General features: G+C 44.0%; 1 protein-coding gene across 2 annotated transcripts; it reads right to left on the reverse strand.

The window, feature by feature from the left end:
- Window positions 1-11,184: 11,184 nt before the first annotated feature.
- On the reverse strand, window positions 11,185-37,634 carry SV2B (synaptic vesicle glycoprotein 2B). Of its 2 annotated transcripts, XM_005148768.3 has the most exons (12): window positions 37,118-37,634; window positions 25,939-26,119; window positions 25,170-25,321; window positions 23,188-23,321; window positions 22,392-22,481; window positions 19,821-19,931; window positions 18,621-18,709; window positions 18,225-18,389; window positions 15,536-15,669; window positions 14,922-15,122; window positions 12,585-12,744; window positions 11,185-11,537 (listed from the first exon to the last, which is right to left on the reverse strand). In XM_005148768.3, the coding sequence occupies exons 1-12, from the start codon at window positions 37,632-37,634 to the stop codon at window positions 11,354-11,356; spliced, it is 2,118 nt and encodes a 705-aa protein (XP_005148825.1). In that variant the 3' UTR covers window positions 11,185-11,353. The 2 variants fall into 2 exon arrangements, with proteins under 2 accessions (XP_005148825.1, XP_030904536.1); XM_031048676.2 differs by lacking the exon at window positions 14,922-15,122.
- Window positions 37,635-72,089: the final 34,455 nt, after the last annotated feature.

Here is a 72,089-nt window from a genome sequence, read left to right on the forward strand (position 1 = left end):
AGTTATCACACAAGATCAGTATCAGATCCATACCAATCCTAATCCAGGAAGGCACTGGCTACAGGCTTAGGCCATGTGAATGTTTTTATATCCTTTCATAAAGGTACCAGTTCCTCACCGTCATCCAGTCTTCACCATCTCTCAGGCAGTTTAAGAGACAGTAACGGCAGTTATCAACACCTTCACATTCTCTGTTTTGTTACCTCCAGTACAAATATCAATTACACAGTCTGACAAGGAGAAAATGAAATTGCAAAGTGTTAGGCTGCAGGTATTTGGTTCAATTATTGGGGCTGTCTTTAAAGTACTGTAATGACACCAATCCAGCCAGATAACAGAGAGATGGGTATTATGTGCATTCCTACACTTTGAATTTAAATTAAAATTTGCTGTGACTTAAGATGTTATCTCCTTTGAAGGTCTACACTTTCCTTGGAGAAAATAATTATTCTCAGCTAATAATGTGAGTTGCTACGCTAGTGATAGTATATTTGCAACAGGGTGCCTTTGTTTCCTATTGTCAAAGACTCAGGTACATTATTTACTGCATGATAATCTCAATCTGGAATGAATCTTTGACTTGAAAGGACACCCCTTCCTTAAAACTCCTCATCACCTTGCCCTTCTTTTGCTTATGCCTCGGTTTGGAAGGTACATTTTTCTATGTGATTTGCAGAAGTCATTACCAAATGCCTGTAAGTCCATCAGCCAGGCTACCTTGATAATAATAATAACAATAATGACAATAAATAAAGCTCAACTATGTCCAAAGGAAAACAAAGGAGTCACTTGTGAGCTGTGATTGCAGAGGCAGGCAGTAAGAAAGATTCATGAACATAACGTAGGTACTGACAACATCATCACCCATGTGTCATTTTGAAACCACATTAATCAGGTCACCATTCAAGGACTTCACCCATAAGTATAATGCCTGGCAACAGGTTCTTGTTACAGAGTGAAAGGGGAACACAAGAACTAATAGCTTAGGGCTACAACTACAGAGCAGTTCAGAACAGGAAACTGTAATGCTTTATCCCTAAATCAGAGCTAAGGCAGACACCAAACTAAATTGGGATCCCTATGTAACAAGATGTATATGTATAGAAAGCAAGAAAGATGTATGTTTTACTCCACGTTGGCTTTAATGCCTTATGCAGATATACAAGAATGTCTGGTGTGCCTTTGCATGGCCATTGAGTGGAAATCGCTGTTGTACAAACTTCTCACCTTGTGCTGATTCTTTGCCATACATCAGGAAATCCTGGATAAGAGATGCCTGGTGATTAGCTCAGCCCTAATTCCTTCCCTGCCACTCTCTCTCACACCAGAGGAATGCATTCTCAATTACGTTGCTGATAAGAGTATTCCCAGGACTACAGTGACTGAATATATTGGATTTACATAATCTTGCCTAAATATCAACATTGCATTTGCATCGTGTCACCAGATTCCAACTGTATCAAATGAGGGTGGATACTTGGGGAAGCCATACCTGAAGATGAAGATATAGAACAGAGAGAAACAAAAGGAGACAGAAGGTAATTTCCCTGATTTTGCTGCGCTGTGAATCACCTCAGCTATCTAACTCACAAAGTCTTTCTTCTGAAGAGACAGAACTGTCAGCTTTCCAATGAATAGCTGCCCTGTTTAAGATCACATGCCCGCTTCATTAGAAGTGACTATCTCATGCATACAGGCTTTCTGTCTCTATTACTTGTGGTTCTTAGGAGTTACCTGAGATTGTTCTGTTTCTTTGCAAGGGCTCAGCATTCTGTGCTGGCAAATGCAACCAAAATGACATCCCTGGAGAATAAAATGTTCTATGTTTCTGATAAAATCCAGACAATATAATGTTAAAATCCCTATTTAAGCCTGCTCCAAAGTCTTAAGGGAGTCCTGATAAAGGAATGACAGCAGACTGGAGGCTGCTGTGTTTCCCCTTGGTGGAGCCAGTCTCGAAGATGCTCCTCTCGTCAATGAATTTCTTCAAACACCATCCATAGGTGAACAAGATTTCCAACAACCAACCCCACATTCTCCCCTGTGAACACAGGGTTTGAGCTGGGAAAGTCAACTTGTCTGTGACACCATCTACTCCTGTAACAGTGGATGTAAGCTTTGGTCTTGTCTCTCTCAGAGAGTATGAGAGGTTTATCTTCTCACTGCTGTCGATTGAGCATTCTGAGACAAGGACCCCCAGGCTGTTCAGGCTATCTGTGCATTGCCAAGGAACAGACTGGGATGGCAATTTCCACGTAAGAATTCCTCCCAGAGCTGAAAGTGGAGCAGCCAGGAAAAGCTGCAATACTAAAACTCTGTTTTTAAGACCAGATAATGGCCATAAAATGGTTTGGGTTTAAACCTGTGGGTTTTGTTCATTTTTTTAACAATTCTTTGCATCATTTTCCCATTTGGATTTCTGTTTCTCTGCAAAATCCTTCCCCTAAAGCCTATCTAGGGCAGTATTTCATCCCCAGTGGGCATCAGAAGGGTGCAGTACTCATGGTTGTGATTTGATACACTTCAGCCATGAACTTCTCTGTGATGAGTGTGACATTGACTCAGAGTAACTTCTTTTCTCTTTAACCACCATTCCTCCCACTTAAGTTTCATACTGAACCTTGACCTAAGGAGAAAAGGGAACTGGTAACCTGGAGCTAAATTTGCACCACTTCAAAGAAAAAGCTGGTTTAACTGACCTGAGAAGGGACATGCTGCAACACCAGAGATAAAAGCCAGAAAACAGCAGAGCTTCAGAACATTCAACAGTAACTGGCATCCCAAAACCTCTGAAAATCTGCCAAAAAAGGTCACTTTGAGCCCCTGATGCAGAGGTCACCACTCAGAGCAAGAGTCACTCCTCGCATCTGCCCCAGAGACCAACACAAACGTGACAAATCCTGTCCTCATCCAGGTGGGATGTGAAAGAGGATAAAGTGATTACCAGGATCCTACAACTGGACCAAGCCAGGACTGTAAACTCTGTGGTTTCTTTGGATAGGGTTAAACAAGGCTGTAAAGAAGTTGTTCTGACATATTTATAAGCCTATGCACCCAGTAGACGGCTGGTTTCTGAGGAGCAGTTTATTTACGGGTCTAAGGGAGGAATAGGATGCTGGGAAGTTTTCAGAGCTCTTATCCTGAATAAGACAGAATTCAAGTGCTGAATTTGTCATTCAAAGATGCGTTTGAGAGGCTGAGTACAACGTTTGCATCCCAAGCTGGAGCAGAAGATAACACGATGAAGAAAGGGCTCCCTCTGGAGAAATATCACCAACTTCTTCTGACACCCCACAGCTGGTGAGGAGCCGGCTCCAGCTGCTGTGCTGCCTGTGGCATTCCACCATGGAGAGAGGCTGCAGCCCTGGGAAGATCCCTGGAGTAAGTCTCTTTACTTTGCCAGGGTTACAAAGAGAGGAATGAAGCCACTTGAGATCTGCCTTTGGTCTCCTCACAATTAGGTCTGTTTGCATTCACTGGATGGCTCCTTTGTTTGTTTTCTATGGTGAAGCAAAAGCTTTCCATGGAATCCTAGACTCTTGGTTCTCAGAGAGAAACTGTCAACATAAACCCCATGGTGGCCAGCAGCTGCATCCAGCTGTGGTGGGAGCAAGCTCATAAAGCTGGAGGTAGAGCCCCAGCTTATCTACATCACAGGTCTCAAGCTGAGATCTGTGCTTTCTACAAGCTGCAAGAAGGAAAACTGCAATGTTTGTTGGTGTTACCTGGTTAGCTTTCAGCAGGTTCAGTACTCTGGTCTGACACCTGCCACCCAGTTAGGGAAGGCATTGAGGATCAGGTTGTTTTAAGGTGATAAGCAAAGCACTTAAGAATACATGTGTTGTCCTTTGTCTTATAGTTCTAAGACAGGGATGTGGGAAGGGTTAACAAAACCACCCTGGGAAGAGACTGCTCATTTTAAGAGCTCAGATTTTGGCTGCAGGAGGTTCTGCCTGTGCTTGAGGCTACTGGGAGGAAATGCTGGTGATATCTTGCCATGATTATCTGGACTGGAGATCTTGTCTATGAAACCCATTCACTGCAGCATCTCAACAGGCTGCCCCAGGGGTCACTGCTTGTGCTGAGTAGTTCCTATGGGTAAAGCACTGGCCAGACCAGAGCTTTTCTCCTCTAACTGAAGTCTCACCATATTTTTACAAGGGATTTACATCTCCCCTAGAAAACACATAAGAGCAGCAGGCTAAGAAAGCTTGAAAAGAACTGCACAAGTCTACTGAAGCAGAAGCTCTCGTATTTTCACCCCATAATTACATTTGCTTTGATTCAGGTTTGCACATCTCCCGTTTCAAAAGCTTTAGTACTAACCAGGGCTCTTTCTTCTCTGAGCTTTCCAGTCATTGCCCAATCATTCCTGGGGGTCAGATCCCTGCGACTGTACCTGATAGCACTGCTGCAGTATCCTGGCTGTGGATGAGCGGGTCCTGGCAGCGAGTCTTGCTCCTGGGTGCAGCCTCCAGCAGCCAACACTACAACCAGGAGCCATCAGTTTATGCTGTGTGTAACTGCTGCCATCTTCTGGCATTATTAGGACTAATTTCGGGCCCAAAACAGCTGGGGCAGAATCGGTAAATTCAGGTGTAATAATTTAGTTCTGATTACAAGAAACCGGTCTGAGAAACACAGCCTTACCCAATAGCAGCCACAAAGTCACATCAATGTTTGTGATTGGCAGGGTACTCAGTGTCCAGCAATTTCTGCCACAAGCTGGAAAAACAGGGCTCCACTTCCCAGCAATAAGTGCCTGGACAAGTTGCTGTTCTTCCCTTGACTTTTCATCAAGCATGAATCCAAATTGATATGTTTGAGCTCTGCTTTAAGAGTCTCAAACCCAGGGTTTAAGATATAGGAGCTGCTTACCATAATCTAACTGAAATCTTACTCCCAATATCAAGGTACTTACAAATTTGGATGCATCACTCAGATCTATTGCTGGATTTAGTGGCTGTATGGAATGCCGTCATTTCCAGCCTTCTTTCTCCACCCTATAACCTTCTGTGACAGCTTGGGTGAACCTGCATGTCCATAGAATCTGGGTCATTTATCAGTAACTATGGGAATCTGTGCTGGAAACTCCACATAGTATGAGATGGTCAAGGTAGAATCATCAATATGGAAAAACAGGAACACAGATTTCAAAGGGTTTTCTTATCATCCAATCCATCCTATGCTATCTCAGGCAGCCGCATCACATAATCCTACTCTTAAATTCCCTGTGCCCTCCTTTAAAATTGTGCTTTTTTATGCACAGTTTGTATCAGCAGCCTTGTCTGCACATTCAAATATGGGATTTTCCTGCTTACTGAGATTTCAGCCTTACGCAGAATGTCAACTAGCCTGGGGTAAGGACCACTCGAAAGCACCTCCAAGGCTTTCAGTGCAAATCTCTGATCTTAGTTAAAAGCCCACTTCATAGAAAACAGCTTTTTGACAGTGTTTGCTAATACACCGATTCCTACATGAAGGCAGAACACGCAGAAGAGGCTTACAGACTGTTGACTCTATAGTTCTGTATCAGCAGGCAGGCATGAGCATTGCAGAACTCACAGCTGGCAGCTCCCATCTGAGACCAGCCCTTGCCACTTCCCACCTGAGACCAGTCCTTACCAGCTCCCCCAGACTGCTGCTGGCTTCGGTTCACCCAGAGGGACCCCAGCTCAAATGGGCCTTATGGGACTTGGTTGAACCTCAGATGCAGAAAAACACCCCATGTAGCCTCTTGATAATGGAGGTACCTTCATGGTTCCTTTATTATATTTCCAGTATCTCCTGGGTCTTTATCTCTCACTTGAATAGTAACTTTAGCGTGTTGCATGTGCAGCATTACATCATGCTGATTGACCTGACAACCTTTCAGCACATGAATGCCTTAAAAACAAGCCACAGCTGACTTGGAATCAAACCCCTATTGACTTTCAATGGGTCTGGGGGAAGAGACATCGCTGCATGAAGTTGAAACTCATGCACGGTCCCCATCACCTGCCAAGCAGCCTTCACTGCTTACGCCATGAGCCCTTCTTCCAGGCTGTTAACATTAGACAGGTCTCTGTCATCCTGCTCTGAAGGCATGGGGTGGATAATCACAGTTATACAAACAGCTGCAAATAAATAGCACACAACCTTAGAAATATATCCATAACAGTACATACTATAGTCAAATGATGTGCCAAACTATGAGAAGCAGCACTTTTTTAGGACATAATCTGGTTTTTCATGGCACTTCAAAATATTTCATGTTTCCTCCACCAAAAACCTTTTCAGGATGAAGATTTTCCCCTGTAGTGTGTTAGGAAGTACACAGTGTGAAAGCATTGTGATAGAAGTGAGACTTAGTCAAAGGGGGATTAGTTGAGAGAGCAAGAATGTACACGTAGCCGACATCAGAAGTCCCCACATTGTCAGGCTGGGGAAGTCACTTGCAGCAGCCCTTGTAAAAGAACCCAAAGTGTGCATTAAACACAAACACTACAAGAGTCATTTGTTTATTTCCAGCTCTTTAATGTGACAGAGAGAACCAAACCAAAGTCCATTGGAACAGCTGCGATTTCCAGTGACAACCAGACACAGATCAAATAAAAAAAACTCATAGAAGAAGAAAGGTTTCAACTGATGAAAAGGAACCAAGGGACCAGAATTGTCTATTTCACACACAGTCGACAGAACATCTAAATGAAACATTTCATTAAATGCACAACACTGGTGTTATTTACAGTGGAACTCGCAGTGTGTGTACATTTATAAAGCACTAACACCACATAGAGCAAAGAAATTTCTTTCAATTTGTTTCCTTCACAGTTCCCAGGTTTGATTCTTCTTAAAAGCAGCGTTTGCTAATACGAGGGTAAGAAACTGAGGGAGAAACTTGACGGAAATACAACAGACTGGGCTCAGATCTACATAAACCTAAAAATATACTCTCAGGTTTCATATGTCCTTTGGAAAGTCAAAGGACATTATCCGGGAACATAAATGGCCGTAGGGCCTCCTTAACAGCATCAGAGTATGCTCTGTTGTTGGAGGTCTCAAAGCGGGATGTGGAGGAGACCACATCTGCAGAAAGCTCAGCTCCATGCAGCCTCACTCTGTGCCCCTGTGTGAACCCAGCCTTGGGGCTGGACCACTTCCAGGCTCAGGGAATATCCCTTAGCGCACCTCTCCGGTATCACCGAAGGACATCAGGCTGCCTGACCACTCCCCAGTATGCTGAACATCTGGATCTGGATACAGGTTTTCCAAGAGTGACCCTTTTCTTAGTCCAAAAGATCCATACAGCACTGGGTATAAGTCATAGAACATTCCGAGGGGATAAGGATCATATGGGCAAGGAGGGGATCACCCCACCCAGCACATGCTGCAGTGACCACCAGTAGGACATAGCAGAGCCAAAGGCAGGGGAAAGGAGTTGTCCTGCACAACCAAATTAAAGGAATAGGTATTCAACAACCAGTTAAATCAACAGGAAATATAAGGAGGCAGAACTCTTATTGTAATACCACTGCTGTCTTATAATAGCATCAACAGTGCTTTGTGTTCCTCTAAATGCCTGTTTCTGCATGCTCAGAAACTCAGCAATGAGCTCCTCCTGTGACCCTGTTACACTGCTGCAGCCCTAAAGACAATAAATCACAGCAGGCCAGTTCGGGTTCCCTAGACCCACCTTTCCCACGCCACAAAGTCCCTGGCTGCATGGCTGTACTGGTGTGCCATGCATGCCTGAAGAGGTCCAGCTGTCCCCTGGAAGAGGTCTTTGGGATTTAAGGCAAGTCCCCTGTCTTGGTCCTCTGTGTCCCTGTTAAAGTTCATGAATCCAAGGAAATGGTGCTCAGCAGAGATCATCAGTGGATCTGTGATCAGCAGTTTTCTCTGTGGATGGTCCAGTGCATCCAAGACAAGGAGACTGTTCACTGTGGCAAAGACAGGCAGGAGGAACCAATGGAGGAGGCATGCAGGTCCCTTGCACTGAAGGTAGAATGCTGATTTTGCACTAGAAATAAAGCTGAGCCATCAGAAGAGGAGCCTGAGAGAAATCTCCCCCTGCATGATGCTCCAGGGCTCAATGGCTCAGACTCAGCATGGCAGGTATCTCATGGCTTGAAATTGAGATGCAAACCAGAACACAGTCTGAGGGGACTTCACCCATCAATCTTTTTGCTCTGGAGAGCAGTAGTGTGAAGCCTACAGTGATTTACACTGTGACAAGGACAATAAACAAACACATGAGGAGTATTGACTAAGCCTTGCTCACGCTGAAGGCGGATGGGAGATGTTAGTCCAGGTATCAAAAAGGTCGATGTCTGAGCTGGAGCTGTTGACCTGGATTTCTCTGTTACAGAAGAAGAAGGGCAGAGCTATCCAGGGCAAGCCATCTTCTCAGCAAGGTGCCTGAGCATGGTCACATATATTGCCTATGTGTTTCAGCTGAGAATAATGGGAACTCAGGGTGATGAGTTCAGATCCAGACATCTAACTCACAGGTGTCTAAGACTAGGTGATATTGTTTCTCCTTAGCTTTTCCTTTTTTCCTTCTCTATTCATTGTTGCCCTTTCCTATTAGGTCACAAACTCTCTTGTCAGGGACAGGCACCTTGTCACAACACACCTGCATTGTCCTCTAGCCCTCAAGTGACTGACCCATGGATTTTAGGGGTGCAAAGGGTTTCTGCAGCCATATGGATATCTTGTGTGACACTGACAATAAGGTCCTATTGCTCTTTACCCTGTCCCAGCTAATCTCTCGAATGGGAGGTTTAGCAGCCTGTGGGAAAGGTGTCCTGTAAAAGGTTTCCAAGACTGGATATTTCCTAACATTTGCTATTTCTATCCCCTCAAGACCTCAATTTCCTTCTTCTCTGAAAATTAACAGAGAAGTTTAGCAAAATAAATGATGTCATTACTGTCACTGTACAATGTCAGTGGAGAACACAAAGGGTCAGGTTTGCAGTCAGAGCACTGGGTGATACATAAATAAGAGTGCTTCCTAAAACAGAGAGAGGTTTTGGCTCCACAGAGCAGAACAACACAACAACAGTCCAGAAAATGAAACACGGGAATGTGATAATTGGTATGCACAGCCCAACAAAATGGATGAAACCTAAAGACCATGGTGATCTTTTGTGTTGAAATATGTATTTAGCTGCTTCTCACCAAGCAAAAGGACCAGACATCCTTAGAGAAGAAAAAAGACTCAAAACCACATTCTGGGCTGTGATTCTCAACAGAAGCTGTGAACTGCTGCCAAAGGACATAATTACATTCACTCCTACCTTAGAGAAGGAACCTTGCTGTTTTGAAGACAAATCAAAAGAGGCCCTAAGCTACCCATAAAATGAAGAAATGAGGCATAATGAACTTGGTTATTATGGCAGCTTGTGATTCTACCAATTTCATAATCCTCAATAAATCTCAAAAATCCCAAATAGCCCATTGTAGCCTGGTTGCTCTGTAAGTGTTTATCCCTGACTGACACAATGATAAAAGTGATGTTCATTAGAGGGTTTTGCCTCATTGGCAAAGGATTTGCTTCTTGTGATCTAACCACGCTCTGTGTCCTTCAGCTGTCCCCTGCAGCAGTACCAATGCTGACTCCCACTGTTGCATGGGACTGGTCCTGTGCTGCTAATGTATTTGGCTGTCTGTGCAGCTGAAGGCAGAGGTGTTAAGACTTCAGATCTGCTGGATTTCAGCCTAGCCTTGCTTGTTTTTCTTACAGAAAAGTGGAAATAAGGAGGAAAAGAAAGGATCCAAAGAAAGGTAAATGGAAAGATCAATAGCAAAAGTACAAAGAACTTTTTATGTCACTAAATATCCTAGTGAGACAAATTTCCTGCATTATATGACAGTTTCTGATCAATTGTGGTCTATTGTTGGGCTTGTTAAAATGGTTTAATGAGCATTATCTCATCAATTGTGAGCACTGGTGTGTTATTTAACAGTATGAATTTCATTCTTGCCTCCCAAGGAAATATAGCCCAAACTACACAACTCACGTTGCTTTTGGATGCAACAGGACTTAAGCTCTATGATAAAAAGAGCATGTGAATTTCATAAATGGTCTTTACAGGATATCAAATTTAAATGGGCCACTTAATGGAGAATTTAATGTACTGTACAGTGAAAGCCTGCTGCGTGCATTCCCTGTGTAACAAGAAAATTGGCTTTAAGTAACTGTGCTTACAGTGCTTCAATGAGACCCAAGTATATAAGAAAATCAAGCATCATATCCTTTAAATAATATGGCTAAAATGCTGGTAAATTCACAGTTACCATACTTTAGGTATTTGACAAAAAGTCCCTATTTACACTGGATAATATGTACACATTTGGTTTGTGGAATGCTCCAACATCTTATCAATTCATCCTCTGCGAAAACAGTAGGAAAAGAAACCTCTGAATCATTATAGAAATATATATTCCCAGCCATCAATACATTTAAATATTTGGTGTCTGGATATAAAGAATGAAGTGTCACTAAGCTGGTTATGACTGCAGATAATCTTGAGTTATTTGGATTCCTTTTTAGTGTCTTTTAAGATCTTCTTAAGGGTGCTGAGATTAAAAATTGTGAATTCAATAGCTGATGACTTCAATATGTGTGTACGTTTGCAAGTGTGTGTAAATACATATATATATATATATAAAATGATGTATATATTCTGCTCCCAGACCATAGTGATTCCCTATGCCCAAGTAAAGACAATAAAGGGCTTTGAAACCCTGAGTCTTCTGAGAGAGCTGAGCATCCACCCTCACATCCTCCAGAAATCAGGATTCTCTCACTCTTGCAGGTGGTTTAGTTGGTAACCCCCAAACCAAGACAGTCAGGGTCACCAACCACATTTGTTGCTCCAGTGCCTATTGCTGGAGCTCACCCACAGTAGATCTGCCACGTGCCTCCACTCCGGATGCCCTTCGTGTCTGAGCATAGCTGATATGAGTTGCCAAGGAGCACCGGGCAAGGTAGCATCTCACAGCTCAGCAAAGGCATGGGGGGGTCAGGATCTGTTCTCCTGTCAGACACGCTCACACATGCATGAAACTGCTGTTCTCTTCTTGTGTTGTTACACTGGGGTGGAGAGGGAAGGGCAGGCTCCCAGCGCAGGTAAGGTTAAACCCAAGCTCTGCAAGGGGTGTGTGGTAGCTGCATGCACCAGTCGTGACTATTAAATGGTGTTTTGGGGGGGGGGTGTTTTTATCCCTTTGGGTTCTTCTTTGCTTCCATTGTCTTCTTTGAGGTATCATCGGAACAGTGTAGAAATGGACATTTTGATTTTCCCAGACATGGCTCTTTTTAGTTCTTCTGCATCTGCCCCCCCACAACCTCTTTGGCCTCACTTGATCACATCAGGACCTGGTCTCGAGTCTCTGGCAGGCGCAAAGCGAGCAGGCCACCCCCAACCAGAGCAGAGGAAGCCAGAAGGATGGGAACCACCTTGGTTATCCCTACGAAGGAGGCAAAGATTGAGTTCCCCAGGATGGCACCAAACTTGCAAAGCCCATTGAGGATGCCAAAGGCTGTTGCCCTGTGGGAAAGAAAAGCAGAGAGCTGTGGTTGGGAGGGAAGTTCTCACTGTAACTATAGAAGATCTGGATGGGCGATTTTGTGAATGCTCTTTTGTACCCCAGGCTACGCTTCTAGCAAGTAAAGGCAGGCAGAATAAATAAAGGGATAAATAGATATCACTGGTTTGCATGTCTGTGTGATTAAGTGGAATGTCTGTGTGTATTTGTTTCTCTTTTCCATCTTAGCTTCTCCCCAGTCCTGCAGTGCCCCACTATGACAGCTTTTGGCCTCCCCAAAAACAGCAGGACACAACCTACTCTAGAATTTGTCAAAACCCTTCCAAGTGCTGTCAGGAGTGGGTTGTCACCAGGGAACCAAGCACAGCTCTCCTCCAAATCCTGCTTCACCCAAAAGATTGCACCTTCAAAGCACAGTCTTTCTCCTTCCCTTCAGGCTTCCCCCAGCAGCCTGGAAAAGGCAAAAAGGGCTTATAATGATGTTGTGAGGAAAGATGCAATCTGCAAGTTTCCTGTGCTGCCCCATCTCTCAAACCAGTCTTTGCACAGGGTTGTCTCCAGGTTGAGGAGGGGAAGGCTGCCACAGTGATGTGCTATGACAAGAGGCTGGAGGATACATTCGAAAGGCCAAACCTCCATGAACATCCATGGAAATGACAGACTGTATTTTATCTCCCTATGATTTCCATACACCCACAAGACTTCCTGTATACAAGCCACCATGCATACAGAATTATGCTTGTGAATGTCTGTGCAGATCCAGTAGAGCTGCAGAACTACCCAACCCTTAAGGACAGGTGAAGATGAATAAAAAATATACCTTCCCTATCTACATGTATCTAGAGTGGCTTTTTCATGGAGTGCCCCTCTCTGGAGACATTCAAACCCCACTGAGATGTGTTCCTGTGTACCCTGCTCTAAGTGACTTGCCTTGGTAGCGGTGTTGGACCAGATGATCTCTAGAGGTCTCTTCTAACCCTAATGATTCTGTGCACACTAAAAGGACAAAGTCAGAGGATGGGGACTAAAATGAACAATATTCTGAGCACCTTTTGTCAGTGGGGTAGAGCTCCACAGTGATCACATCCAGAGCATTCCAGGCAGCAATGCTGGCTCCACAGAAGAGGCACTGCCAACCGATCATTGCCGACTCGCTGTTGCCGAAGAAGAGGAAGAAGCAGCACACTGCCGAGATCAACATCGAGCCACCTATGGGGGCAACCAAGAGGAGAATGTTGGCACTGGTTTCCCCTGTCCACAGCTGAGCAAACATATCTGTTGGTAAAGATGGTTTTCAAGTGATGGTGTTTCATCACAGAATGAATTAAATCGTCAAGAATCCAAAAATACCGTGATGCTGCCTATCTATCATTCTCTGATGCTGGAAACCAGCCTGAAAATGTTCTCAATGACCATCTGATTTTGCTGATAGTCTTCTCTATGGAGACTTTAAAGACAGGCTCTTTCCAGGCAGGTTTCCAGCATCTCAAGCTTCCAGATGGACCCAAGAAGAGCACAGGTGAGTCAAGGGGGAAGAAGGTTTTTCAGCATGAGTTTTGAGTGAAGAGCTTGTGCATTTCATATCTTACTGAAGTCACTTGATACATCTCTAGTCCCAATTAGGATAATTTACAGTCAATTGTATTAAATACTTGAGGTCTCTTTTAATTATCAGAACATCATTAGATTTCATGGTACATTTGCACAGGAGCCATAATTTTATGAATACCACTGAGGGAGAAAGTGAGAGCGTTCATGCTCAGTTAGGCACAGCTGAGATTCAGAAAGATGGATAGCTGCCTCCCTGCCTTCTACCCTGGTGGGAATTTCCACCTGAAAGATGCAATTTTTGCCGAGTTGAAGTATCTTTCACTGGAAATTTCTATTGTTGCTGAAAAGTCTCCATTTTACTATCAGGAAACCAAACAATTTGTTTGGGGTTTTTGGAATCCATTTGGCACCATCCAGAATTATTTGGATGCTGAACTGGAATGAAATGCTTCATTTCGGACATGATGTTGCATCTTGCCCACTGTGGTGCTCTGCCTATGGAAAGCTGCAGTGCAGGACTCCATACCCACTTCTCCATGGTACCCAACCAAACGACATCCCCCACTGTGCAGTGCTGCATGAGGGCCACCATGTGGGCACCAGGAGATCTGCTGTTCGGTACAGGAGGGGATTTAGTGCAACATGAGAAAACTGAAGTCCCAGCAAGGCACAAAACGCAAAAGAAAACTCAGTTTTCGTGTTAAGCTGACCAGGAATAATAAGTTCAACAGAGTGATATGGGTGGGATGCCAAAAGGCTGTTTCAATTGAAAATTCCATAGTGAAACATTTCACTGTGCTGTTACTAATTTTTGCCCTGTACATTTCATTCTGCAGGAGAAATAAGCATTTAAGATTCCAGCTGTCAGCTCAGCTCCAGATTAAAGTGCTGAAATGTTGACATGTTTGCAGGGTGGGCAATCTGATTCTCATTCAGCTTGCTTTATTTCCCACAGACCCTCTGGTTTGTTAGGGTCTTTTCCAAATTCACTCCATGGATGCTCAGGGTGCCTTCCTGATACACTGGTGGGGTCACCTGGCTTACCTTAGCCTGCCTGATGGTGAGGCTAAGCTAACTAAACCTCCCCCTGTTCTCAGAAGAGAGGTGAGCTCAAGAAAGTGATTCATCCCTTACCCCTGAGCTACATCACTGATTTTGTTAAACTCACTTGGCTGTCCCTTGAGGCATCATTTCCATAGTACCTGGAGAGCAAGGTCTGAACCCTGGGGGAAGCAACACCAGAACTTCCCAAAGTAATCATAAAGCTGATAAGGTTATTCCCATAATGCTAAAGGGATTGGCTGTGGCACGGTCACTTAATCTAACACATGCTCTCTGAAGCTGCTTGTAAAATCATTTGAAAATCAGAAAACTGAAAGAGGGAACTGCTGGGCTGTCAAGCAGCCACATCAAATAATCTTTGGGAATATTCATTACTACAAGCAAAGGGCTTATTTACACAGAGTGCTATGGATGTCAGCATCAACTCAACAACACCAAGGGGTCCTACTTCAGTTCTGACCTGTTGCACTGTGCCTTGGATAAACATACAGGCTTTGAAATAAAAGCTAACATAAAAAAGGAGGATGTCGCAGATACACAGGAAAGCAGGGTGAGGAGATGGGGAGCAGGTAACTTGCTCACTGCCAGAGTAGATCCCTTGCCTCACCCTCAAGCCTTTTGACCCTTCTGCTGTTTTCGATATGGGAAGAAGTCATCCCCACTTGAGACATCTCTGCTTGCATCAGTGTGTGCAGGTATAGCAAGACCTTCGCAATAACCTCGGCTCTTTGCAGAGTCATAACCTGCTCCATGCACCCACCATCCCCACTCACCGATCATCTTTATCCTCCCTATTTTGTCCATGAGTAATGCAGAGATGATGTTGCCTGGCAGCACAGACAGGCTGCCCAGGAAGCTGACCAGGTAGATCAGGAAATCATTGTCCTCCTCGAAGTCCAGATGGCAGCCTTCCTTCTCCTTCATAAACGTGCTGTTTATGAGCCTGCAGTTGATGAATTTGTGTTCATAGAGATCTGTGAGGGAAAGAGGCAAAGTCTTAATCCTGCTTGACTGATCCCAGGGTAGATCAATAAATATTACACTGCTTATGATCATCAAACACAGGTGGGATAAAGTTGTATTTTAAGCTGTATTTGTTGAATTGTGCTAAGCATTTTGCCATTACTTTAACCTACCAAAGTCTGAGCTCAGTCTTTAGGATTCCCGGTGTGGCAGCCAATGATACCAGAAGCCATATGGTTAAAAACACCGATGGAGCAACCTGAAAACTCCTTCCAAACACATCACCCTCTTTTTTCCGTCATCACTCTCATTACCCAGCACACACACAAACACACAGATCCCTATCGTCCTTTTCCCTAGAGGCTGATAAAACAGTGCTTGATTACTAGGAATAGAGAGGAGACCATAGCAGGAATCCCATTACCAGTATTATAAAAGATAGTAGAGATGATGGTGCAGTTTTCAAAGAAGGTCTCGCTGGATGTCACATCTTCAAAGTAGCAGTCCTCAAACAATGAATGCTCAAACCTCACTTCCTTGAACTTCATGCCAATAAACCTGTGAGCAGGAAACACAACTTCACTCTGTGCTTGAAGATATTTTCTACACTCTACAGCATGTGAGGGTTGTTTGAAAAGACAGAGCATAATGGCAATTTCAAGGGTCATTTACAGGAGAGTTGTTGCTTGAATGTGTAACTGTCCTTGCAACTCTATACCTACAGATTTTGTATTTTAGTAAGAGAAAAGGGCTTGAAAAGGGGTTGTTTTTGTTTTCTTTTTTAAAGAGAGATGAACCTTTAATGTGCTTCTAGGGCTGAGTGGACAGAAATCCTCTCACATTCAGCACACGTCCATCTGAAGAAGACATATTTCACTCAGTGCATGGCATTCTCTTTGGGAGCTGACCTTGCTGCTTTCTTTATTCTGCCCCTTCCTCCAGCATAAATAAAACCAGGCACTGTCAGGAGCCCATTAAAGCCCTTCAGTGAAAGGCTTCTGAGAATTGTTTAAGCTTGAAGTGATTTTTAAGCAAAAAAAATGCTTCCAGAGAGTGGGAATATTATCTGAGTTCTGCTGTAACCATCTCTGAGCACTATTGCTTATCGTGTAATGAAAACAGATTACACTAAAAATAATCAACTGTGTCAGGTGATTGATTTCTCCTCTGATGGGAAGCTTGACATGTCTGACCTGCCTGCCTGAAGGATGACACAATATTGATTTACCTGTGAAACTCTGCAGGGACACCGAGAAGATGTATCAGTTAATGCACAGGCATGTGTGGAAGATGTAAAGAGCTACTAAGAACAACCATTATTGCTGTAGTTAAAGAGGACACAACTGTCACCAAATAACATATACCTGTCACCTTCTAACATATACCCAGAAACCTAATTGAATTGGGCACTTACACAGTGTAGCATGATGGCTGTTTACACCAGTAAATGAGCACTGCAGGGTTTCTTAGCTGAAGTTACTAACAGATATTATTAATGCACAAAATACCACAAGAAGACTGTTCAAGTCTTTTGCTCCATGTAGAAGGTCTTAGAGGTTACAGCAAAACTTAAGCTGTTCTGCATTTGCTCAGTAATAGCCAGTGATGTATTTACTCCCAAAGGCTGTTAGAAGCCCCCTTTCCTGCAGTTTGATTTCTTAATGTCCATCTTCAAAAGAGTAGCAAAGGCCTAGTGTTCAATGGAGTTTTATCTCACAGCCAAGGGCTGGAGGGAAAACACAGCTATAAATCATATTGAGATGTGCTCTGGGTATTACAGGAATGTAGCTTCATCAGGTTTCGAGTTTCTGAACTGGAGAAGAACAAGGTAGGAGAATAGTGATGCACACAGTTTTGTGTTCATCCTGCAAGATGCTGAACATCCTTAATTCTCAATGAAGTTAGTTAAACTAAGCACCTCCTCTGGGCATAAGATAAGGGTTCCCCATCCCTGAATTTCAACACCATCTACTTCTTACTATACTTTGGCTGCCTGATAGGCAGGGGAGCATACCCATAGAGGGCTAGGTTTGCACAACCAAACACTGCTCCTGCTGCAGGGAAGGTCTCTGGAAGGACATGGGGACACATGCTGGGGTCCCCCACCAATATCTATCAGATATACACCAAGGAAATTGAGACTAATACTTTCTGAGAGGAGACAAACAACCTGGTTGGATAATGAGGTATGGTTTCATCTGTGAAGATTAAAACAATGCATGTTTTGTGTAACACTGAACATGCAGTGGGACCTCTCCACATAGTGCAAGGCAGCTGGAGCAACACCCAGTCTAGCCTGGGGCAATGCCATCTCCACTGAATCTACATAGGGGTATTTTCCCACCCATTTGATTGGTATTTAGAAGAGTCGTAATAGCCTGCTATGAATCACTAGGATTTGTAGTGGTGTGGAACTGCTATAGTGACAGTGTGGAATCACTATAGTGATTTGGTCTAGGCTGAATGCAGAAGAATACACCAATAGGCTCAGACCAAATAGAAGAAAGGGAGAACACTTGTTCTGCCAGAGCAACTTCATTGACTTTAGAGCACTAAAAGAGAAGGTGACACACACATTCTGTGGGGAGATGCTGGCCGGTGTGGGAAAAGCATACCAGTACAACTGACCATGACATAGCACGCACTAACAAGCTGTAGGATGGAGAACAGCATAAGTCATATCAAGGACTTCAACAGAAAATAGCTTTTTGTTTTGGCAATGCAGCAGAGAGCAGTTGTAACTGATGAGCTCTGCTGCCCAAAACCAGTAGATGTCAGTGTGTGCTAAGGAAAGAGAAGTCACCTCAGCATCCCCAGCACAGCCGGGGCACCCACTGCCCTGCTCCCAAGGCAGGGCTGCTGGAAGCAGGACTCCTCACAGGCATCCCTTTGGATCTGGAGATGGAGTGGTTGAGGCAGAGCGTGTGAAAACCAGGATGAAAAGGATATTTGGTCTGTGGAAAACTGCCTTTGGGATTTGAGAGGTACAGAGTGTGTCCAAAAGAACAACAGATTTGGTGGTGAAAAAAACCTGTCTGTCTGTCTATCTATCTAAAGGCTTTCTAGAATTGAATTTCAGTTTATATGCATCAAACCGAGTTCTGTTCACTTACTTATCATTTCTGTATTCCCCATTTCTATGAATCTGGTTTTCCAGGGTGAAATTAAAGGTGAAGTGTGAAACTTCTTCTTCATCAAAGACCTTCACTCGGGATTCATATGCCTCTTCTTGGAGATACCGGATCATATCAGGGAACCAGACAATAAGGCCATAGTAACTGCAGTAGGATGTTAGACACACATTAGAGATATAAGATACTGGCACTGCAAATATTGCAGTGCTTTTGCAATGATCTACTTCATACCATGTAAACTTCTTAAATACCTAATGCAAATGCATTTCTGATACAAACTCTTGCTTAGCTCTGACACAGGACCAAGCAAAGCATCTCCCTACTCTAAACACTCAACTTATCTCAGAAGCACATTGAATTAAGTAAGTACCTTACCTTAAGGCCATTGTAAACCAAACCACAGCCAGCATCAGTGTGTTCATCCTGTACTGGGCTGTTAAACAATATAGCACGTTGTCCCAGACCTACAAATCCACAAGAAAGAATGAGCTGCAAGGACACCCTAGCAGGCTGTTTCTTAGTGCATCATAAATCTAATGTCAGTAAAAAGGGCTCACAAAGGGCTCAGATTGTGGCTCATGTTCAGTGTTTGTTCAGAATTATATTTACCAAGATAAATGGCTTATAAAAGATCACTTTTTCAGCTATGTGCCAGGGTGCTTGATCTGAACCCTCTCTGATGAGCTGGAGTGCATGACTGGGGCTGAGCTGGGTGATGCAGTGTCTCTCTCAGGTTGCAACAGTAAATGTGGATGTGAGCCTTTTCTCAAACCCTCTGACATTCTCTTTTCAAACACATGCGTGGTCTCAGGGGAGCTTTCAAATCTAGCTCCAAAGTTCACTAAAGAGCAAAAACCCAAATGCAGCTGGCCCTTTAGGAGGGATAAGATGAACTTAGACCACAATGGAGCCAAGCAGAGCAGGAGGCAGACCAAAACCTGCTCATCTTGACCTGTTGCAGAAAATACTGCCAAGAATATAAGGGGATGCAACTAATGCTCTTAACTTGCTACATAAATATAGTACTAGTATAGCACCTCAATTGCTATTAAATGAGAAAGACTTTCCTTTACTTTAAGCTCCTCTTCCTATACTATATCTAGCAAGATTTCCCCCCAAGTTCTGCATGGGCGTAGGTAAGCAGCATAGCATGTGTGACAGGTTAAATTAGCAGAAGAGACAATATAGCCTTGTTAGAAACTCAGCCTCAGCAGGAACAAGGTGCAAACACTCTTCTGAATCCACTGTGGGTGGTAAATTCGTTTCAGCTTTGGGGAGAGGAAATCAATATTTATCTGCTCAGAAGAGTCAATGCCTGGCACTTGTCCTGGAAGCTCTGCACAGCAGGACTACTGTGATGCTCATAGGAGCATTTCAGGCCCTGGCTGGTAGTGTGGCAGTTTGCAGATGCACCCATCTGCATTGAAAGTGCAATGAAATTACAGCCCTTTGCAAACACCAGGAGATATTCTAGAGTGAGAATCAGGGTTTCAAGACACAATGACCTGAAGCAATGAGGCACTGGAGCCTCAAGAAGCTCAAAAGCCCCTGTGGGATGTTTTTTCTTCTCTTTACCTGTTTAAAAGTAGTTGAGATTCTGACCATCCACCGCTGGTACCAGGTCCCTGTTGAGCTCTGGATTTCAATAAATTCATCCACTTGCTTTGGAGTTTTGATATAGGAAACCTGTGGGAGGGGAAAAGAAAAATTAGACTAAAGTTTCTCCAGCTGATCTTCAGAGGATTTAAATTCCACTGTCCCTTGGGCAATGATTCCCCCTGATATCCCATACTGTCTTTTCCTTGAATGTTACCACTAACAAATGAGCTGATTCAATTACAGTAAGAGATTTTAGTACAGAAATAAGCCAGTCCTCCTTCCTTTCTTTCATCCATTCCTCCATCCTTTCTCTCCTTCTATCACATCCACCTCAATTTATTGACTAATGTGTCTGTGTGCTACCTTATTATTTCTCTATGCCTTAGATTCTCACAAGAAATTAGGACCAGGCAATTACAGTAAAAGTTATCTCCAAGATCAGCCACTTGTATTTGCATCTAACTGTGCCCTCGGGATCTTTTTAAAGACAACTGCCAGGAATGTTTCTCATTCAGCACCTTTTAAGCACCACTGGCAGAACCGCTATGACAAATGAATGTGTAGATGGGAATCTCAGCATCTGAAAACGCATCCTGTCATCAAGTAAGCCCACACCACGCAATCAATTCACTTCACTAAACCAGCCTGAACTCTCAACACTGAGCCCCTGAACTGGACTGATCAAGAAACTTTAAAAATAGGACACAAAAATATTTGCTCAGTAACTTTAAATGAAGGATATATTCAAGGAAACCAGATCTGTTAGTAAATACAAGAAGGAGGTGAAAAGTGACTGAATAAATCTCCATGTATGAATGAGCGCCTTGGCTCAGCTCTGTCTATTGCTGGCACCGTTTAAATGTCAGATCTGGGAACTGTCCCGGCACCAGCTGACTCACCACAAACTGACAACTTCTGGCCTATCAGAAAAACATGGAATCTGACAGTTTGTGCTACACCAGCCGCACAGATTGCCTGCCCATGCCAGAGGATGTCAGTACAGCTTGAGTCAGCCGGTGCGCCACACCTCGAGGTGTGATACTGAGATCAGCTCATGCTGTAGCAGTCATGACACTGTTGGATGGAGTAATGAGCACTAATGGGGGTTGTACAGCTGCTCCTTCATTCTCTTACTCAGGCTCTCATAGTGCCATACTTTGAGATATATATACAGGCACACACATACATACACATTTGAATTTCAGTCCTCTTTTCCTCCCACCATGCAGCAGGACTGGCCAGCCCAGCTCAGCATTAGAACAAAGACAAATAAGGATTTAAAGAGAAGTTTTCTCTTTTGCTATCAAGGCTCACATTAGTCAAATGGCCAGTAGCCTAAAAACAACCCATGCTCATTAATCATAGAATCATAGAATAGTTAGGGTTGTGAAAGGACCTTAAGATCATCCAGTTCCAACCCCCCTGCCATGGGCAAGGACACCTCACACTAAACCATATCACCCAAGGCTTCATCCAACCTGGTCTTGAACACTGCCAGGGATGGAGCATTCACAGCCTCCCTGGGCAACCCATTCCAGTACCTCACCACCCTCACAGTAAAGAATTTCTTCCTTATATCCAGTCTAAACCTCTGCTGTTTAAGTTTCAACCCATTACCCCTTGTCCTATCACTGCAGTCCCTAATGAATAGTCCCTCACTAGCATCCCTGTAGACCCCCTTCAAATACTGGAAGGCTGCTATGAGGTCTCCACATTAAGTACCCACCTGAACCTGCACACAGCTGTCATGCACAAATATTAAACTTTAATTTTCTTGAAGGATCACTCCTGAGGAACCCTGTTTCAAGACAATCATTTTAAGCACGGAGCTCTGCTCTCCTTGCTTAAAAAGGTGTTTTACATATAACCGTATCCCCTTTTCTCCATCCTTTAAGAGCACACATCCTCTCATCTCTAAAAGCATAAATCAAAAGCTATTCCCTGGCTGGCTTACTGGGAGCTTACAACTGAATAACAGTAATTTGCACCTAACCCCAGCACAGACCTTTTACCTGATTTTACTATTAACAAAGGTTTGTGGTGTGACCTTTTTCACAACAAGCATCAGACTAATGAGTAATAGCAGCTCATCCCACTTTCCCTTGGAGTGGTTAAAGACTGGATATGAGGCAGGTGGAGTTTGGGAAGCTCATTAGAAGGTAAGTGAAGTTTAATCAGAGTTTGATTAGAAGCCAGAATGGAGAAAGGAGTGACTCAGATCTCCCACATGATTAATATCTCTTTTATTTGGTTTTAGTCTCTTAAAGCAGACTAATTGCCTGTGCATGTAATTGGAAATTCACTGGTCTATATGCCATACAGTAACACCAGGAACGAAGAATACTCACTGCAATTCACAGGATTGACTAATTCTTGAAATAAAACCAGACAGACATCAAACAAAATACATAAAATATGTCTCAAAGCCTTTTTTCTGATTACTAGGGGAGGTTACATTAAAAGAACCTTAAGGAGGAATAAACTGGCACTGTGTTGCACTGGAAGATATGTCCAGCTTTTACATACTGATGGCTTTGTTAAACTCACCGTAAACACCCTCTCTGGCTCGCCCTTGGCCCGCATGTTGGTGTCATGAACTTGCTTGAGGATCATCCAGGCTTCATCATGTTTACCTATCTGAAAGCACCAAAGAAAGGAAAACAGATGTTGGAGTTTCCAGCTCTGTAATTATCAAAGCATAGAAGCCAATTCTTGAGATCCATTATAGTGGAGGAGCACATATACAGCACTGGCTGTGTTAAAGCAAAGAGCTGACAGCAGTTTGAATTCATAAAGTGCAGCCTCTCTGTGCTGAACAAATGAGCTACCCTAAAACTGGCTGAGGCAGGAATGGAGTCAGGAACAGAGCTTTCAAACCAGGTAAAAGAAAAGGGAATGGATGAGGAGATTTAGGGCTAAAGACCTGCAGAGTTAACTTGCTCTAGGTATTGCCACATTTCACACCTGTGAAATGGGAATAAATAATACTTGAGAAAGATTTCTGAGATTTATGTTTCACTCAGTAAAGTGTACTCTGCCCTTTGCTTTTCCACCAGGATTCATTAGTTACATGCCCAAACTCTGTGAGGTGTTTTCAAAATGCCTTTGACTTACAAAATTCCCAGCCCTCACCACCTTCTTTCCATACCACATGTGGCAGTTAACCACTAACCCCATAGTCTGTTATCTTTGGGGTTTAAGCAATCTGTGGAGCTAGTATAGACCTTCTTGCCTCTGAGCTTGTGCTATGCATGTTTGATGGAACAAAGACAGAGGGTGACGCATTAGGGACCAGCTATCCTCTGCTGATATCAGACTGCCACGTTCAGATGAATCATCTTACCTCCAGCAAAAACCGGGGGCTTTCGGGCATGAATTTGAGTGCCACCAAGGAGGCTATACAGGGCAGAGAGCAGACAAGCACAAAGACTCTCCAGCTGTGGAAGTGGTACTTGGTTCCCATACTGAACCCCCAGCCTGGAAACACAAAAAGCCAAAAAGTAACAATACTGACAAAGGCATTCTGAGATTTTGTCTCCAAAAGCAGCTCTGAACTTTACAGCACTGTATGACATGGGGACAGGCTGGAAGTTTGCTATTCTTAGTAATGATGGCTCTTAGAGGTTCAATAGCATGCTCAGTAGGTAACAGCAACTGAGTTCATGCTCATTACAGAAAATAGGACATACTTGCTTAGGCTCTGCCTTTTAAAAACCTTTTATCTTTGAGCTTAGAAATCACCTAGTGATAAGAATAGCTCCATGTAGATGTAAGGAAGTAAAGCTGGGAAAGGGTAGAGGAATCAGGGTGGTAATTTATTGCTTCTCGGTGATGTTAATAAAAAGTTTATAAAGGTTAAAGCTTCTCTGATCTGAGAGGCACATTAGAGACAGCTCCTTCCCATCGCCTACATCACACATGGTTTTCACATTTCATGGAAGCAAGCTAGGGAATCAAGTTTGTTTTTTTCCAGACCTACAAGACCTGAGCTGGGATTCAAACTTAGAAGACTCAAGATCTTAATCCTGCATTTGAGATTCCCCCTCTCCTGCTCTTTTCCTGATACCTAACCAGGTCAGCTATTCCCCTTCTAGGGACTAGAAAGTACAGAACCATTCTTACATTGCTCCTTTTATCTTCCCTAGGCTCAGATCTTAGAAGGAATGTTTAATTCTGTTCTTTTCTATAAACATTTTTATTCACATACTAAGGAAACCATCAAGCAATGTTTTTTGCAGAAGTCTCATCTGAATCAGTCTCATGGTGTTCCACTCATTTCACCAACTTCCAAAATAGTAGGTGGAACATGGGAAATCAAAAAGAGAAGTATAAAAATACAGCACTAAAAACTCATCTGAAAAAGAAATGTAATGGAAATACGTGAGGGCTTTTTAAAGCAAGTGTAGTTGCAGATAACAGAACAGAACCTGACACCATTCTGCAGTAAGTTTGCCTGTTTATTCCAACAGTCTCTGTCAAATCAATCAGAAGCATGAACATTTCTTTATGCTGAGTGTACTTTAAACGTGGTAAAAATGTTTTGATAGGTATATGTTAGTGGTTTTCTTCATGGTCTTTGTGGCCTGTCCTACTTTCCTCAAACAGGATTTTGCGAACAGCTGGTGTCACTGAATACCAAGGGAATTAATCTTTTCCAGTCGATATTTGCTTCTGATGTTTTCCTGGGGTATATGCGAGTTACAAGGAATACCACGACATGCAGATTTTTGCTCCTCAGAGCACAAACGTGTTCCAGAGTACACCCATCTACTTCCAGCTCTGGGCAGAGAACCCATTCCGCTCCTAAACCCATTTAGGGGAAGTCAGATGTGACTCCAGCCCATCACATGCTGGCAAGATGTGTTGCCAAATATACAGACCTGAGAGTGTTGACACTTGGCTAAGGAAAAGAATCTATACTGTCCTCACTACAATCGTTTATAACACCCAGTAATTTCCTGGTTAAAGTTACTTATTCTTGATAATTGGATGATTTTTTTGCAACAAAATCTCAGTCCAGTTTTCCCTGGGTGCACTGACATTTAGATTAACAGCTCAGGCACTGGCAGTATAATTTCAGAGGTGTATTTGAAGCTTTTGATGCAAAGCAGCCCTCATCAGTTCTATTTACAGCCTTACTATCAGTCAATCAAACTGCAGTCTATTTATCAGATCTTTTGTGGGCACTTCAAGTATCTGTTATTTTCAGTGCTGTTTATGCTGGGATGTGCAAGGACTGAATAATGCTACCTGTGCGGGGTTTTGGGGTAGTTTAGTGATGCAGGAATGTGATGTTGTCAAGAATCAAAAGCACAAAACAATTACCGTAATGTGGGATGATGCTCCAAGCCATTGCTGAGGCAAAAATGCCACCAATCATCCAGAACATGCAAAGCCAGCTCAGGTGTTCCCCCCTCTTCTCACGAGATAGGAATTCAGAGAAATAGGCAAACACGATGGGGAGGGTACCCCCAATACTGAGGAGAAAAAACAGCACATGGGAGGAATAACAGTCATCTTCAATGTCTTTGTAGATAGGATTGCACATGTAAAGAGGGAAGGTCACACAGATGTGCTGCACATAGGTGGGACTTACAGGAAAAATTAGTCTATCTCTTTGGCTGGACTGGTCTTAGACATCAAAGATAAACAGGGTCTTTCTTATGAAAGCTGAATTTCCTGTACAGGTTATATAAAGGCAGTGTAATGTCCTGTTCTTCACCTAGACATCTTCTCTGGTGTTATTTTGTGATCACTCATTTTAGGCAAAATACAGGCAGGCAACCGGAACTGCTGAGGGCCTCATTGGAGGCCCTGGCACTGAGAACTGTAAACTGAGGTGGGCACTTAGCAGTCTCATTTGCCAACTGCACAATTTGGACAGTACCAGAAGAATGCCAATGACCAAGCTTTCTTACCACTAATGCTTTAAGGGTCAAGAGTGAGGTAATGCAACCACACGTGTTAAACAGCAGTGCCATCATGGCTTGGTACCAGAGATGCATCAGCCTTCCTTCTCCCACCCCATACATCCAGACTGCTGACCCATGATGAGACTCCTCTAGGACTTGGGATGGATTCACCAACTACCCACCCGAGGCCTGAGATAAGGCGGCAGAAGAGGAAGAATCCATATCCCTGGACGAAGGAGGAGAGGAACGCGAAGGCAGCGTTGATTGCAAGTGATATGATGAGGCATTGCTTTCTTCCCAGTTTGTCAGCAAGGCCTCCCAGCATGACAGCTCCCACCATCATTCCTAAGTAAACTATCAAACCTGGAAGTGAGAAAGAGATACAATGAGCTTAGTAACCAGGTAGAAATGGCATGCAATGTACAAGCAGATTTCAAAGTGCGTGTATAGTACCTGATGTCAAGCTGCCATACTATGCAATATCATGGAGATACTCGTATCCCCCCAAATTAGCCATTTTATGTGCCAGAAACTCTATCCATTGATGGAATCTAGCTTTCCCACCTTGTGTCCAAGAGCTTGCATTACTTCCTACTGCACTGCTTTGTGCAATACAGACATACCCTCATTTGACTAGACCCATATCTTTCTTTCCCAACCTCTTTGCTCACATATCCCTTGCACGTAAGCAATGGCCACACATAAGCAGCTTAGGATACACGTGTCCCAGCTATGTGCCACCAATGATACAAGAGAAGTCTGTTGTCTTAACCCCACTAACCCCCCTGAGCACAATGGGACTGAGGATGTGTGGGGCTCTCTGGATGATGTTTATGCTCAGAAAGCTGTGAGAGCAGATAGAATGTTAAAGCATAGCTAATTCTCTTTGCACATTACCAATAATACACATGATTCCTTTGCAGTTTATCATCTCTTCCACTCTGTTTTTCCTAGCTTCATCTGAAAGGATCAGTCTGTTGTTGAGACTCACCTGCATAGTACAACTACTTCCTTTGTTACTGAGCCAAGATCTGGTATCTACCTAAAACACAACTTCAGGAAGAGAGTGCAGTCTTGATCTGAGAATTTCAGGAGAAGGGAGAGTCTATTGCTTGTCTTGACAGTTTGCTCTGGGGAGTTATTGCTCTGACACTGTTAAGAAAATGAATTCTTCTTTTCAACTTGACTTCATTAGATCTTCTACTGTGGGGTCCTCAAAAGCCCATTCCAGAGACTACATTTAGTGCCAGGCTGAATAGAAAAGAACAGGTTCCCTGTACCCAGCTCACTATTCTGGCCTAGAAAACACAGCAGTTGTCCTTGGCTCTTCTACTGACATTGCCAGCAGAAGGGTTACCTGTCATTATGCCTTTTCCTTTATGTGGGCACCAGTGTAACTAGCACGAATTAATAACAGCTCAAAGGTCCAGGAATACTTTCTGTCCCCCATTTATTTTATCTGCTTTCAGGATGTAGAGACTTCAGCGAGCAAGTGTCCTAGGAACAGCCACAGGTTAGGGTCCTTTTGCTGGCAAGCACAGCAGGATCAGATATTAAGCATTTAAAATCTGACAGCAATTGGTGCCAGAGGGTTGGAAATACTGATCAACTAGAATGAAATGATTTATACTGCTGTTAAAGAATAACATCTGGGAATCAATCAGTGCATAAGCTGCCTCCCTATGGACCAGATCTTTGAAGGCTGCATTGGCTTCTGGCTATAGAGTTTTGTTTTAGCCTCATCTGTGAGCAAATCTTTGTTCATTCCTTTGGGCCAGGAAAGATATAAGGATGGAAGGCATCAGGCAGGATCATATGTCTCCAAGGCTCCTCTGAAAAGCCCAGATGAAGAAAGACCACAAGGGGTCAGATTGTCAATGGGTGGATTAATGCTGCTGAAGTCCCAGTGCAAAACACAAAGCTCTTCATGCTTTGTCTGCTTGCTGTGTATGGCTGTGGCTCCCTCTGCCTTAGCATGATGGGACCAAAACCCTTAGTGACTGGGAGACTTTACTGCATGCTCCAGTGGCTCTGACAGCTGCTGACAAGGAAAGCTTGGGGCAGCACACCCGAGAACGTAGTTAATGCATCAGCAGCTCCCTGGCTACTAAGCTGTGTATCTCTCAGAGCTGTCTCTTGCAAGTTAGTGGTCCACAGAATAGGATCAGTGTCACCATCACCGCTTTCAGAAGAAGGTGGTCTCCTGAGGAGCAGGGAGGTGTAAGATGCTGCTCCCAACCTCCTGTATCATCTTGGACACCACAGGCAGGATGAGTAGAATGATAGTCTGTGCCTATATACTACACAGTCCTGCTGTGTATATCCTGATGGGACCTGATCATGGCTGGATATGATCCAGAGGAGCTGAACTATGTCAGGATGGAGGAATACCTGCTTGCTGGAAAGCAGAATTTGCAGTGCAGGGAATTCTTGAAGGAAAAAAATTAGTCTTGGAGATGTTTGGAGACTGAAGGCATGTCAGGTTCAAGACCCAGCTGGGCAGAGGCTGAAGGAAACACCATAACTCAAGAAAAGCAGCAGTGGTCCCTGTTTCCCTGACCCCCAGTAAAGTCAACGAATGCTGACCAAGTAAATACAGTGCCTTAATAGGAAACATTCCCATTCACTGACTGAAGAAGTGCAGCCAAAAGCAACATTTTCCAGGCACGGTTGAAGAACAACCCTTTGGAGGCTTGTTCCTCACCTTGAACCAAGTGGTGACTTCTCTTGAGAACTAACATCTTCCCCACAACCTGTTCTGCCAAGCACATCTCTTGGAAAAGAAGGTGACAATGAATTTTTTGCAATTCACTGATGTTTAAACAAAGCAATCATTCTGATGGCTGAAGACTGTTGTGTGGCATGCAGCAAAGCTAGCTAAAGACTACTGCAAAGGGTTATTTGGCAGCCAGTCCTGTCATTCGTTTGACTGGAAATGCATTACTAAATTAAAAGTATACAGCAGAGATTCACTGAGCATTTGAAGGATGCTTGTCTCCCATCATCAGAAGTGGGAAAGTTTGGACTTCTGAAATCCCTCCTGCTCCATAGCAGGGTGGTGAGGTCACCTCTCTATGAACAATGCTACTTTTTCTCCTATCCACACAATGCCAAATGGACAAGCAGGATTTTGTGTGTCAAAGGCAGAATAAACGTTCTCACCTCTTAGCAGCCTTTGTACCAGAACCACAGCACAGGATTCTGCCAGTGCAATTGTACCTCCACCATAAGCATGGGGCTCTGTGTAATCAATACCCACATCCCCTGCCTTTCCCTCCTGACCTGAGCTGTCCTGGGGAGGTGATACGAAGGTGTGTAAAGGTTTCACATGCTGATCTGCAGCAGAGAAGATACGTACAGTAGAATGAAGATACATGCTAAGAATGTGGGATCACTTCCTCTATCAACTTTGGCCTCCAGTTTGTTGCTGATGTGCAAATTATAAGCAATAGAGATAAAAAACTGTGTCAGTCCAAAATGATTTTAAGGATGACTTTTAATGCAGTGCTGTGAGGCTTAATGCTTTTACTCTGGCTCCTGAGCTACATTTAATGGAGCAGCTGATTGCAGCCAGCAGACAGAAGTGATGATGCACCCTGTACTCACCAGTGCATCACAGCCACCCATCTGACAGTGAGCACTGCCAGCACAGTGGCTCACAGCACAGCCCAACCCACGTGGAATGTGGCAGTGCTTGAAATGGGGCATCAAGAAGTGAAGTGGAGCTGCCTTTGTGAACAAACCCTTGCAGATTCTGACTGAGGAGCCCAAACTTGTGACGGAAGAGAGATTACATCTCTGTAAGACAGCATCCACAAAGTTGTGAATGCTCCATCCCTGGCAGTGTTCAAGGCCAGCTTAGACAGAGCCTGGGTGACATGGTACAGTGTGAGGTGTCCCTGCCCATGGCAGGGGAGTTGGAATTAGATGATCTTAAGGTCTTTTTTAACCTTAACTATTCTATGGCTCTATGAAACAGTGAGCAACACAAATCACAGCAGAGCTGTTAATGTTATGAACTAGAGGATGCGGCTTTAATTGGCTGTTGTATGTGATAAATCAATGGATGGATGCATTGTCCCCTAGAAATTTAAAACAATGAAAATCTGTAGGAAGAGAAACCTCAGGGATGACCAGAGGCTGTCTGCTTGGCCAGTTTATGAGGAGAAAGATCCTGGCAATAAAAATGTGTTCTTCAGGGTTGAAACAAAATCAGCAGGATGCTTTATTATAATGGAGAGGTCCCTTCTGGGAAGACTGCATGTCCTGGCCAATATCATTAAAACTGTTGAGGCAGCTGCTATAAAACACTGTCATCTGGTGGATCTTGGGATCCAAGGTGCAGAACAATGTCAGGCTTTGCAGATTGATGTGTCCTGGATTAACAATAAGGTGGCAGGGACCCAGGGAAGAATGGAATAGTTACTCAGTCTCTATGCAGGAGACACAGTCGTCTGGAGAGCACAGTGATGGTTGTTACCTCTGAAAGAGGTCCAGATCGTATCAAAATAAACTCTGTTTTAAGGAGAATTAGACCAAGAAAAGTGCTCACTAAATGGTATTCTTTTGCTGTGTACCAAATATCCTACAGGACAATACCACAACAGTCTGTACCAAAAACTTAGCTTCAAACCACACAGACCTAAGCTGTGCTAGGAGGGCTCAGCTTTCAAATTAACACATACAATGCTTAGGTGAAATGTTAAAGACAGCTCTGAATAAGCCATTATTTGCAGGGTATTCCACAGGTAATGGAGTGTAACGTATACCCGTGGGAAAGTCTGCAATAGTCTTCCATAAAATCAGGAGAAAACCAAAGAGCAGAAATTCTAAGAATAAATTTCAGGTTATGACTCATACAATGCTGAAGTTATAAGGAAAATATGTGACTGGGCTTCTTCCCATTAGAAAAGAGGTAACACAGACAGGATTTTCACACTGAGAAATACATAAGCCTTAATAGAAGTTGTGCGCTTCATGTTAGACTGGAATTGTGGACTTAAAAGCTGAAGTTCTAGGAATAAGGAAAGGCAGATACAGTATGCAGCTAAGTGTGCGCTACACAATAGTAAAATACACTAGTATTTTACTATTTCAGTATGGTTAAATGTATACTTATAAGGAAAGAAAAAAACATTCAAGATTTACCTAAATCTCCATCACAAGCATGAATTTCTTTCATTGACAGTTAATGGGATTAAAGTTCTTAAAAATAAGGCACAACTGAAGATAATCCCTTCCATGTCAGGACAAAGACTTGTAGAATAAATGGAAATTCTGAGCAGAAAAGAACCCAGCTCAATGGGAAGATTGAATCCTGCAGTCCCTGGAGCTGTCAGGAAGGTGAGGAGGCTGCCTGGGTCCAGGAGCAAGGTTTCTCAGCTTTGCTAACAGGTCTGCATGGAGACAGTAACCACAGGAATGTGGAAGCCCCTACCTGCTTTCAAAGCCCAGGCTACTATCAGTACAGCCCTATGGTAAAAATCAGAAGGCTTTTAAAGAGGGAAAGCATTTGGACAACAGAGAAGGATTAGGACCATATATATTTTGCAATTCGAACTGTAATAAGAACAAAACCCCAAACACTCTTACTGGTGTAGAATCTGTTATGCAGGGGTGCATTTTATGGACACAGACAAAATTTAGAGGGTCAGGTCTGGGCAATTTGGGAGAGGGATGAAACAAGGCACAGGAGCTGGTTGTCCATAAGTTATATAAGGAGAGGAATAAAGAAGTGATATACCTGACTGTCTTGTGCTCTAGCAATGGCTGGAGTGTCCCAAAACAGGGCACAGTATCAGCAGAGAATGTCCTGAGGGCTAAGTAGCTTTTTTACCCTTTCTTCCTGAAATTCCTAATCTGCTTTTCCTTGTAGGCTTATTAGTGCTTTCCCCGTGACCTTGTAAATGGAAATCGAATGAAAGAGCTGTCTCGTTGCACTTGCCTTCTTGATTAAGTGCAAGCAGAAAGACTTTATCTACAGCTGATGACTCTGCCACCGAGAAACGGATTGGATCACCCATGCGAAAGGCAGCTTTCCATTTTCAGAGCTCTGGGGGTGGATACCGGGTGAATCCGGCTGCTGAGATCAAGGGGATTCTGCACACGGAAGCCAAAGGTGGATGCGTGAATCTATGCGCGCTTTGACGCAGCACTGGCGAGGCAACGCGCGCCCAATGCTTCAGCCGGCATTGCCAGCAGGCTGTGGGTGGCTGTTTACACTCAGCCGGCTTCACAGTCCCCCCACGGGACTTGTCCATCACTACAATATTCATGGGACCATCTGGTTCCCCCCACCCAACCCCTCTGCTAAAGCAAAGTTTTCAACAGAGGAAGCCAAACAAACCCCTTTGCTGTTAAATGAAAACCTGTTCGTGCTGGCTCCCATCAGATGAAATTCCTGCAGTGTATATAAATGGAGATGCAGCCATCCCCGTATCAGACCTGCACAAGGTGATCCCAAATCACGAAACCACCTTTTTTACCCTAAGGTGTCCCTACTATTCAGGGTGACAATGCTCCTTGGGAGAGTTTCTGTCCAAGAGCAAATTTGCACCAGGAATTAATGCCCGCTACTTGGGATGTGGACACAGACAGGACTCATCAGGATTTAGCTGGGTGCTGTGGTTGGTATCTGTGGCTGTGAAGGTGCAATACAAGCCATGGCAGAGCAAGGGAGCCATGGCTGGAAAGGAAAAAATCAAGAAGTGGAGAAAATCCACAAAGCTTTGCAAAGGGGATTAGGATTTACTGTAATATCAGGTGAATTCAGGTCAATGAGAAGCTGAGGCCAGAATTTATCTCAGCTGATAATAAAACTTCCTCATCACATGACTAAAAGCAGGGTTATAGATACACATCCTATTTAACCTGACTTACACAGCCAAGCTTGAATTGCTACATAACTGCATAACTACTAATGGGATCTTTTCCCTATACTTTTATCTAACACTGTGAGGTTAAGAGCCTGTCAGATGATATCCTCCTTAAAATATTATTATGAAATCATAAAAAGGGAAAGGGGGCTGTGTGCTTGAAAACTCCATTTTATTCCTGGCATTGGTGTGGCTGTTCTGCAGTTATGGGCAAAGCCCTTAAAAATGTTCTTGTCTCAGTTTATTGAACTGTGAAATGATGATAAGGCAACTGTGGATCTGGGAAAGGCTGATTATCTGTGCCTTGAGTTCTTTATATGCAGGATGTGACGAAGTTTAAACATCACTGTGGCACCATCTTTTATACTTGTTGTGTGCTTAATGTTATATGCTTGTAAACATGATAGTCATAGAATGGATAGTCCTCTGAGAGGTGATTAAAAGCACTTGAAGATATACATTTATATGCTATTTCATGTACATTTATATGCTATTCATATACATTCATATGCTATTTCTCCAAATAATGATACTGTGTGCCTTTCAGCAAGTAAATAATTACAAGTTATATGACTTTTCATATGATTACCCTTAGCTGATAAAAACCCCTTTGTTTCTGGCAGGATGTATTATACTGAAAAGGAACATCCTCTTCCAGTAAATTTCAGACATTTATTATTAGTAGCATGACTACTGTTGGGGAAAGTTCAGCAAAGCAGATTTTGCCAATAAATACGGAAAAAATAACGTTGTTACATGTTACCAAACTTATTCTTAGCAACTAGTGGTAAAAAATAATGAAAATAAAGCGTTAAAATCTATACAGTTATTGTTTATTTTTCACTCTTTGTTTTGTAATACCCCTGTAATCATCTTCAGAATAGCATTTCATGTAACAGAAAAACTCCAATTACGTGTTTTGTCCCGCTAGAGATATTTAGGGCTGAAATAGCTGTTAATTTGCATCTGATGGTGAGATGTTTATTTTCAGAGCAACATGTAAACGTTTTCTAAGATGTGTCATATCCATTTCACACATTTCATGAAACACTGTGGGCATCTGTTTATTTGTAATTTTTGCATAATTTGGCCATAATTTGCTTGATATTTTTCCGTTCTTGCTTTCTGAGGGAGGGAAAACAGGCAAGATACAGAGTATTTAATGCAAAGTGTCCTCTTAGCAGAAGCTGAATTTTACTAGATTGGTCTTTAGGGGGCATCTATTTTATCTCTCTTATTTGTTCCTTCCTGTTCCTGCAAGGGTTTGATTACTTATCTGACTTACTTCCCATTTTTTTCCCCTCCTGGCCTCTCTTATTATGGCTGAGACCTTCTCATGTGTTTAAATTCCAGCACCTCTCTGGAAAGAACCTTAACTCCACCTGGGATAACCCCAGAATGTTTCCTTAGCAAAATATGTGTTGAGGTGAGGAGTCACTTGGGAATAAGGATGAGTTTGGCTGTACATATTTATTGGTACATAGGGGTAAAGGAAGGGGCAGTAATCACGTGTGAATAACAACCCTGTTTCCTTAAAACCTCATGATGATTTGAGGGATATCTGTGCCTTCTCTGATCAGACCCTCCATTCATTATGTGTAGACACCCTTTTGCAAGATCATCACTGCACATTAGGCAGAAACTGAGGTGAAGAGCTCTGATTGCCACCAAGTCAACCAGTCACTGAACCCTGAGCATTGGCAAGATAAATTTGCAGTAGCACAACATATGGACTGTTGAGGGAATGGAAACAGAGAGGGAAATGAGCATGTGCTGGAGGCTCAGAGCTTTCTTAGGAGATACCTTTTTCTAGTTGCATGTGGATGGGTGCTGAAGCTAATCTAGGAAAGGTTTTGAGGAAGATTATGTTCTTGTCTCCATCAATAGCACCTTCCCTGCCTTTCCCTTCAGAAGCTGACATCTGACTGTCCTTATCACACTGTGCACCCACAGCTGCTCAGAAAAGGAATGAAACCCTCTTGCAGGGGCAGTTCTCAGCACATCAGGCTGTGCTGGAGGCAGGTCTGTAACCGGACCTTGTGTCCCTTCACTGCCCTGCTGCTTGCCAAACCTGCAACACCCTCAGCTCCCTGCTGCTGCCCTTGGTTTGGCAGGAAGCTCTCCTTGTCCTTTTCTGATCCAGCATCTTGCACTCTTCCCTATTGCACCCTCCAGCAGCCCCATACCCACTCCATCCTCCTCACACCCTCACTTTTTCATGCCCTTGGGGGTTCTTTACTCATACCAATGCACCTCTCTGCAATGTAAAGCTTTCTAAGCCACACTTAATTAATCAAATGATTCAATCAATTAATCATGGTTAATTCATCAAAGGATCATCTCACAAAGCTCAGACCCAAGAGGAAACCTACAGCAGAGAAATATCCAGCAGACAAGAAAGCATGTTTAACAATATGATCTGAATCAGAGACCGGCCTCATGCACAAAGCAGTCAATAACAACTGAGTACTACCATAAATACCCACTTTCCACTCTGCTTCAAACTAAGGTAAATCAACTTTTATTGTTTGTTAGGAAAATTCTCCTTTTTCCTCATATTTAATCCACAAAAGAGCGTGAACACAAGCTTTGACAGCAGATCCTCCTAACAACAACCTAAGGACAAAAGAAATTGTCCTCAAAAACCATGTTCTCAAAAGCTGTCTTTACAAGTGAGCAGAAAAGGCAGTGAAAAGAGCATTCTTCCCTCATTAGCAGTTCCAGATTAGCTTGGTTGATGCACAGGAGACTGAAGCTAGGACTGGATACGAACCCAAACGTCTCCTTTCTCCTACAGAGCTTATCAGAACACCCTGAACTTTCCGCCTTGGAAATATGAAGCTGGGAAAAGCAGAACAAGCTCACTGGGGAGATTTCTTGTTCATTTTTACCTGTGGCTGGGCCAGAAATACTTCAAAGAGAGATTTTCATGTGACATTTGAAGGTTTTCTGACTCTGGTGCCTGCAAGAGCTTGAGCTCTACAGAGACAGATATTTATGGGGTCAGGGTTTCAGAAGATCTCAGCTTTCATACAGTCACCAAAATAAATGACCTGCTTTCCAGAGAAGGTCTCATCACTGAAAAGGCACCCAGCCCAGTGTCCCACAGGGAGACGGTGAATTACGAAGTCCCTTTGAAACCAGGATTCAACTGTGAACAGTCTGCTTTTAGATATCTGACCTGGGATATTTTGAGCTAGGTTTTTAAAGTGTTTTCTGAATCAAAACCAGTTAGTAAAATATTTAAGGCACAGAATTCAAACCTTGCTAACTATAGGAAACAGCATCCTGATCCTCCAGTGCAAAGAAAAAAGAAGAAAGAGAAAAGTATGTAGGACCTCAGTACACCAAGGTGAGAGCTTTTTTATATATGGATAATTATCCATTGCCTTTGTCATATGAAAACAATGCAAATACAATTGCGTCAAGGGCTAGAGTCTAATCCAAAATCCGCATTTACCTTATTTCAGACAGGGCTTCTAGGCCAGACTGTATGAAGTACAGGCCCTGATGATCTCCCCATAACCCCAGTACACATCCATCAAGACACACTCTCCCTTTCCTAAAGAGGTTTTTCCAAGAGCTACTTTATTTTCCTTCCAGATGTGCTGTACTATTGCACAGCTGGCCCTCACTATGGGCCATGCTAGATCCTTTCCTGATTCTTGAAGATTTGGGAGGCTTTGCTGTCTTTGGCTTACAGTGTGCAAGGGAAAAACTTGTTCATCCAAACCTTTCCGTTCAGTTTCACTCCCAATAACTAAGCCTTTGTATTTTCACCACAGGGAGATGTTAATGGTGACGTAAAAAGGGTGTTGCCAGCAGCTTCAGCACATTAATTGCCTTCCACAGACCTAAGACAAACCTTCACTGAGTACTTCTGATCCAGTACTCACTAACAAACTGCTCTGACTGTGCAGTTAGTGTGCAGAAGGAACAGGCTGCACAGATCAGTCATTTGGGACTTTGGGATAAAGAAAAGGGAAACATGGACAAAGTGGAAAACTATGGAGAGCAGGACAGCAACAGGAGCCACAATGTTTGATCTAGAGTGAACAGACACGTGTCTTTTAACTGTCAGGCTTGGATGGTACTGCTTTGTGGACTTCTCATTACAATGTTGCTTCTAAAAGCACTGAAATCTGAGTCACAAAATCCTCAAGTAGGAAAAGCTACCTTTAACCTTTCACTGATTTGCCCCTGAACACCCCTGTGAGGTTTGCTTTGTGGACCTGCTGACTGTGAGCTGCCTTGTTCAGTACTGGGGTCACAGCACATTCCTAAGGTGGGCTTTGATGTGATGCAATTCTGCTGCTTTTGAGTAGCTGCCCTCTATGCAAATCCCCCTAGAGTCAGATCCACCCAGCCATGACTATGCATGAAATTCAATACAAGAGACATCAGAAGATCCTGAATCAGCTGTTCTCTACAAGATGTTCTAGCTACTGTAAACGGCATAGAAGAGCTGTTTGCATGTGGCACTTACCCAGCATCCCTTTGTTGGAACTGGTTAAGCACATATCCTTCTCAGCACTGGGAAGAACAAATCCAACCACAAACACCTCCACCCCATCTGCCATCAGTGCCAACCCTAAAACAAAGAAAAGAGTCCACTGGAAGCGTCCATGGCCGCACTCCTCAATGATGTTCTCATACTGGTGGGCAAGTTGCTCCTCATCCTCCATCCTCTCTGCCATAAGGTCAGCACGGTCTCTGTATTCATCAGCCATGGCAGGAGCTCGCTTCTTCTGCTTCTCTTTAATGTCATCTGGGTGTGGAATCCCTTGGTACTCTCCCTCATAGACCTCATCATCTTCATCATGGCCTTCCGTAACATCACTCTGGGCATCTTCTTCATGAGCAGGCTCATCCCCACCACGGTAGTAGCCGTCATTGGGTGCATACCCTTCGTAGTTACCATCCTGGTATCTGTAGTCATCTGAGACTTGGTTTGCATCTCTGCCCCCTTGATAGAGGTTTGTGTTTCTATATCCATCATCCATTCTGAATGGAAATTTCTAATTGCTGTAGATCACTGTGTGTAGATACTCTAATATAGGTATGACTTTGAGCAACTTCTGGTATTGCTTACTTGAACATATCTTCTCTCTGTTCTTTGGAACTGATGGGATACACAGTTTCCCAGGCTCAGAAGGAGAATTACTATATAAAGTTTCTCTTTGACAGAGTCTCACACAGCTTTTGATAATGCTTCACTTTTCAGCTGTCATTTGTAACTTGCTGGCTTCTTCTGCGCTTTGGGTGGGAAGAGCTGCTGTCTGGTGAGCAGCAAGAAACAGCAAACTGCACAGCCCGGGAGCTAGGAGGATTTGACAGGTTTTCCCTGGTTCATTGTGGTGGTGAAGGTCATGTCCTGAGAAAGAGGAAACAATAGCAGTGAAGCAGCAATAACCTTTACAAGCAAACGTGCATTGAGTTCAACACCCAACATTTTGAATACACACTCTTCTATTGCAAAAAAGCGGCAACAGAGTGTTTGAGGAATGTTTTTACATCATCAAAACCCAAAGCCTTAGAATGAAAAAGAGCATTAAAAATGACCAATTTAAGTGGAAGCTTAAAGCAGAATATAAAGCAATGTGTCATCCCAATTTCTTCATTCCCAGAAATCCTGCCTCCCACATGTGGTCCTGGTTTCTACGGAGAGCAGAACAGTATGGGGCTGGGTTGCTGGAACAGAGCTCTCAGGCTGATAAATAGGTTTCTATCCATCTATCCGCGTACGTACAACTGCCTAACATCATAATGACACAAAAGATGAGTTTGGTTTTCTTTTTTCATCCAGATCCCAAACTTAATCTTATTTAATGACTTCTTTTTTTTTCCCTAGTGTCTCTCCGTCTGTATGACAGATGCACAACTTGCACGCAGTGTCTGCCAAGATAAAGTCACTGAAAGTCACACCAAGCTCTGTTCTTCCCATATCTACCCATCAACGGAGGATGATTTTCACAAAGAGCAAAAAACAAAGCTAATATAGAATCACTGCTCTCTGCAGGGAAAACCAAGGAAAGCCAAGTCACATCTAGACACATTCTCATTTCTGACACCTGATTTCCATTATTTTTCAGGCAGTTTTCAGCCAGCTGGCTCCCCAGTGTTCTCCTGCATTTGCTGCTGCACACAGCTGTAGACAAGGAGTTTGCAAGGAGACTCAAGTGGGAAACTGAGTAGAGTCACGCTACAGTGTGCACAGCGTAGGCATGCACGAAACGTGGACCTCCCTTTAAGCTTTGAGCCTAAATAAAGTGTGAATGAGTTATGAAATGACATGGATGGGTACATGTGGGCATTGTTACCTACACAGTCAGTTGACCTATAAAAGAGTACGCAAATGCACACACTGTAAATAACAGCGCTACCTCTGCACTTCGTGATCTTATTTGGCAGACAGTATGGGTAACATGCAGCTAAAATATCTTTGGAGGAGAAGTTCAGTAGAAGCACTCTCAGGAGGACATCGCTCCTTCTGCAAATGCTGTAATTTTTTGGCAGCTCAAACATTCGGGATGAGCAAAGAGCAGACTTGTCTGCATGGAGTCATGGCCATGCCTTGCCTAAGCTGTTCCAAGAAACTTCATAAAACCTTCCTCTGCATTTCTGTTTAGGACCTATATATTTATGGCACATAATTACAAGACATCCTCTGCAGACCCTGCCAGAGTATCTTCCTTTTTCTCTGACCTCTCTGCCATTTGCCATTGCATTCAATATATTTCCTCTTCCCTTGCTTTATGCTGAATCACACAATACATTTTGCATGAAGTTAAAAAGGCAGCAGAGTATTCTTCCAGGGCTGAAAAAGAGCAATCAATAAAGCAATGAATAAATAAAGAAAGAAATCCCAAAGGTATTCTGATCAGGTTAGAAAGACCAGGAGACCCCGGTGCAGGCAGCAGTAAAGAGAGTTCTGCATCCGCAATGGAGGTGTTAATGTGCAAGGGAGTTAATATATCTGACAGCCATCAGAAGCATGTAAGAAGATTCTGCAGCTTTTGTTGTAATGCTGGAGGGTCACCAGTAATGGTTAATAAATCCAGCAGCACTTTTGAGTCTCAGAACCTCCCAGTCTTGAAGTAACTTTCTTGTTTACACAAAGATTTGTGTCACGAATGAACATCATGTTCTCCAAGGCAATAAAAATGTAGTTCCAAAGAGATATATTTTCTTTTGAAAAATAAGGCAAAAAGCCTTTCTTTTACAAACAGAAAAAAAAGAACAATACGTGCCGAGGAACATTAGGTCTTGCTTTGGAAGTTTTTAAACACCATGTGTTGTAAGGTTATGTTTCAAAGCAACCTCAAACTTCGGAGCAGGAAGTACAGTGACCTCACCATGTTTGTCCCTTTCTGGTTGCTACACAAGTGGATTGAAAACTCATCTTAGGAAATGGAGTAATAAGAAGACCAATGATCAGTAACAGAACTGATCAGATTCCTGGTCTCCACAGGCCCTACCACTACTTTTTCTACAGGTAAAAGTATGTTCTTGAAGGCTAAGAGCTGGGAATCTTTTCATTCCCTATTAAAAAGCTGCCAAGGCTGGAAGCTGAAATCTTTACCTCTCACAATAACTGGACCAAAGAAGATCACAAACCTAGAAAAGACCCACTGAAGAATCTACGCTCTTTCCCTGGTACTCAACAATTGTTGTTTACCATATGAGATCATTTACATCTCAGGCATCATAGGAAATAAAGGCATGAGCTGACAATTCCCATAGACCAGTGACAGCCACCTGTGTTGGGAAGAACATACCATTCAGAAAAAAGGTTGTGGCAAATAGTACTCACTGGTTTCCCATTCAGTCAGCAGGATGGATATTTTCTGGGATCACCCTAGGAAAAGAGGCAGTGCCCAGAGACAGGCTATAACTTAGGACTCTTGAATGCTTTACTTTGATACTTCACACTGCTTCTTTCCTTTCATTGCCAGATATGCACAGGCTGATTCACTCTAGGCCTGATCCTTTAACAACTTTTCACTCAAGCTGAGCTGCACTCACTCATATTAGCAGCCCCATTTAGCATTTAGATACAAAATCATGACTTCTCGTATACATTACAGGCTTGGGTTGCTATAATTACCCTTCACAGTGATGCATGAGAGCTTGAGACAAATATACACATCACGTCAAGTCTGCTGTAGCGAGGTGGGTGTCAGTCTCTTCTCCCAGGTAACGAGCGATAGGACAAGAGGAAATGGCCTCAAGTTATGCCAGGGAGATTTAGATGGTAAATGCTCCATCCCTGGCAGTATTCAAGGGCAAAGACATGGTCTAGTGTGAGGTGTCTCTGCCCATGGCAGCAGCGTTGGTACTTGATGATCTTAAAGTCCTTTCCAACCCAAACTGTTCTATGTTTCTATGATTATGAAAGATTTCTTCACCAACAGTGTTGTCATGCACTGGAACAGGCTGTCCAGGAAAGTGGTGGAGTCACCATCCCTGACAGCATTGAAAAGATGTGTAGATGAGGCCCTTAGTGACATGGTTTAGTGGTGGGCTTGGAAGTGGTTGGTTGAGCTTGATGATCTTAGAGGTCTTTTTCAGTGATTCTATGACTCTATTATAACCTTGAATCCTTTTAAACCAAGTTATCTTTCCAAAACATGCAAGCGAGGTTTAAACACACAACAAGCATTAGGGCTCTATAAGGCAAAGTCTGCAGGGGAGGGAGGGGAGAGGCAGGAAAGCCTCATGGGTCTCCCCAAAGTAACCCATTAAACTGAGCTTCAGACACAAAGACCTGAAGTACTGGGAATACAGTTCCTTTCCTCACTTGTAATTCCTTCAATAAGTCCTGTATCTTGCACACTTTAACTGCAACTCCTTAATACACACTATTCACCTTGCAGTTTTCTTGCACTCCTAAGCTCTTTAGTCAGCTCAGATGTTGCATACTTAGCCAGGAATTCAGTTGAATTCTGCAATTTAAAATAGTAACCTCCAGTCTTGGATATACTCATAATAGAAATGGCATCTCCTGTAGGAAAAGGGACTTTTAAGAACAGCTTAACACCCATGTTTGCCCCTGAAAGAGTATATAAGGGAGGTGCCTGGCATGCCCAGGTAATAAACTGTGGGCTGAAGGGCAGCAGAGCTTAGAAGAAAAGCAAGGAAGGGTGGGTTTCTTGTAGCTGGCATCAAATTAAGAGAGTCTGGGGCTTGTTAGAGAGCTGAGCTCTAGCAGAGAACAGGACTTAAGACAAATCAGTGAGCAGGGCAGTTATGAAGACATGATTGGTTATGAAATATATTGAACATGATGGAGTTTCTGGAAAGGTAAAGAGAGTAAGGGTGTTGTCTTGTGGGAGCCAGGCCAGAGCCTGAAGGGAGGTGGGGGTACACATATGTATGCAGTAGGGAGACTGCCAAGGCTTGGATCTGACATATGGATCCTTCTCTTTGCATACTTGGAACACTCTCCAAGTAAGCAGCTGAAGGGAGAGGTTATGCGAATGCTAAGGATAAGAAGCAGTACAGGGCTACTATAAAAATGCTTTCAAGGATCCTCAGCATTCACCAGAATAATCCCTGTAAAACAGATGGCAGAGCAGTTTAATATTCTGCCTGAGGTTCAACCTCTCTAGCAATACATCCTCACCCCCAGAGCTGCTTTCTGCTGGCACCAATGGGAAGATGCCCACATCCTACAGTGACCATAAGGACACTCTGCAGCCACAAAGCTGACTGTAAAACAAATCCCTAAGAGGAAATTTTTCTCACTGAATAGAGAAAGGAAATGGTGCAGATAAGGATTTGTGAAATTCCAATCTCAGCCTCCTAATGAGGATGCAAATAATGGATGCATTTGCACACATGAAGGGCCAGATTTTTGAGATGCTTAACAACTCACAGCTCCCAGGGGAGCACTATCCTGGATTTCAGGCAGTCAGACAGCAATTACACAAACATTATTAGACAGATTGAGTACTGTAGTAATGTCTGATGGTCACATTCCTATATAGAGGTGAAGTGTTGCCATCCCTGGGACACTGCTCTGTGCTGCAGGCTGAGCATCCTTGGGCCTGTCCCTTGGCTTCTCGGCATTTCTGTGTCCCCCCAGGCTGCACAATGGGAACAGCACAGCCTTCCTCTGGTGTGAATTGTAGATCAGTTACTCAAACCCTTTACAGCTGGACAGATGGCAACATGTACCCCCAAAAGCCTAAATAAACCAGAAACTGGAGAAAACAGGTCCCTATGCTCCCTCCTTCACAGCTGAGGCCCAGGAAAAGTAAATGTTTTACACAGAGTTTTTGTTGGGTTTTCATTGAATTCTTGCCTTTTATTAAGCAACAAAAGTGCTGTTTTCCCTTCGGAGAATACTGAAACTTTTCCTCTTTCCAACCAGTATAAATAATAATAATAAAAAAATTCTAAAATATTAGTCTGCAAGCCTATAATTCACAAAAACACTTTCAGATCACCAGCCATTAAAAATATTTCATGTTAGACTAGAAAAAGTTGCCTTTTTCATTGGCACAAAATAAGCGCGGGTTCATGGGGAGCTGTTTCAAACCAAAACCCAAACATTTGCTTTAAGAAATGCCAGTGTGGCTGCTGCTTAATCCACTTTTTATTGGAAACAGCTGTTGAAACTGAAGGGGTTTTTTTCCCCTAAAAAAAACAGGTTTTTAAAAACTGACATTTTCTTACTAAGAAAAATTGCATTGGAAACTCTCCATTCTACTTTCATGGATATAACATTATCTCAGGTGCAACACAGAGAAAGAATATAGAGAAAGTAACCCTGCCAGTTATACACATATGACTGAAAGTACCAGTGCTGTGGGGCAGAAAAGGGGCTTTTCTTCCACAGGGCTCTGATAATCCTCTTTTTTGCTAACATTAACATTGCTGCTGCAGCCACACAACATCCAGGAGAGAGCTGAGCAGTATCATCACTTTCCTGGGCAGATGGCAAGGTTGGGCTCTTGGCAAGGATCCTGCAGAGGGAAAAGCTGCCAGCTTGGGAGAGAATATATATGGGAGGGAAGTCAGAAAAAGGAAATGAGGAGGCTTCTAATGCAGAAAGGTAGAAACCGAGTGAAATTGAGAGTCAAGGAGCAAGGACAGGGATTAATGGTCCAAATCATGCTCAGAATAAAGGGGGAAATGTACAGAGAAGGATGAAATCCATCATGTATCATTGATCCACCAACTGTGGGGGGAAAGACACCTACTGCTTATGAGTAACAGCAGCTCTCACCATATCTAAGGATTATAACCCCAACTCGGGGCATCCCCAACTAGAGCTCAGCCCTAATTCTTACTAATTCTTGCTTCACTTCTTGCAGCTCTATTTCACTGGCAAAATAACAGACAGGAAGCAAACTCTCAGAGCACAGAATTCCAAAACACTTTAGGAAAGAGATAGCTGTGAGCGAATAAAAGTAATGACTGTTACTTAAGGTAGTGGTTGTATCAAAATAGGTCATATTTCTTGTGGGTCTTCAGCAGTCACTTTCCTTACTTTGCCTTTCCATAAGATATCTTCATCAGATGGTGGTGATGAGAAATGAGTCCTTGTGGAATTTCCAGGAGGATGTTCTCAGATCTGAACACTGGCTGCTGAATCAGTGTGATTTAAACAGCTAGAGATATGGTCTCTATTTTGGAAATACAGGTCAGCCCTTAGGAAGCAAGTTTATATATGATTATAGACTAGTATGGGAGCATTACACACAGCCCTAAATAACAATTCCTTCTGGTTCCTCCCATTCCCTCTCCAGTCTCACAAGATTGGCAGTAAAATTTGTCCTTGCAATTAATATCCCAAAGAAACCACCGTCAAGCATTCCTGAGGGAGGACTAAATCACAGTCCTAGGTTGGAAACATCAGCTCTGGATGTATTTTCTTAGGTCTCTTTTCTGCTCTTGTTCAGGAAAACCAAGGTGAATATGTGACTTTTCTGATTCCCTTATTCAGTGACATGGTAGCTACAGGCAACAAAGGAGCCACATTGCCAAAACAAAGACACATTGATTGTATGCGTGGGCATGCCAATGTATGGGTTTCAGGCATAAAGTTACGTGTTAATGGCTACAACAATCAATTGTGGCTGCAGATACACTTACAGGAAGCTAACCGGGTCTGGACAAGAGATTTAAAAATCAAAGTCTGTAAGCAGGGCTACCCTTTAAAAGGAGTTTGCTTTGAACTCTGGATAAAGAGGTGTCTTTTGTCATGGCTTCAGAGGAAAGCACTGCGTTAAGTGAAAACTAAGGACGAAAACAAGTTTCTCCTGAGACTATTTTTTATTGTTAAGGAATTATTTGATAGATCTGTAATGACGTTCAAAAACTCTCCATGGAGCTTATTAAGCAAACTATCAGCACCACAGATCCCATATTAGTAGCTGTGAGTGAAAAGTAAGATATTTCAATGTTATTGGCTTGAAATCATCTGCTTCCAAAGAACTGACTTTCACCAGTACAAATGGCACCTAATGACTGCTCCCCTGCAGCACAGGCAGGACATGTAAGGTAAAAGTCCTTTTTTTGGTGTAAGAATCATTGATTTGCTCTAAGATACTGCTGGGGCCTCTGGGACAGGACTCATTTATCCATTTCCCCCACGCTATAGGCTGAAAGAAGATAGGTGCTGCTGCAGCCCTGGTATATTGAGATATGTGAGGAAAACAGAGCTGAAGCAATTTAGTGTGTTGCCAGCAGATCAGATTAATAATTTAACAACAAAAGCATTTCAGTTCAAAACTCTCTGCTACAGTGTCAATTGAATTTAAGCTGTCTGACGGTTTCTGGATAATCCCTATTGATCTGTGGTGGGTTTTATGTATTTCTGTGTAGGTGCACAGTGTGTGTGTTTTGTTCCACCACAATAAAATACCTACTGTGTAATTTGCTCCTAGAGTCCTGCATTACTTTGCTACAGCAACAGATTTTTCTGTGAGAAGCTATAATGGTTGAAGATGAGGCATCTACAAGACCTCGTGAATTTGGGGGCAGAGCCAGATGTGGTATGAACATGGATAGTTTAGTGGTTTGATTGAACTATCCTGATTTATGATAAGTAAAAATCTGGCTGTACTGCTCTAATGCCATTATGCTTTTTATACTAATCCATCCTGAGTGCACTGGGGGACATGTCTGGTTTCAAGCACAATGGGTACTAAAATGCCATTCATTGCTTTATGTGGTGGTGACATTCCCAACAAAGGGGCTTTGGGCTGAACTTAACTTGTAATCCACTACGTTATGTTACAAACAAAGGGACAGAAAGTCCTCCAGATTGTTAAAGAGAGATTATATCTTAAAGCCTGATATTTTCTTGGTGCAGATGCTTTAAAGGTCATATCTAAGACAGTATGTGCTGCAGCAAGCTGGCACAGTGAATGTGTAGCAGATGAAACAAGGAACAAGCATCAGTCAAGCAGAATAAACAGCTTTTCTGAAGATAAGGACACAGACAAGCAAGTTGGGTGTTCGTGAGATAGACAGGAACATTTAACAGTAGGAGTTGGAAGGCAATGGCTTAGCAGCACAAAGCTATATAAGGAGGGACAGACTACACATTAGAATTCCAGAGAAAGGCCCTAAAAGGTCAATTTGACAAGCTGAATATGGATAATGAGTTGAGACAGATGGTGTAAGAGTATGGTAGCTAATAAATAATGAACAGACATGCTTCAAGGAGCAAAAGCAGGGAGAAATCACAGCTTAGAGCTTAGTCAGAAGGGAGGTGGTGAAGGGGAAAAGAACAAAACCATGGAGGGTGTGAGAGAGGATTGTCTGGCTTCAAGCGCCAGAATCTTATGGAAATGAACTTAGAAATGTATACGTCTGAACTGGAATTTGACCATCTTACTGAGATTAACAGTCTCTTAGCTGAGAAAATACTCATGGTCTCTAATCTTTCCTAGATCCCTCAATTCCCTCTTCTCCTCTCCCACTGTCATAGTACCCAAGCAGGCTACAGCGCTCACCCCTCCCAGGAAAGGCTGGGAAAAGTCCTTATGTTTGTTTTGCACATCATGACCTAACATATAGAGAGACTAAACCTTCACCTGAGCATTGAAATGGGAAATGCTGTGCATTGTGTCCCATACTCCTGGGTTACCTGCAGATCAGCAAGCTAAGATCTGATTCTCCTTCTCTCTTTGATACAATAACCAAGACAATGGTGAGCATTGCTGCCCCATAAGTCTTTTGCTAATGTGGAGCTGAGGCACAAACCCTGACCTGGATACCAGGGAATATTCAGGAATATCCTAATGTAGGTGCAAATCAAGAAACTCTCCCAAAATTACCTGGAGAAGCCTTATCAGTGCCAAGCATGCAGCACACGCCTCAATTACATCCTTGTGTTTTTAAATATCATAGAGTATGAGAGTATAAGGCTTAACGCTCATTAATAAACCAATCCCTCCATCATCCTTACCGCTGGCAGCATAAACCAAGAAGTAATTTAATGTTGATACATAAACAATGAAGCCCTGGTGCCCTTTAATGAGCATGTCTCTGTGCATTTGCCCTTGGACAGCTTATTAGGTCTAACCTTACTGGGCTTGGAAGCCTTGACAAGCTCCCAGAGATGAGTGTAAGCAACAACCTTGGAAATAAACAGTCTGCAACTCAGCAACTTCTGCCTGTACCAGACAGCAAACATGCCTGATTAGCTGTGAACTGCTTAGCTTATTGGCAAAACGAGCCTCTAGCTATAAAGGGGACTTAAATTTAATCACACTTGCAACCTGTATTATTAAATAATGAGCCACTTAATTAACTAATTAATATATGGCTGTGATGAATAGACTTGCTCCAGTGACAGCATCATGAAAGCAGACCCAGCCCAGAGTGGTTTCTGAGTGCTGCTTTCTTACAGAAGGGATTTTATTCCAGCAAATGTCTTTATTAAATGCCTCATTCTTTCCCCAGCCTCTAATAGAGCAGTGTCAAGGTCTGCTGCATCTGTTCAATCCTGCCTCCAGATGCCCCAGCGCTCCTTCCCACCATGCTGAAGCTCTCCCTCTCCTTTGGCCCCATGCAAAGCACCTTCAATGTGTTGTGCCACAAAATCACTCTTATCCCAGAGTTACCACACTGCTGTGGCCAGGATGCATCATCCCATTTCCTGCCTCAGATGGGAAATGGCTGCAGTGTCTTGGGTACTGAAAAGAATCCTCAGTTATTGTCCGTGATTACCTTCCCATTGCTGGGGCACCAAGGAAACCCCCCACAGACGGGAGATGGAAGGACAAATCATTTCATGCACCTCACAGCAGCCCTTCAAGGCTGCCTTCTGTTTTCCACCATGGTATCAGGGCATGTTAAGAACGGCCTTTAGCAGATATATTTTCAAATGCTGAAAGATCTCCCTGTAGGGACCTATTCCTGCTATTGGGAACAGCTCTTTCCCAGCTCAGGATGCTCAAGCATCCATCTCTAGAGACAGTTGCTTGCAAGCTCAGTGAAGCGTACACCAAAGCACTAGCTGTGCCAGAACACAGGCTCATTCCAAGAAATCCCCTATGCTACAGCCTCTCACAGCCAGCCTTATGCTGCCATGATGCTCTTTAATAGTTTGGATACTTAGGTTTCCCTTTGTGGCAGCTCAACAACCAAGTCTGAGGAGCACAGTTATTATAAGTTAATATTATAAGAGGGGTGGTTCTCAAACTAAATTCAGCCTCTTTTTTTCTGTATAAGCCCTCCAATACAACTATTTTGTGGTCACAAGAACCTTCAACATTGCAAATGCACTGTTCATTATGCACCTTGTCCGTGGAGAAATGCAAGTGCAAGCAGCAACAGATTTAATGAGATGTTCACTCTGACACTCCTTTCAAGGTTACGTAGCAGGGAAAACACTGGAGCAGTTGCTTTTGCTCCATCCATTCTCATAACATTTTGATTAGTTTGTCCCTTTTGTTGCATATGAAATACTACTGAAAACCTGAACTTTGTAGCATCCATGATAATTCAACAGATTCCATTATCTGGTTATCAAATTCACTGTGTGCATCACATATACCACAGATAAAACAAAACCACAAAGTGATGCTTTCTTCTCTAAGACAGCAATTCGCAAAGCCTGTCTTAGCTGGGAGACTGCATTTTGAATATGTCAGATTCCCAGATCTTTGAAGAACCTATTTTTGAAACAGGCATCTTGCAGAGAAGTCACAAAAATAGATGTATTTTTGTTGAATAGATGCACAAGCTAAAATTACTGTGGGACCTGGAATATATTGGCACTGACTTAACAGTAACATAAGACCTCACATATAGCAACACTACATTTATACTTGTGTTTTATACCCATATGGAGACTTTCAATTCAAAAGAGCCCACGGCAGTTTCTTTTACACCATGCAGCAGAAGAGGAGCATGGCTAATTTGAGCACATGGAGTGGGCCCCTTAACATTATGAAAAGATGGATTGCTTGGCAGTAGTTTTTCCTAAGCATCCCATATTCCTTTCTTGTTCCTGTAAAAGCCTTTAGGATAGTTCTTTACAAGACCAGCTCATTTACACAGAGCCTTGAGTTTGGGCAGTATCTTGAAAGCCTTAAGTTGTGTGGTTCTCAGCTTTGCCAAGGGTCATCTACTGTCTCTCAGTCTTCTGAAACGTTGTTTTTGGCTCTTGAGTAAGGAGAGGAAAAGAAAAGGAGGCAACTACTGAAATAAGGAGGAAATACTGCAGATGCCAAAGAGTGAGAAAGCAACAGCAAAGCATGAGATATAGGAAAGGGGATAGGACAAGGCAAGGGGGGTAAGGTTGAGGTCAGAAAAGAAGGGAGAAGGAACAACAGTAGTTGGAGTACCCAGTCTTGAAAGCTAATGTTGCCTTGAGCCAGTAAAAGAGAATTAAAAGGAGCATTTAGGCATATGAGTTTGTAGCAGTGAGGAGGCTCCACATTTGCCTCCCCAGCAGCCTAATAAATTCTCATGCTCAGGTTGGACACTAATGATGAAAAAGCTTCATTTCCCCAAATTAATAGCTACAATACATCACCAGGCTGTAGCACCATAGCTCAAGTGTACGCAGGGAGAAAAACCCTCAAAATCACCTGTCGAGGCAGAAGGAGGATTTGGCTGTTATTTATTGTTATGTGTGACTCATGCTCGTGGGTAGGGGCACTGCAACACGGATGGGAGTGAAAGTCAAATTGCTGTCAGTGTAATTTATGCCAGGAGAGTTGAACTCAGGCTACTTCTGCTTATGTTTTACCTGTAATTTGTCTGAAAAATATGAAAAGGGTAAGAAAACAGCTTGAAAAATATATGCCTGTGCAGCCATTTGTCAGGCTCAGGTTTGGTTAGAGGAAAGATGGTTTAATGTCTTGGGCAGCATCAAGAACTCCATAAGTTTTCTGTAATGGCAGAAATGGCTCAATTAACCCTAAAGATGACAGTTATTTTGAGGTCTGGTTCCTTATCTGCAAAATAGCTGTAATAACTTACTTTCCTTACCTGTCAGAGGCAGTGTAGGGAAAATACAGCATAACAGAAAAGTCAATCTTGTAACCACTGACAGAGCTCAACAGTTCAGCTTTCTGGACTTCAAATTGTCCTTACCAAAGCCACAGTGATCTTTAAATTATGCTTGCAAGAACAGAGTCTCCTGTGAATGACCTCCAATGTGCTGTTTCTAAGCAGAATCAATAATGCAGGTTCATAGCTGTCCTTCCATTCCACTTATTTCAGCTCTACCTAAAGATGACATGCTAAAGACACCAATAGTCATCAGACTCCATCAAAATGGAAAGGCAATGGAAACCCTGGCATCCTCATGCAAGCGAGCTGCCCTAGCATGCACAGAGGGAGGGCAGGTATCTTGTGACCTGGGGACCAGTTCTTATTGTCCTTGTTGTAAGTGTGCTCCATTCTGCAGATACTGAAATGAAGGGAATTCCCTGTATCCCCTCCTAAAGCCCAGTCTCTTGTACTCAGCTCAAGCCTGCTGAGGACTGTACAGCATAAATTCCAGCTGCTGTCTTCCTGGAAGTAAGTTTAATGGAGGAATATGGCTTTTAGCAACATATAAGCAATGGGGAACTTAATATCTTCCTCCCTGATGGGAATTAGGGGGCATGGTATACTGCACTGCTGCTGTCACAATGTGCCCTGGTGCATGTCATCAACAGACAGGACTCAAGGCTGTAGCTGTGTGCCCATCATTTAGTAGACTTGAGACTGATGGTCATGCTGCAGAGCCAGGCACAATGGGCTTTAAAGAGCATGGAGACCTGCTCTTGAAAAGCATTGTAAGGATTGCCTGCCATGATGTGGGCTTCGAGAACACCTATTGCCAACTGCCCCCACAGCAGTATCCCTGCACCAGACTTCTGATGAACAGATGAGTGGGATCAGAGGGTTCAAGCTTTCCTCTAGCTCCTGCGTTCCCTAGTACTCATAGAGGAACTCCTGAATCTGGCAGTGCTTGCAGCCCAGTGCAGCCCGAGATGTGTTGTTCACACATACTCCTACTGTTGATACTATTCATCCCCACCTAGCTTTAGGGATCACCTCCTGCACCGCTGCACAACGCTCTATTTTCATTCCTCCCTTCAACCCCAAGTCAGTTGGTAACACTTCCACAAGATGTCTTCTCAGGTCTGGGTGAAGATACCCACTGGCAGACAGCATGGGGGGCTAAGCAAACGCACAGACACAAGTCCTTTGCTGGGTAGAAGGAAAGGCACAATGAGGCAGCATGCTTATTAAGGGCTCTCCATGCAGTGTCTGCCTTCCATATCCCTATTATGGGCTCTGTTTCAAAGGATGCTTTGGTACATGAGAATTGTTTCTTATAATAGGAATAAAATCAGCCTTTTTCTCCTAAAAATGTAAATGAAATGCACTTAAATCTGGTCTCATAATAAGAAACAAAGGCATATTCAGGAAATTTGAAGGCAAGAGATGGGAATCTCAGGCAAGGAAATATCTACCTACACACTAACCTGTGAGGCTTCTAGGAATAAAGGGCAAGGCCTTAGAAGCATTGAAAGTGGAGGCTGGATGGATGCAAGAGAGAGGAGAACATGAGTTTCATTAGAGTTTCTACAATTTCTTCTCTTACCAGAGAAATAAGTTGTTCTTCAAGACATCAGGCAAGCATCAGAAGAAAGTCACTCTGCTGCAGGCTATTCTGTAACTGTTTATTTGATGTACTTCCTGGTACCCAGAGAGGGGATCCCAGGCTAGAGGGCTCTCTGGGTAGCAGTAACGGAAAGGCTTGAAGTGGCTTTCCCTTGACCAGCTGCATTGGTACTATTCATACAGAAACAACCAGAAGACACTGCTGTCATAGCAAATGGCTTCTGTTCCCAAGGGGGAAGAGAGAAATACAGTCTATCACACCCTGAGTAAACCTAAGATAAAATAAGTTCAAGGGTTTTACTAGAAGCAGGAAACCTGGATGATATATGGGGAAGGCAGGCCAGGAATGGAGTGTGAGAGCAGGTGTCCTCCAGATGATGAGCCTGAGGGGATAAGCTGGCAGATTTCAAGGGAATAGCAAATACTTCAAGGCATATCATGCCAGTGCCTCTTGGTGGGAAATAGGACAGCATATCCCAGGTGAAGAAAGTGGCAAGAAGCAGATGATGATCAAAACTTACTTATCAAAGAGTAACATCAGATTTACTTGACAGCGAGCCAGGGAATGGCCTGCAGACAGTGGGTGGATATCAAGCTTTTCATCTAACCCAGACTGGCTAAGGAGAAAGACTGCTTCTGATGGCACTTGAGTGATGAATGCAAAATCTGCTGGGTTGCAGAATCATTCTGGTTACGCAGGAATAAGCAGAGCACAGTAGCCAACAACACAAAGTCTGCAGTAATAGATCCCATTCCTGCAAGCAAAGCAGAAGGAGCAAGAGCTGGCCAGTTCTCTTGCTGGCACGAGACCCCTGGAAGGAAGTATGGTAGGATGAGGAATATGGACCCATGACTAACAGATCAATTTTGGATGTTTTTATATAGAATATTATTTCTCCATAACATTTTCTGCAAGGGTCTGTGATTGCTGTCTCTGCCTCTACTTCCCATTTTGGGAATGGAACCGAGTGCTTCCTATCTCTCACATATGCTGAGATGCATGGGAAGAGAGGCAATGTTGTGTCTCAGCTGGACAGTGGCAGCCCAAAAGCTGTTCTTGGGAAAGCTGATATGCTTGTGCTGCAGAGGAGGCTGGTTTTCAGGGCTATAAAGTTGGTGCTTTGCCTGAACACTAAATTCACTCATTAGCTTTCACCTGCAAGGCACAGATAGGAGGAACCCAGGTAATGAATATGGAACAAGGACAGCACTGAGTCTCTACTGTCCTTGTGTGCATAAGAACCACAGTAACAGGCACAGAGCTGTGAGTAAAAGGCATTGATGAGCCCATTGTGTTTTAAGCTCAGTTTTGGAAAGGGGGCCAGGCACTGCCTACCTTTGTTCAACAGTAAATGGGATTGCTGCTGTGATTGGGATTAGATGGGTTTTAGAACTTGTCTGGGGAAAGAGATTTCCAAATACAACACATTTCTTACTTTCTTGTGGAGAAGCAGAGGGTCAGACATGCCTTGGATAACAGAGGCTTCCATAGATATTAATAAACCATGACTAGGGCTAGGTCCTGACAAGACCTCCACTGCTTGCAGTGCTGGTGCCCAGACCTTCCCCCAGGAGTAGCCCATAGCCCTTAGCCACAAGCCACAGCTTCCCCAGCATGACATGACACGACACATGGATGCTTACAGCTCCCTGCTTTCCATTGCCACACACTGCTGTGCAAGTCTGCTCCCTACCACACAGCATCCACATACAATATGTTTTCCCGAGAACTAGAGAGCTATAAACAGGCACAACACACCCTTCAGACAAACCCAGGCCAGATACAGCATCCTCTAGGTGAGACTTTTGGCCCATTATGGCTTTTGGGGGGGGGGGGGGGGTTAATAAATCCATACATATCAGAAGTTGGTGTCTCAAAGTAGCGCCCACCCCCTACAATGTGCAGGTAACAGCTTTACCCATCACCTTCCCATCGATCCTCATGTAGACTGTCCTTCTAAGGCTGGTGGAGATCCAGGCTCCAAAGGAGATCTCTGTTCAACAGCAGTTGGACAGTGCCTACATCTACGGTAGCAGAGTTTGATGCAGAGTTGAGAACATATTTCCTGTTGGCAAGCAATGAACCTTGACATTCTACTGTGAGATGAGCAGGATTGTTCTGGGAAATAACTCCACTGATCTCTTAGACATTAGTCTCCTCAGTCATTAGAAACAGAATTGTTTCTCTATGAGAGTCCCCAGTCTGCTGCTGTTACAAACCTGTGGTCAGACATGGGTGGCCAGCACAAGTGTTCTACTCATTACAGTGACTGCAAAACACAGCAGGGATTTATGAACCAAATTCATCCCTGATATTTACCCACTAGGATCCCCAGGTGCCTCAGCACAGTTCTTACACATCAACAGCCACTTCTGCCCAGCACATTTAGGGTCCCCAGTTACCCCTGACAACCAGTCCAAGGTGGAAAAGCCCCCAAATACAAGCAGGGAATTTTTGCCCAACTTGCCTTATTCTCTCATCTTTTCACAGGAGCAGAGCACTGCCCATGGTCTCTGCAGCAAGGGGTTCCCCTGCAGCATGACATCATGAAGAGAGCTCACCTGGCTAATGGACAGTGCTGATTCCTTCTAGTAGAGTAACCCTGGCTGCCAAGTGAAGGCAAAACTGCTGATCCTTCTGTACAGCACCCTCAGCACCTGCCCCAAGACCTGGATTAGATCCTTCTTAGAATCGTTTGAACACTAACTTGACAAACCTGCTGTGCTGCTACAGATGGATGGGGCATTGCTGACTTCCTCTGCCAGAAGGTGGCAAAGCTTTCCTGCCCTTCCTGGCCCTGTTCTAGCTCAGTCATTCTGTGTGATTTAACACATTCAGTATACTTCATAGGAACTCTGTAGCCACTATTCATTCTGCTTGTCTCTTCATCCCTGATCTCTGGGATGCTCGTGAGCAGTATCTGGTACCTCAAAGGATGCCAAAAATCATCTATCTTTTACTTGCTGTATGAGACCATGTGGAAATAGAGAATCCAAATCAACCCCTTGGGCTGATCAACTCAAAGAGGGGTAAGATCAGAGGATATTTAATTAGGTTCCTAATTACAGCAGTTATTAGCTATCACAAAATCACCTGGGTTTGGACCCCAGAGCAATGCAAACTGCAGATTTGAGAGATGCATATTGCATAGATAAACATGATTATTCCTTTGGCTTGATCCCAGCTGGAAGAATACAAAGCTGCACTATTGACAACTGAAGATTTAACTCTGATGAGTCATTTGTTCTTTCCACAATAAAAACCATATGAAGAAGTTACATGGACACTCTTGGGTTCAAACACTATTCAAAACCCACAGCATTTCCACCCTAAATTCAAAGTAAGAAAAGAAAGGGGAGCACAATTGGAAAGCCCACACATTACTTGAAGAAATACAACCTTACCCCTATTTTTACATCTCTTCTAAAAATACAGCTCTGCTGGTAGGAACAGACATTGTTTCTTTCTTATGATTCAGACTAAGAGAGCCCTGAAAATGGGGAATCTACTAGAAACAAATGGAATAACCCTGAATATTAAAGGTGTGAAGTGTTTTCTGCTCCTTGCTTGCCTGTTTCATTCAGGCAGATAAAGCAGTTTTCTATGAAAAATGGAAGTGTTAAAAAGCTTTTCTTCCTATCAGTCAATACTTTTCCCTCAAAATTTGGCAGGTTTTCCTGGAAGTTTCAGAATTCTGCAGTGGGCTCAGTCATTTTCAGTGGAAATGGACAAAAAGAAAAGTTTGAGAAGAAAATGTTTCCAACTTGTCCAGAAAATGTCTTTTTTCTTCTAAGAACGTTTGGATGAACTGTCTTTGACTAGTGGGAAGGGGCATGTTCTCCACAGAGAGATGGGAGCTTCTCTTTGATTTTTACCCAGTTGGCTTCATTGATAGTGCAAATGGACTGTCCAGCTGGACCCAGCTGTGCTGAGAGCCATGGATGAGGATCTAATGTGAATGCAAGAACAAGAATGAGCACTGGCTGGAAAAACATTCCAACTGGGAATAAAAAGGGTTCCTAAGCACTCAACAAGTCATGAAACTCCACCCTGTCTACTTTTCAGGCAGAGCTGGCCACATTTCCATGGGGAATACACCAGGGGAGTGAGCTGGAGTGCTGCACTGTTACTGATCCATTCCCAATCACATGCAGTGAGAGCTGAGCTTGGCCAGGTGCTGGGACATTTGCAGCAGATGTGAAAGCCTGGAATTCAAGCTGCTGCTGCAGTTGAGACAAGGCTTCCCGACAGCAATATTTCTGGGGCTGAAGGATAGGACCTTAAGGGGAAAATACAGATCTCATCATTGGGAATGCTGAAAATCAAAGGCATCCTGCTGGGAAGTATCCTGTAAGTGAGCCCCGCACTGGTTGTACAGCTGAGCCAGAAGTTGTAAGAGACCATGCTTCAACCCTTCTATGAATTAAAGATGGGAAAGACACCAGAACATGGCAGGAAGGGGTTAGTACAGTTATTGGCTACCAACCTCCACAGGGTGCAAGGATGAGCTTGTTTTCTATGTCAACCCAACAGCAGGTAGATTGAGCATCAGCTGGTGGCCACTGCATGTGCCTGAGTGCTGGTAGGGTCTGAAAGAGCATCCAAATGCCACCCAGTATAAAGGGGATAAGGCCAAGGCTGCCCAGGAAGTAAATCCAGGGAACTTCATCTGTTTGTGAAGAGTCATCATTTCTGCAGCAGAGGAGCCCTTCACTGCAGGCACAGAGCAGGAAGCCTCAGGGAATGTTGAAACTCATGAAATATAGATAGGAGCTAGGCAGGCTCCTAGAGCTGGGTATGTACCTGCACTGTCATTGGCTCCCCTGAAGCAAGGTTTTGCATAAGGATGCAGAATAGGCTTGTTCAGTAAACTTCGCTATGCACGCTTGACTCAGCAATCACTGACAAAACTCAAACACTCCTTGCTCAGTACCTGAACAAGCAACTCCATTTTCACCCTTTCTCCCTTTTCATTCCACCTTTTTTCCTCCCCTTCATCACCCACTCAGGAGATATTATCTCCAATGTCCTTTGGAAAGAGCATCTGATGAAAGCAGGCACAGCACAGACAATATCCTGATCCAAATCATTTACAGTCTCCATAACACCCCCATCAAAAACAACTGTCTACCTGGAACTGGCAGGAAACAGAGTTGTTGATGCACAGATCTTACCATGGAGACAAGCCAATGGCTAAATGGTTACTATTGTAATGAACATTTGTTAATGGCTCTTTTCCAGCTACAAGGAAAGGCATGCTCACTGGGATGCTCCAAGTATGTGCAAACATGAATGGCTGCTCCTTGTATTAAGGCTTTGTGGTTCTCATCTGTCCTTTGCAAGTGAGCCGTGTCCTGAGGGATCACTGCCTTATTATGCTCTAACCACACATGGGAGGTCATGGCAAGCCTCTGCTTCTGCAACCATGGTAAATTACTTCTAGACACTTCTCAGGAGCCTCTTTTGCCTAACCAGGTCTCCCTCACTTGGAGCAAATCGGATTCCTCTTCCTAGTGAGAAGAGGAAACCTGAATGATCACCTTAACAGGGGCTAGCAGGGCCACATGGACACAAAATGAAGCCGTGTAGGAAGACTGCACTGAAATCACACATAGATTGCATCCCATGATAGACCCTCACAGTGGAAACAGCCATAGTATGTCCTGCTCAAGCACTCCTTTTGAAAGAGCTGGATACCTATTTTTACTAGCAGCAGGAATGAAATCCACCCCAAGCTGTATTTGTGGATGAATTAATAATGCTTTTTGCTGGCATCCCATATTCAACCACTAATTAACACAGCAGCCGCTGCCAGAGTTAATCAGGGAAGCAAATTCCATTATCCCCTGTACCCCCACAGGGCAGGGATCTGCCAGCTGCCACCACCCTGCCCACTGTAAGGGCAGGGTGAGGAGCTGCTGCATTTGCTGCTGTGGAAAGGCCACTGAAGAACCCGCTGGCTCCCTAGCAGGGATGTGGATGTCAGTGGGTGGACAGCCCTGAGCCCTGCATCACTTGGTCCAGCTGCCATCCCTCTGTGATAGCCTCTCATCCCTCCATCCTGAGTCCTTTTCATGCACCTTAAACTGAAAGGAAACTGGAAAGCAAGGAAGAAGCTGAACAACAGCTAGACTCACTAACTGAAAGACAAAGGTTATCCTTAACAATTCAGGTGCCAAAGCCTCTGCGGGAGTTAAAGACCATCTTTTGGTGGGAGCAGTGGGTTGTGAACAGCAGGGCATCCCACAACCAAAGTAACCTCCACAAAGCATCAAAAGGGGAAAACCCCCCATACTCAGCTAGTCCTGTCCACAAGGAAGATGCATAGGAAATCAAGATCCCTAAGAAACACCTATCCTAAGCTGGTTTACCTGGGGAGCTTTAATCACAACTTCTTGGCATTGGCAGACCCTGTGTTATTTCCCATTCGAGGGGAAAACCTGTGTAGCACAGATGTACAAGGCTACATTTCTTCCTTACATGTTAGACTATTCTGCTGAGCCACACGGTCTCAGATGCTGTAAACCTGCCAAAATCATTATTTCATAGCAAGTATGAGGGGAAAAATAAACCCCCAGCAACAATGGTTAATTAAATAATGACTATCAGGTCCTGCATTTCACAGTACACTGGAGATGGGAATTCTGGATAGGTTTAGTTCAAATGGGTTATCTAAATCTAGTAGGAATAAAAATCTGCTTTAGAGTTTGATTTTTAAATGTCAACAGGAATATTTTGTTTTGGAAACCTTCCAGATGGAATATTTCCCAGTGCAAAGGCAACTTTTTAAGTAACAATTAGGAAGAAAAATAACTGAAACTGAACAGTTATTGTAGAAGCTCTGAAAGAATTTTGGCACCTTTTTTTGTTCTATCAAATGACTTTCCCCATACACACATCCCATTCTGACACCACCAGTCTGGATTTCTAATCTGATTCCAAATACTTTACGGATCAGAACCTCAGGGCTGTAAATTCATCCACAATTGCTCAGCTGAGACCCCATCCATCAGCTCTGTGGTGATTATGCTCCTCTAATCAAGTACAATTAGCAACTGTCACATAACACCATTAAAAGAACCACTTAGGAGCTGATTAATGGCTGCTATAAGCTGAACTGATAAATGTAATTTTTGAAATCAAGTTTCAATTAGCTTTAAATAACCAAGATGGGAACAGCAAATTCTGCTGCAGACACAGCGCCTTGGTCAGAACAAGACAAACACAAGCCTTTTTTTCCGTCCACTGAAAAACATCAGCTCCTAAATTCCTTGTTGGGTTCAGCAAATACTGCCCAGTTCACTTAAGCTGTGAGTAAGTAAAGCTTTGTTTGTACATTTACTCCCAGGAGTTTCTACAGGACTCCTTTACCATAGAATGCTACCATTAAATTACAGTAGTTTTGAGTGAATTTACAGATTAAAACTGGAAAGCAATTTTCAGTGATGATTATACATTAAAATAAATGCAGCCCAATGGAATGACTGAGAGGAAGGATGGAAACACTTTCCCTTCTTCCTCCTCTGTGCGACCCATTGGCATCAGCACCTATTTACCCAGGCTGTCCTTGTCCCCCAGGCTAGATGTCCTGCCTCCCTGCTGGGTGCTGCTCACTAACTCAATGCCTCTGGCCAAGCCCTGCTGCTGACTCTTGTGACATTCCCTGCAGCACACAGCTCACAGAGACAGAAATCACTGCATCCTCACTGGGGCTGGATGCAGGAAAGAATCAATTCTGAATGATCCCATGAAACGACAAATGGGTGTCAGCAGTGATTTGGGTGACTACATTACCTATGTTATGCAAAAGCTATGGAAATTTCTAGTACCCAGTGATGGGGACCATGAAGGCTTGTCCTGCTCTGCTAGGAAGGTACCAAACCATAAAGCTTAGGAGGCTCCTGACTCCGCATCATCTCATAAATGAGTGTGCAGCAGTGACCATGGCTGGAAAGCAGAAAAATGGTCAGGTTTCCTTCTTCTGCCAGAAAGCAGCTCTTCTTGTGTTTGAGATTTGGCTGTGCCACGAGTCAGCAAAAGACCTCCTCCCTTCATCCTTGGTTTCCTTTTACTACTGCTTATTTCCTTGATGTCTCTGGTGCCTGACTCTCCATAGAGCTCTCCTGTTCTTTATAAGCAGCCTCGCAAAACCAACCTTTTCATCATACCCTCCATCATTCCCTCCATCCACTTTCAGCCTCTCCCCATAATCCCAACTCTCCTCCTGCCTCTGCCTAATCCTGTAACACACCACAGATCCCTTCGCCCTCCCTACTCTCCACATCTCCATCTATCTCCAGCTCTCCCAGGGTATGTGGGAAGTGAGCCTGGAGCAAGGCTGCTGCGTGAACATGCAAACCTCAGGCATTAGCTTCCATCTCAACCAGCCCTGGAGCACCCAGAACAGCCTCTGAATGCCACAGGGTGTCTCTGATAACACATTCCGACCCCCATCTGCAATACCCTCCCCTCCTGGAGCTCTCCCACACCGTGGCTCTGAAAAGGAATACCCCAAGCCTACATCCCGATGGTGCCTTGATGTTTAAACCCACCAAGCTATTTCTGGACTGTTCATAGTCAGCTGTATTTAAACAGACTAATTGCACCAGCGCAAACTTGCCCTCATGTAACTTCATTTTCATCCAGACAGAAGCTTTCAAGCAACAGCAACCAAACCCTTTCAATATTTAATCAGCTGCATGGCCTGAAAGAGCAGGGACCAGCAGCTGCCTGGCACAGAGCAGACAAGGGGGTTGAGCGTTTCCATCCTCACCTCCCTCCATCCTGAGCATCACCTCCTTTCCAAACTCTCTAAGGTATAAAGCCAAACAGGAGCCCTGCTTCAGATCAGGCAGCTCTCAAAAACTTCCCTTTGAAACACCCTATTTTTCACTCCTCAATTCCAACCCCTCAGCTGCCTCCCAGGTGTAAAACCTCCTTTCCTATTGATGGCTGGGAAATTGCTGTGCTCAGTGCCCTGCAATTGTAAGTCAGCAGGACTCGAGCTCTCCCCCACTTCTTCCTGGCTTTAAAGCAGGCAGGGTGTAAATCTTGGCTCCAGGCAAGGCTTTGCAGACCTTGCAGTGTGTGTGGGCAAATTCAGGCTTTCCCTAATCTTTCCTCATTCCCTCAGTGCCTGTCCTGTGTATATCAGGGAGATTAGAGGGGTTAAAGGACATCATCCTTTAGTGGTTGGCTCTGCCACATTCAATGCAGTCTCTGCTTTTAGCCACTATGCTAAAGGAGAATTGCTTTGAAATAGAGCTTTATAAAGGAACCCTGAAGTGACCTGCTTTAGTCAGTGGTCATGCCCGGCTTCAATAAGGGTCAAAATACCAAATGCCTTCTGGTCTGAATGGTCCATGAGCATCTCGCACTGGAGTCCTGTATCCTCTCTAGCCCATGCACCCAGCAGAGCTCTAACTTCTCTCCCCCCTGCTGCTGAACACCCAGGGCTGGAGGTGCCTGTGCTGCCCTGCACCCCATGGGGACAGCACCAAGCACAGCTATGACAAAGGCAGCATCTCTCATAACTTACATTGTGTGAGCTCCTAAAAATAAAGGATCCTATCTTGCTAGCATTATAAATTAGATACTAATTGCCAACCAGAAACACCCTTATCTAAAGAAGGAAAAAAACCAAACCACCAAAAGCATATTCAATTAGTGCTAAATAATAAATACAAGATTAATTAAAATTGCTCTGAATTCCCATCCTCTGGGTCTGAGAATGCAAAAGGCATTCCCCATGTTCCCAAGAGCGGCGATGTCAGAGCATCACCACCATCCCTAGCGCACTAATGAGTGGCAGCAGTGACAGCAGGATTTGTCATGCATGGAAATGGGTCCACACTCCTTTCATGCTGGTTACAGATAGCCTTGGCTTACCAGGAAGGCTCAGCCTCCACAAAGCCCAGCAACTTTAGGTCTGTATCATAAGCAAAAATTCCTGAACACCGGGAAAACGACTACTTGCCAAGAGCAGCTACACATTAGGAGAAGAAACCAATGGGATTTTCTCAGCCCTGGTACATGTATAAATCATTTAACACCTCACTCATAATTAACACACACTAGATCCCTGCAATGAGACAGCTCTGCTAAAACATGCGTGAATTTGGGCTGCAAGTGCATGTAGTGTGGGGATGCAAAAGGACAAGTGCACCCCCCTCAAGAAGTGGCCAATCCCAATAGTGCCCACTCTGAGCTTCAATAGGAATAGGTAAGAGGAATTTGGGTCAGATTTTCTCCCTTACAGCGGGCTGAAAGCATTTGAAGACCAGCCCCCATTGCAAGAGGTCACACACCTCTTGTGGCCTCAAGCAGCCTCGAGTACAAATCACCCCCCTCTTCCCTCATGTGTCTCAGGACAAAGGGCACCCTGGGGCCCATGTACAGAGAGCAGCAGGATCACTTTGCGTTTATTACATTATGAGGTGCCATATCCCTTACAATAGTCCATGTACCTCTTATTCTGGTGAAAATCTAGAAGAATTTTGCTTCTTTTACTGGATTTTCAGCCCTGACTAAACTCAGGATCTACCCACCCAGGATAGCTTGTAAATCCAAAAGAGCTTTCATCCATCACAATGAGGGTCTGGTCCTTTCCAACCCTAACAGTTCTATGATTGCTTTAATTTCTCCTTCCCCATTGGCATTAAGTGAAGAACACAACCAGGTGAGCTATCTCACCTTAGATGTGGGAGGGTCTGTGACATCTAATCATAAATATTAATCATAACATAAAAGAGAAGATTTGCCCCCAAAGCAGTATGAACTGCAAGGTTCCCCTGCCCTGGCTTAATTCTCCTTTTTAAGAAGTTCCTCTCTCTTTTAACCCAACTCTTCTTTCCAATTCAACCCAGCCAAAGGAATCTGTGAGGTCTCCTTGTTCCCCTTGTCCTTCTCCCCCAAAACCCTTTGTGTTTCTACCGACATAAATGTGTTCAAAGTCGTGACTGCACGGGAAAAACAAACAGGCTGAGCAGATGGGTTGTGCGGGAGGAAGCCCTCATTTAAAACGCAAATAGCTGGTGGTAATCTAGCAGATGTGGTAAAGAACTGGAGAGCCAAGTATGAGGTGACTGGATTCCAGTTCCAATTAAATAATGGGGAAGTTTCCCTGGCAAGGAAAGGTTTCATCTTCCATCTCCTTGATTACACCTTGAGGGTCTTGAAGGGATGATGACACACTGATGCCAAGTGTCTTCACGGGAACAATCTGGACTATTCTTCATTTAGGATTCCACATGACTCCATGTCCTTACCAAGTGGATTATTCACATAGGAAATCCACACTTTTTAACCCAAACATCCATGAAAAGAGACTAAAACTCAATTACAAGTAATAACATTAATTATGTAGCATGTTCAATTCTGTTTCCATCCAGAGACAAAGACTTCAGGATCAGTCCTTCACTTGCACAACATCAAGCCAGCATCTCCCAGGGAATATCTTCAGGATGCTATAAAAATCTGTACATCTAGCATATTGCAATATTCATTTGGCCCGAGAATTTCATCTTGGCAGACACAGCAGAATTACCACAGATGGGTATGAGGATTTTCTCTTTATAAATATTACAGATCCATTAATTAAACAGGGGAAATTAACCCTTCCAGGCAGCACAGCAGCAGGGATCAGGAAAGGACAGTCACCACTACCCCACATCTGACTCCGTGTGGGAGAAAAGTCAAGTGCACATAAACAAAACTAATAGGAAAGATGCTGACAGTGACATTTCTGCATGTTTTAGAAGATAATTCAACAGAACAAATAGAAATTACTGGTGCTTAGAAGTGTTTTCCCTAAGAAATATGGAATAAAGTACTTGAACCTTTTGAAACAAACCATGACTTTCCTGTTAGAGGAAGCAAAAGCTGCCCCATCTAATATTTTCTCACAGATATAATCATCAACCCCCAAAGACAACCAATCTGGCAATTCCTGCATTCTGCTTCTTGCACAGCACTGGGATTTAGAGTCACACAAAGCCCCTTCCACTTCCCTGTGTTCACCTACTCTTGGCCAGGCACAGATCTGGCACAAAAGCTCATCGCCCTGAAACACACATGAACCAAATCCAAACCAAAACTTGCTGCTTAGGAGAGGAGGATCTTTCTCTTTGGATGCAATTGGTACTTAAAACTTCAAGGCTGCTCTAGAATAAGCACAATAACCACAGTGCCCCACTCCAAAGTGTCACAGATTCTAACATCAAAGAGTAGAAAATGTGTGAGGTTTCAGCAAGTGGAGGTTTCTCAATGAATACATCATGAGAGGAATATTTTTATAAACAAAAAAAAACTCTGCAGTGTTCTCCAGGGGTAATTTTAACTCTCTCATATATAAATACAGAAAGAATTTGGTTTGATCCCCAAATCAAATTCTGTACCAGTTTCTGGGTAGAACACAGGTCTGTCAAGAGGGTCACAGCTTTGTACCTGTCACCAAAATTGCCAAAGCTTCACCACTGTATTTTGCCTTTGTTTTTCCTGTCAAGAGGCACGTTATGTACAGACCTTTGCAGACTCAATACAGCCAGATTGCAGAGACTGCTCTTAGGTTTATTATTCCCTGATCCTCTTTAAACAAGGTCCCTAAATTCATCCCTACTGCAAGAGCTCTACTGTCACTCAACTTAGAAGCAGGACACCCATTTTGAGTGACACCCATTTATCTTCATGCAAGATAAACCAACTCACAAACCTCTTAAATAGAGTAAAGCAATGTCCAGGACATCAGGCAGCTCACAGTCCCAGCAGTGTGTAAGCCCAGCTAGACCCTCTTCCTACCAAACATACTTAACTGCACCTCTGTACCTATCAGCTACTCTCAGAACACAGGAAACTGATTTCAGGGAAAAACTGAGACTTCACAATGGAGACAGTTGATCAGATAGAAAAGTTGAGGGGCTTCATGCATCAGCTTAAGGGCAATAATTCATGAATGACCTCCCAACCTCCTGCAGGAAAGAGCATAGGGCAGAGAAAGAAGCATTCAGGTAGCAGCTCACCTAGGACCACCCCATGGTGATTGACCATGAGCTCCAAACATACCCCAAACCAAGCTGGAAATCACATAGGAAATAAGAAACAGAGTGGGTGATGAAAATGCATGCAAGCAAAAGCCGCTCCGAGCACCGAGGCACACGCATTGTCTGATCTGCTCTGCTCCCAGCCTCTTGCTAATAGTAATTAAATTGCTTTAATGAGCACTGATCCCTAGAAAAGCTTCAATATAAACCAAACGTGTTTCATTGACTTTTTCTGCCTTTTTTCAGCTCCCCTCCCTTTGCTTTTTACCCATTAAGCCTTATTACTTTCTCATCCAGACTGATTGTCCAGAAAGGGACCAAAGAGAACAGCATCACTTACCAGAACTAGGAAGTATTTCACCACAGCCATGCACAAGCCACCTCCCCTCCTTCCAGCCTGCGGAGCTGCTCCTGAAAGGGTCTCCCCTTCCCGCTAGGATGTCACAAGCCGGAGATTAGAAGTAAATGCTCTGCAAGCCAAGCCAATCATCCCACTGCGACTGCATCCAGGTACCGAAGCGGAAGCAATGGCAAAGTCCATCAGGCAGCAGCAAACACAGGCGCACGCACAGACACCCCCCCGCAGCCGCAAGGCAATAGGAGTGGAGGGAGGCTGGAGGCAGGAGGAAGAGCAGATGGGAGGGGGGTGGCTTGAGGGAACCAGGCATCGAGAAATGCTAACATGACAGATGTGTTGACTTAAACAGGAAATTGGGGATGTTTGACACAGGGAGGAAAGACATTGGCACACATTAAAGGCAAAGACTTTCCCTGGTTTTCCCCTTCTTTGATTCCCTTTTTCCATCCAGGCACCCTCCACTGATTTCTAGCTCTAACCTCACATGCAGAAACAAGCCGGGGTTGGTACTAAATCTGTGTGTCTGGGCAAAGAGACAAGTCATTTCCCATGCTAGCAGTGAGCTGGGACACCAGACACTTATTCCCTCTTCAATTCAAACTTCCCTGAAGTTATTTAAATGACATCCTCTATATACGAGTAAAAGAGGGAATGCTGAACAGCAGACAAGGCTTTCCATTTGTCCCAGTTTTGCGTGGGGTAAAATACAATAATATAGAACCCCCAATTTAGGTTATGTAGGTTAAGGAGCAGACAATAGGATAAATTGATTTAAGAGGAGGAAAAATAAAGTGCCTTTGTGCACTTCACCTTCCAATAAATAAACTTGATATTTCAGCAGTTCTGACAAGGGTGGCCAGGGTGAATGCCTGAGGATGGCAGCTGTATTATGAGGGTCCAAAGGAGAGTATAGCTCCAGAACAAGGTGACAAAACACCCAGAAAATAATATGAAGGGAGGTGGGGAAATCAAAGCCCTGCACTGATTTCCCAGTTAAAGCCCTGTAAGCTGGGTGAAAGCAGATAAACCATATCTGCCTTCACTCAGCATCAATCTTCAATCAGAAGATCTTTGAGACAGTTCCCAGCTTCTGGAGAATAAGGGAGGAAAAAGACTGGTCCTACCACAAAGCCAGACACAAAGGCAGCAGTGGCAGCTATCCCAGGCTCCCAGACAGGGACCCTGCTCCTGCTTCACAAATGGATCACACACACACACCCCTTTCCTGCTGCCTTTGGCACTAGGAGAAAAAGCCCCTTGGGTATCCTGTGGAGCTGGGTGTCAGCCACAGCCTTTTGTCATTCTCCCTACCATAAAACCAAAACCCACATGCAGGGATGACAAGAATATCCCCCTCTTTAGCACATAGAATTCCCGAGGGTGAGATTAGTTACACGTCTCCTTTTTTCCAGCCACTGTGGACTAAATAAGGGACAGAAATCAGTCTTCTCTATACACAGGGCACTTGCTCCGTAACTGTGAGTCAAACATTCAGGATGTGGTGCAATCCATCTTGCCTGCCTCCCCACATCCCATTCTCCCCCACTGTCCCTGAGCTGTGTCACTGGCCTCCTTTCAACATTTTAATGGAATACTGACAGTGATCCATATGCACTCCAACTAGATTAATCCTGCTTGCACCTCCATAATGGTATCTGCAGAGCCAGCCCGAGCAGGTGGGTTTGGAGCATCTTCTCAGATAGATCAGTTGCAGTGCAAAAAGCTTCCCTTTCTCTGGTGAAACAGCTTGAAAAAGTCTAGCAAGGATATTACACTTTGGAGAACTGCTGCTTGAGGTCTCTTGTCCCTCCTCCTACTTGCTGCCACACTCCCTCATCTCCATATTTATAAAGCTCCATGTTCTTTCCCAATCAGGATGCCATAATGTTCCCTTTCGCCTTGCACGTCACTCATGTGTCACTCTGCGTCTGGGCCCATGGTGACCTCTTGGCTACAACAGCCACATGAGTCACCATCAGCCTGCCTGCACTCCCTCCCTCTATCCATCACCCCCCACTTCCATTGAGCCCTGGGGGAGTTTAAAGCAGTCTAATCCCCAGGCTGGATAATTCAGGGAAAGAGGATTACCCATTCTGTGCAGAGCCCTTATCCAAATATAGGCCAGCCTTCCCCTTGCATTGCAGCTCATGTGGCATGGAGATGTTTTCCCTGTGCTACTTCTCCCTCCCATCTCTAGGGAGTTAACTCTCCTCTGGCTCAAATTTGGGACAACCTGGTTTTAACCCATGGAGTTACAATGCAGGAAGACTGGGGTTAGCAAAGCAGAGGTGAGACTGTAGCTCTTAAAGCCAGCAGGATCATGGCAGACTCTTCCCCAGAAACACATTTTCTCCCTAATAAATACCACACTCTTTTGGTGGTGTCATGGCATAGAAAGCCCTATTGTATATTTGGAAACCAGTATCATGGCCCTGAATTACGAAGCCCAACAGCAATGTATTGGGAGGTAGAAGGGTAAGCGATGAACTCAGATAATCCCATTGCATGTTGCAACAGCCTCCCTGAGCACTAGGGATAGCGACCTGACTGTGTCTGCCCTTGGGGCTGTCCTGGCAGGTCACCAAGAGCTGGGTTATCCCTGCTGCCAAAGGGAATGGGTATTTGCCAGGGAGCTGGTGAAAGGAAAAGCAATAGGTAACATGTTACCCTCCCTGCTTTCCCTCTCAGAAAGAGGGGTGAAGATGGGAGATGTGGAAGGTGTTTCTGATAGACTTACCAGCTTCCCAGCAGACCATGCATCACCCTTCACCCTCATCTCTTTTCCCTATTTCAGGCATATTCCTCTTCCCCAAAGGATAAAAGTCTGACACAATCACCACAAGCTGCCCTTTCCTACAGTGCCTTTTTTCTTGGCTGTTAAAGTCCTCCTGGGACTTCTAGTCACATTAACATGAAAGCACTCATTAGCACAGGAGTAATTCCATAATCTTTTCAGATGAGAACAACTCCAGAGGTTCAGCTCATGATCTGGAAAATCAATTTGCTGACTTGACAATGCAGGAAGAGGATTTTCAAGGTCAGCTTTGGCTTCCCCACCAGGACCATTAGCAATCATGGGACTGTGTGGTCAGGCCAGGAAAAGACCACCCCGGGCAGAGAAGGGAGGACCTGGAGGCTGGCACTTAGCACAGGCAAGGAAGGGAACCAGGTTTGTGCTGCATCAAATGCAGACCTGTCTCAATACGTTGTGCCCAGCAGTGTGCTGTATGGGTGCAACAGCATCACCGAGGATCACAGGGGATTTCCCTGCTTTTTTCACCTCTCCTACTTCAAGTGCCATACTCCCAGCCTAGAGATTACCACAGGCAAGAAAGGGATGAATCTTCAGCATCCTGAGTTCCCCCTGCAGGTGCAGGTTGGATCAATCCCTGTTTTGAAACTAAGCACACACCCCCCCCCCCCCCCGTAACAACACTAGATCATGTGCCTTTATTCTCCTTATCAGACTTTTCACATTCACTTTGTGCTTTCAGAAGTTGGTGCCCACAGTCATCTGGCTCAGTACAGCATTATTGGATATGCAATACTTGGATAAGCCAAAGAATGAACCCTTTGCTTTTCTCTTCCACCAATACTGGGGATCTAGAGGAGTGATGAAACAGCAATTTTTAATGCCATGTCAGACACATTACTCACTTTCATCCTACCTGAAATCTCTGCCATGACTCCCAATGGCAGAGCACCCCTTTAAACTCCAGTACATGCTTACAAGTGACCAGACTAAACACAGCAAGGGTTCCCCTCAGCACAGAGCACTGCGATGCTCCTCACCTACACATTATAATCAGCGCATTGTTACTCCCTTTTTTCCTCCTGAGACGAGATCATCCCTGACAAGTAACATCCTTGTGCAGCCAGTTCCTGACCATTGTTTTTAATGGGATCATGGTGTTATTGATCATATCACTATTGCTGCAGTTTGACACACGTAATGAAAATTTCCCTGGAACAACACTTGTCCTCTAAAAGAAAAATAGTCCCTGCAGGGATGTATGTCTGGATGTGTTACAGGATTTTCCATAGGCACACATACACAGCAACTTCTTGCCAGAGAATCCATGTCCCATAACAGCTGCCCTTCAGAAAGTAAGCCCCCCAAGCTCCCCATATCATCCCTTTCTCTCTGTAGCTTCATTTATTCCTTCCTAACAGAGGTGACTTAGTAGTACTTTTTAGCTTTAGCTGCATTTAAGCTCCCCTGGACATTGGGGAAGATAATGAAGGGAGGACAACTAAAACGGGGTGCTGGGGCCAGTGGGTATGTGGCACCGGCACACCCCTGGGTGCCACCACCACACTATCACACACAGCTCCCATGTGAACACAACAGCCCCCATGCAAAAACCTTCTTCCTCCTCCCAGCCCACTACAGCCTGGACACACAACAGGAGTACTTTAAAGCTTGCCCCAGCCCGAGTTGAAACCGAAGCACAGCAGCTCCTCCGCACTCCGCAGAGGGCAAGGGCAGCTGGGCAGAGCAGCAGGGCAGGTCTAAATTGCAGCTTGGCTCATGACTGCTCTGACCCCTCCAATCTCATTAAGCTAACAGAGCCCCTGACAGCTCCCATCGATCCACCCCAACTCAGACACCGACTCCGAGCCCTCGAGCATCCTCATTTGCAGCGGCATTTTTTAGTTTAATGGAGCTTTCTCCTGACCCCAGAGCTGTCTCCCCGGCTGTCCATCTCTCAGCACTGAGACCCCACAGCCTGCTCCAGCAGCAGCTTCTCCCCACTCTCCAATGAAGCAGAAGGAACGACTCGCTCTTACCTTGGGCACCCCGAGCTGCCGGCGGCGCTGCGGGCTGCATGCGGCGCAACGCGGGTCTGCGCTGGCATCTCCTCTAGCGGTGATGTAGTCCTGCCGGACGCCGCATGCCAATGGTGCAGCCCAGGGGATCCCAGCCCAGGAAGCCCGGGGCTAGGAAGGAGCCTAGGGCTGCCTGTCCTACCTGCACCCCCGCTTCCCCACCCCAACGGCAAAGCGAGAGGGAGGGAGCATGCGGAGGCACCCAAAGAGAAGGGGAGAGAACAAGAAGCTGCACAGCAAAGAAAGGAAAAGGAGAAGCTTGTGCTATTTCATCTTACTAATAAAAACCAACCCAGCAACTGAATGCTGCAGCTCTCTAGCAGAGCTCTTTGTTAGATGGGGGATTCCTTTCTTTAACTGCTGTCATACAGGAATGTTTCTAGCTGTAAGTAAGAAGGGAATCCCAGCATGACTAGGTGATATGCTGGTATCATTCATTTCCCTCACTTTATTATACTCAAGATAACCTCCTCTGGGATGACTAGAGGGTGGGTGGGAAAAGTGCTACATTCCAAGGAGAAAGCTGCTGTGGGATAAGCCTATTCCAGTTAAAATTCCCTTTATGATTAGGAAAACCCCTGGCAAAAGGACAATAGCAAGAAAAACCCTACTGTCCATTCAATTTTGTTCTTAAAAACGAACACATTGGACAGAACTGTGTATAACTGGGTCTGCTGTGGAAGTCCATCCACAATGATTCTGTGTTATTAGACACAAAATAAAGGCAACACAAGAAGTGCCTTAATGAGATAAAAAACACACAGCCCTTAACTAAGAAAGCATTGCCAGGACACGTGGTAAAAAAGCATCCACACTCTGCAACATCTCTCACTGCAGCAGCACCCAAATTAACCCAATAATGGGAGCAATTGATTTTGATTAGGTTTCCATTGCTGCTTCTAGTAACTTAAAACCAAATATATACAGAGAACCACAAGCTCCTTGAAAAGTGAATGGAATGGATTTATAAGGCAGCATGAATCCTTAGCACTTATCAGATACATAAACCAAAACTGAAAGCCCACCCAATCATATTGCCTCTGTCAGCAGAAAACACCTAGAAACCTATTTTCCCACTCTATACCTCACTTTACCCACCTGAAAGACAGTGCTAGACACCACTTCTTCAGCTGTATCCAAAGCCCCTCCAGGTATAAACTCTGTTTCTCCCTTCTGACCTCCATTTTATAGTCTGCTTCCCTCAGCTCACCTGAGTTCAATCTCTAGCTCAGGTGTTTGTAATTGATCATCACAAATTGGGCCTGAAAACTCTCTCTTTATCCCACTCCTTGCGGGTACTGATTCTATATGGAAAAATGCAGTGAGTAATTAATTTATATGTTTTCACACCCACTCATTTAAAAATTGGAACTTAAATCTGAAGCTCAGGTTTATTCCCCCTCGCACAACCCATTGGTTAAACTGCATTTTGTGTTGGTACAGTGCACTGATTGCTTTCATGTGGGAGTACTTCACAAGTCAAATTATTATCAGTACTCCTGTATGTTACAGGCCAAGTGTCAAAGCCTTATCAAAACTGAAAAGCAAGCCAGTCTGTCACAGTGCACTGAGTGCCACTTTGCTTGTCTATCACCACTCCTCTGTGTTCTCCAGCTCATTAATACTTCAGATTCTTTAAATCACAGTGGTTCTGTTTGCGTGCATCAGACCCACTGAACCTGATATGAATCATGCTCACGAAGTGCAGCACCATTCCTAACTGCATTTCCTTGGAGAAGGGTTTGGGACAGGGCTGGAGATGCTTTCCAAGCTCCACCACAGCTGTTCTTAGGAAGAGGCTACTCCATCCTTCTGCAAGAGCAGGAAGATGGGGCGTACTGGTCACACAAGCACCCTAATGTTCCTGCAAGGCTTTTCTCTGTTCTCAGATCAGTCCTTGTTTTCACTTTGCTTACTATTTCCTATGCAGGATAGCTCTAGCTTGGGTAAATTTGTATAAATCTCATTGCAGGATCAGCAGGGAGGGAGGCGATAAATCTGGGTGATGTTCTTTACCACTGCATTGTGATTATCAACGTTTCTAATCACCTCTGCACCCCAGGCACAGCAGTGAGTCTCAGTTAATCGCTACTGGCCATATCCAGGTATCTCAGACAGAGAAGAACCATTTTCCATAGCGCCA

The sequence above is a fragment of the Melopsittacus undulatus genome, chromosome 9 (genome assembly GCF_012275295.1).
Source record: "Melopsittacus undulatus isolate bMelUnd1 chromosome 9, bMelUnd1.mat.Z, whole genome shotgun sequence".
NCBI lineage: Eukaryota > Metazoa > Chordata > Aves > Psittaciformes > Psittaculidae > Melopsittacus > Melopsittacus undulatus.

What these genes read in the sequence shown, in the direction of transcription:
- SV2B (XM_005148768.3), bottom strand. Translation starts at nt 37,634, where the DNA reads ATGGATGATGGATATAGAAACACAAACCTCTATCAAGGGGGCAGAGAT. An exon ending in TTCCAACAAAGGGATGCTGG is followed by an intron (nt 26,120 to 37,117) that starts GTAAGTGCCACA and finishes TCTCACTTCCAG; the next exon opens with GTTTGATAGTTTACTTAGGA. An exon ending in TACTATCTTTTATAATACTG is followed by an intron (nt 15,123 to 15,535) that starts GTAATGGGATTC and finishes TTTCCCTCACAG; the next exon opens with ATCTCTATGAACACAAATTC.